The sequence below is a fragment of the Sylvia atricapilla genome, chromosome 2 (genome assembly GCF_009819655.1).
Source record: "Sylvia atricapilla isolate bSylAtr1 chromosome 2, bSylAtr1.pri, whole genome shotgun sequence".
Lineage (NCBI taxonomy): Eukaryota > Metazoa > Chordata > Aves > Passeriformes > Sylviidae > Sylvia > Sylvia atricapilla.
In genome coordinates, this window is record NC_089141.1 from 85,794,308 (window position 1) to 85,865,369 (window position 71,062).

Below are 71,062 nucleotides of genomic sequence, written 5' to 3' on the forward strand. Positions count from 1 at the left end.
AAAATCTTTATTTTTAAGATTCTGTGGCCTATGAAGTTTCTACAATATTGCCAGTCACCTTAACATCAAACTTGACTCAAAACCAGTGAAGGCAAAAGCAGATTAAAAAGTATTTTCTGCAGCTAAAATAGTTTGCAAAGGTTTACAAACACACAGTAACAGGAATAGAATTTTACTCCTTTAGCTCATAAAGGGCTTTCTCCTCATTTACATTATCAGATAAGCTGGTAAACATTTCACAGCTTTCCTCCCTGAGAGCTTTATTGCTCAAGCCAGCTCTTCATCCTAATACTGAAAACAGGAAGGAGCCAGTGTGAGAATCCCTTCTTTCCTCTAATTAGTGTTGAAACCAAGAGGGAAGAGAACAAACCCTTCTGCTACAAAAAAGTCCAAGTTTCCCACTTGGAAAAGAGTAATGGCTCCATGGTCTGGATCAGAGCTCCTATCTACCATTTAAGAAGTGAAAATGTGCCTTCCCACATTTTTCCAAACCTTCAATCAACTTGACAGTCCTTTCACACTCATTTGGAAATTGATCAAAGCTCAAGTTGAAGCTTCTTCTTACATTTCATTTTTATTATTCCTATTAAAATGTATGTTTACTTCAACCAGAATGTAAATAAAGTTAATGAATGTGGATCTTGAACAGAAGCCGATATGGGGATAAACAATCACTGAATACCTTACAGTCATGTCTTTGAAGAGTGAATGAAAATATACTTCTGGGAACCAAAATTAAGGAGATGAAGGAAGACACAGGGGAAAAAGGTTCTGAAAACTATGGACAATCCAGGGAAACCTCACCCTGGAAAATTCAATGTCTGTTTCAGTAAGCTTAGCTTTACCACCAGACTAGACAGTGAGAACTGTATAGAGTTTCTACACAAACCTGAAGGAAGAAACTATTGTTTGAACCTAAAAAAAGTGATACCCTGGGAAAGTGGAAGGGATAGCTGATCAAACCAGAAAAAAAGTAAACATTCAGATCATAGAATCAAAGAATAGTTTGGCTTGGAAGGAATCTGAAACATCATCTATTTCCAAGTCCAATTTACATGGTGGAGAGCAAATAGAGTTCTGCTCTATAAAGAGACAGTGAGCAACTTCAGGTGGTGTAACACAGGAATGGTGGTAGCAGACACTCACATTGCCTGTTCCGGTGGGTACCAGACAGGGGTGAGGGTCCCTGGACTCACTTCACAAGTAGAGCGATGGGGCTGGTTTCTCTTGTGTGACAGTTTCCCAGAACAGACATGGTTAAGCCTGGCATGCCCTGGATGCACTGGGGTGCACGGGTACAATTTGTTTCTTTGAATGCATGAAATGTCTTCACTTCCACCAGGCTGCCAAATGGGCATCAGTTCTGCTCTGCAGCAAAGCCGGGCTCTGAGCAGGCCACAGGGCTCTCACGCTTTCTTTCCAAGGTCAGCCCAGCCATGAGCCCCGAGGGCAGCCTGAGGGAAAACTGCGCTGAAGTCAGCTCGCCAGCCCGGGGGATGCCAGCCTGAAGGGGAGCTACACCCAGGCGTGACGGCCAAGGGAAGTGGGCTGATGCCCGAGGAAACTGAATTCGCCAAGCTGCAGGGAGATGCCTCGCAGGAGCTCATACAGGAGGCCCCCGTGAGGACCAGCTCGCCTTGTACCAGGCGCTGCATGCCCATGGTGGGGCTCGGCAGCGCTGGCCGGCCCCTCAGTGTCACTCACCGCCGCGGCCCCTTCCCGCCCAGCGGAGCCGGGCCGGGGGCGGTCCGGGGGCGGTCCGGGGCGGTCCGGGGGCGGTCCGGGGGCGGTCTGGGAGAGGTCCGGAGGCGATCCGGGGCGGTCCGGGGGCGGTGGCCGTGGCTCCCGGGCGTGTCTCCCGGGAGAGGCTGCCCGCCCGCCCCGTACGTGGAGCGGGCCGGGGCCGCCGGCCGGGAGCGGAGGAAGGTGAGCGGGGAGGTGAGGAAGGGCGGTGAGGTGAGGAAGGGCGGTGAGGAAGGGCGGTGGGTGCTGTGGGGACGGTACCTCGCTCAGTCCCTGGGCTGTGCCGGGCCGGGCCGGGCTCGGCTCCCAGTGCCGCCTGCGTGGCGGGGAGCGGAGCGGAGCGAGGGTGGGCTGAGGGGCGCAGGCTGGGGGCGGCTGGGCTTTCCCTGGGCTGTGTCTCCTGCCGCCCCGCGGCCCGGTTGCCTTCCTTGGCAGCGTGGGGAGCGGCGCTGGCGGGGCCCCGGGCGCTCGGGCTGCCCTGAGCAGGTGAGGCTGCAGTGCTGACGGCTTCCAGAAAACCAGCCCTTGGGTTTGTTACTTTCAGCTGTGTTTTGAGGCCATGTATGTTTCTGCGGGGCGTGTTGGCGCAGTCTCCCTATCTTTGTGGCCGCTGATTTCTCATCTTTTATGGCCCTAAATAGCTTCCTTGGAAGTAATTTTTTATTTTGCGTTTGTGTCTGCTTCCTCGTTATGTATCGCGTTGTACAAGCTCAGGTAGGAAGTGCGAGGGACAAATGAAGGCTGTAGGAATGCTAACTCTGCTACATTTTTTAAAGTACTTGTAACAGGAAGCGGGATAATGCTTGGCGTATTTCTTCTTGAACTGGTAAAACACTCCAAAACCTATTTCTGTATTTATTTATTGCGCAACGATGATCAGACTGGGGCTCTTTATTAACTGCTTGTGTGACAAGAGCAAGATTTTGAGTGAAAGAGATGCCTGTATCAAACGCAGGAAGGAGCTGCTGCTGTGACAGTCCCAGACCTGTGCTGGTCAAGCCTTGATGGTGCTTGGCAGCAGCCTGGGGAGCTGCAGCTTGGTAGGACAGATCCATTAGAAGTTACCGAGCTGAATCAAGGCTCTGGTGTGCTTCTAGCAGCAGCTCTTAGCTTTGTAGCATTTTCTTCAGGGATTCGAGCAAGCTGCTGGATGTGCTTTGGTGTTCTTCTTCAGTAATTCAGCACTGTGCATTTATTTGACTTGGACCATTTGTATGTGTTTGGATCCTTTAAAAATGGGCTAAAAATTCTTGCACGAGAGTTATTTTAGAATGCAGAATCCTTAATTCAGATATTTTAATTCACATATTTTATGAGAAACACCTATTACTTCTTTTTTTCATATTACTGATTTCCTCTCTCCTCCTGAGATTAAGACATTATTTTTTTAATACTTTACATCACTGTTTTTGATAAATGTAATTTTGTCTGCGTTAACTATTCAGGTTCTTTTAAATGCTTCCTAACAGTACATTGAGAATGATACTGGAAACTTAATAACTTAATTTGGATTTAAATAAAAATGTGCCCCATTAAAATTCTTATTACTTCATATTGACAGGTATCAGGAGTTAAAATGACCTAGAAAAGTATTCAAAGCATGGACTGTGAAATGAACTCCTTCCACTTGATACTGAAAGAAGGTACTGTTTTCAATTTATTTGAATATTGATAAGGCTGCTCTTTTCTCTGTGGTTTGGATATTGTCATTGGTTTGTCATTGTCTCCAGTTTGATGTGGAACAGAATGAATAGGCAGCACTTCACTGTTGTAGAGTCAGCCGGTGGTGGGCAGTTATGTACAGCTACAGATGCTTTGTTTCCTTCCTGCCATTCTTTGGTAAAAGCTGGGGCAGTTACCCGAACTTGAAGAAGTGCACTTTCTTCAAGTTCAGATTTAGAACGTGAATTTAGTTAATATTGTCTCAAAGTTGAACTGGAATTTAGCTTGCAAAGACCTAACTGTTGCAGGCATCTTTGTTAATACTCTTTGACTGCATTTTGATGTAGCTTCACCAGAATGCCCTGGATAATGGGTTTGTCTTAAAGATACAACTTTTCTGAAGTTCTGCAGCTTGCAAGATTGACACAATGACCACAAACTTTAGTCCTTATATCTCCTTTCCAGACAATGTCAGAATACCCTTATTAGAATGCTAGTTATTATCTTGCCCTAAATGTAAGTATTTGTTTCCTTTTAGTCCTTGAACCTGTGTCACAGAGTTGCTTGACACATGTGTAACATTGTGTTGTTTTTGACAGAAACTTCTTTTCCCCTAGAAATTTGCTGAATTCTTGGTCAGTCTTTGCTGCAAGTTTTGTTGCCCTTTTAAGGCATCTCTCTAATGTACAGGGGGATGCTTTTACATTTCGGATGTCTGTAGAAAATTTATTTTTGTATGTATATGCTGCTGTCCAAATGATATCTTTTGTAAAATCTTTTTTTCCCTTTCTCTGCTTTTTGCAGGTAAACTGAAACTCCAAAAATGATGACCTGCTCATTGGCAAGTTACAGCAAAAGCACATACAAGGCAACTAAATTAGGACTGTGGTATGAGGGTTTCATCAGATAAGTTGTCCAAAAGAACTACTTACCTGGAGGCTGTTATGTTAAATTATTGAACTCTGCACTGTGGGACCCTCCCTAATACCTCAGCACTTCTGCATACGAAATGCTTCAAAAGAAGGAACTGCTGTGCCTCATTTGTGACTAAAGTGAATTACATTGGATAGAAAAGTAAGTCACAGCTTACTTTTTCATGGAATACCTTATCTTCTTCCTGCCATTCATAGCTGGGTAGAAGGCAAATGTTAACTAAGACTTGTGCAAGAAATGTTTTGCAATGGACTGCTACATGTGAAACCAGCTTACTTTAGCGTGAGTGGCAGCAGCACACAAAATAATCAAAAGCTGAGGAAAGGCAAGACCACTGAATGCAGATCTTATCCTACAGTGTGAGCTGTCAGAAGGGGAAGGATTTGATTGCTTGCCAGCTGGTTGACTGTAGAACGCTTGGGGAGATCTCTGATGACACCGTACCAAAACAATGCTGGTGCATCTGAGAGGGAAGCAGGACTTGGTTAAGGTTTAGGGTTTCATAGAAGCCACTTGTGGGCCATGAGGGCAGTGGGTGTTTTCAGTCATGTCTTTGCTGGAGAAAACTGAAAAAAAGAGCCGAGGTGTGAATTGAAACTACAATTCTTGGATACTCTTTTTTGTGTCTGACCTCAGCAATTCATATTAACTGTGGTTTTCCACAGACATTTGGCTTTAGATGCCAATTATAAGTGGCAGATGACACTGGAGTTACAGTATGCTTGTCCTTCTGCAAAGAGCTGCAAGTTACTGCTCTTAAAAGCTGCCTCAGCTGTATAACAAGTTCAAAGAAGACAACCCAGTACATCTCTGTGATTGTGTCTCTTGTAAGCATTTGTAAAGAAGAGTAGCTTAATCAAGCTTGGTTTTTAAATTATGCAGTACAGGTTGAATTACTATGCTGGCATAATTCATCTGTTCTTGAGGGTTGTGGGGTTTTTTTTTTGTTTAACTATGCTGGTAAAAGAATGTTACACTTATGCAAGAGTTATTCCGCTAGGATAGTGCTAGTTCCAGGAAAAGTTCTAGTACAAAGCTGAAAACTGAGCAGCTGTTTGTGAAGGCCAAGAGTTGCTGTAGTTGAAATGTTCAATGTCTGAGGCTAAATTACCAAATCCATATTTTCCCTCCACAAGATGACTAATGCTTCTTCTGATTTTTTTTTTTCCTTAAGGAGTAATGCATAGTGCAGAGGACAGTGCAGCTTGAACACAACACCAATGGAAAAAACTTCCGGTTTGCAGCAAAATATGACATCTATATTTTTGCTCATTGGTCATCTCATTGTACTGATACCTGTCTTCAGTGCTGGTAGGTTAAATAGTTCGTTGAAATTACCATTTTAAAAAAGAAAATCTGCAGGAGACGAGTTGTGTGTATTTAGTAGAAAAGAGGCACTGTGAACAAGTAGTGAGTTTGGGCCTTGCTTGTATTTGCTTTAGCATATTGATGAAAGCTGAATGCCTCTGCTGGATTCAAATTGCACAGGGGATGTCATGGACAAATGGAGATAATTTTTTTAAAATCTAGGCACATGAATTTAGGGCTCTGAGGCTTTGATTAGCCTCTCTATGTTTCTTATGAAGAAATCCCAAAGTGATTGGCATCCTTGACTTAAGATTAGCTATAGAGTGCCTTCTTTATGAGACATCCTGTATGTCTAGTCCTGAAAGCAGTAGAGCTGAGTTTTCTCTACAATTGTATTAGTAGTAGTTTTAATGATAGGTCTAGTATTTAAATTTAGAACCACATAAGTTAATTATGCTTGTCTTGCTACTCTTGGAATAAGCAGTTTAATACTAATGTCTCTGAATTAGATTGAGCTATATGGAGACCTACTTGGAAGTCTTTAAATGGGAAGGTAATGATATTAGAAAGTAGTGAAGCTGTTATTTATTTTGAAATTGAATATGCTAACTTTGTATTTGTACAGCCATTCAGCAAGATTTGTAAAATCAGTTCAAAATCAAAATCAGATGTTTTGCGATTTCATAAAAATTCGGTGTTGGACAAAAAATCACAGAATAGTTTGGACTGGAAGGGTCATTAACAATCATCAGTCACCAGTCCAACCCCTGTGCCTGAGGAATCCCATGGATCTTCTTAGACCCTGGTTTGCAATAAGGCTGTTTGACTTGCATGTACTTGTTGCTGGTTACCTTAACAGAGGGAAGTTGTGCCTTAAGCTTGTTAAATATATGTTTATGGTCTCAACCAGGAGGTGGTAAAAAAACAAAAAATAATAGCCTTGTGATGTTTTAATGGTAAATTGTTACAGAAAGTTTTTCTAATTCTGTGTAGCTTGGAATGGGTATTAATACCTCTGAAACATAAAAGTATGCAAATTAAAAGCATTGATAATTTTTTTTTTTTTTTTTCTTTTTCATTTTTTTAGCAGAAAAGTGTGTTATTTGTGATTACTTTGTGCTTGTTGGAGAGCCTATAGCTATTACTTGCCCAATAATTACATTGCCAGTGCTTCACTCTGATTACAATTTGACGTGGTATAAAAATGGTAGTGCTACACCAGTGACCACAGAGAGAGATGCCAGGATCCACCAGCGAGAGGGCATGCTTTGGTTTATTCCTGCAATGCTGGAAGATTCTGGACTTTATGAATGCAATGTAAGGTAAGGAAGGAAGAAAACAAGTGGATTGTTAGTGCCTGCAAGTGTGGTATTTATTTTATGGAGCTTGACTGTACAAAACTTCCTGTTTTAGGTAGAATGCTTAGATCAGTTGAAAGCACTGTTTTGACCATTCTTTTTGTTTCTGTATGATGCTGTATTTTTCTGCTATTCCATACGTTTAGCACTGCAAAAGTGGTTTATATAGAAGACTCTCTTAATCTCAAAGCATGATGATACTAAAAATGATTTGTGGGGGTGGTTATTTGCTTTGTTTGTTTTGGATGAAGTGTAAGGTCACATGAAAATGCCTTAACTTCTTTGGCTTTTCCTGTGTTCAAATTGCTGTTTGAAACTGACAGATAAGAAGAACACTGGTTTCTTTGTAGGACAAGGCTAAATATGAGAAGGTTCTAGGAGGAGCAAACTGCATTTTATCACCACACAGACTTTCTGGAGAGCTTAGCAACTTTTTGAAAGTCTTACTAGAAATCTACAAGTTAAAAGGCTGAAAATATTTTTTATGATTTATTTTAAAATATTATCTTATGTTACCTGTCAAAAATGAAAATACATTAAAAGAGCAAAATTGTGTGCTAGACAGCTTTAGAGTCTGGAAATTGTGTGTCTCTAGTACTACTTAAATGATCTGACTGCGCAGAGAACTAAAAAGAAATAGATTATTTGAAAAGAATCTCTATCTAGCTTTTTTAGTACCCTAAAGCTCTTGCTAGATCAATAGCTAAGAGTAGTGCACTGGACTTCACTACTTATGTCGTCAAATCTTTTTAACAATGGTTGAAATTCATTGTGTGCTGAACAGGAACCTAATTTTGGGAAGACATACATAAAATGTTCCTTTCCTCATGGTGTTGCCATAACACACTGAAAACAGCCAATACAGGCTTTTCAGGTGGCCCTAAATTTGTTTTAGTACTGTGTAGTTATGTGTACTGGTGTGCACAGAGTACACCAGTTATGCTGGAGGGGTTTGGGTTGTGAATGGAGTAGCAATGATCAGAAAAAATTCCAACATTGCAGGCACATTCCTTCACTGGAGTTTACCATGAAACCAAAATTGGAAGTTAGAAGACATGTAATGCTTTCAAAGTTACCCAGCTGCATAATTTTAATTTAGCCTTTGTTGCTATGGCTTTAGTTACTCGAGGTATGAGATGTGTTCCTGTGGGCACCTCACATCCTTGGGTTACATAATATCAGCAAAACAAAAAACTTGCTAATGTTCAGTCCTATTAACTGTAAGCAACATTTGGTGCATTAGACACTTAAGCCTTAACTGCAGCTCTGAGAAGTCCTGACATCCCCTCTCATGTGTCCAGAGCAAACTCCATTTCTGCTCACAACACAAACTCAGAGCTTATTCACCTGGAACAGGAGCTAAGAGGCTGAGGATGTTGTTTACAAACTAAGGGAATATAGCAGGGGCAAGGCTGGTGGAGATGCTGAAGTCCCTCTCCCTGACTCGCTGGAAATAATGAATGTTACTGTTGATGACTGACTTGTCTGCTGTTTTAATTACAGGAGCCTTAACCACTCTAACAAAAAAACTATAAACTTAACAGTTTTTAAGAACAATAATGGTTTGTGTTTTAATGGAAAAATGAAGTTTGAACAAAAAGTGATGAACACGAATACTGGAAAAATTATATGTCCTGATCTAGAACAATTTAAAGATGAAGACAATAATCAGCCTGAAGTGCATTGGTATAAGGTACTGAGCATGTGTATTGCATATATACAATATATAAAATGTTTTCTTTAAAATGTCTTATGAAGTAACTGTAAAAGCAGCTTCTGGAAGGGAAGGTTTATGTTCTCTACAGTTTGAGTAAGGCATGAGTGTGAATAAGATTTGTGAAATTCTGGTTTATCCTTTGATTTTTTTTTTTTTTTATGTAGGTAATAAGTTCTAAAACTTGTATGTTTCTGTAAATAGAAGGCTTTGCATAGCTATTTCAGTTTCTCAGAATATTAGGTACATTCTATCTGTTGACCGTGCTGTGGTATTCTTTTCCTGCTTGCTTTGGTTCTACGAAAATATTCTGTAGGCTGTGCAAGCTTGGATATGTGTATTTTATCTGTGTTAAGGTAAAATTCTGAAGTAGTCCAACTCCTAATTCTGATGCTGGCATTAAAAAAGCTACATCGGCCTATACATCTTAAATAGCCCTGGTGCTGCAGCTATACATCTTTTGAGGTGAAGAGATTCTCCACTGCTTGTAGGTCAAGGAAGAGAAGGAAGCTTTTTCCCCTGAATTTGCATTGCCACAGGAATGGTGATATACCCAAAAAGCTGGGGCACTGCTACAGCAGCTCTTTCATCACAGAGAAGTAGGGGTGCAGGCATGTATTCTCATAAACTCTGCTGCATATGTAATGACTTCTACTACAGCTGAGATAGAAAACTGTCCAGGTGCTAAAGAAAACAGTGAACTAAAGCACAGTGTTTGAAAACGTTTGAAAACATTAAAGGATTGGCTGCAGTGATTTTTTTTTAAAAGTGCAAATGGAGCAAGATGTTAGGCTATAGTGATGGTTGGAAAAGAATCCACATCACGGCTTTCAAAGAAGTAATTTCAAGTATTTTGAAGTAATTTCAAGCTATTTTGAAGTATTTTCAAAATATTTTGCCAAGTAGAATTCAGTAACTGATTTAGTTGACAGGTTTTTAGTTCCCTTAAGTCACAGGTACTTTTGGTGTGTTTAGGAGTGTAAACCTGGATTTCTTGAAGACAAGCGACTTCTTTTGGCAGAGGGTGAAAATGCTGTCTTGATTCGTAATGTAACTGTGCAAGACAGAGGGAACTACACGTGCCGTATGGTATACACCTATATGGGAAAGCAATATAATGTTTCAAGAACCATAAGTCTGGAGGTTAAAGGTGAGTGCATGAGGTTATTCTCTTTTTGGCTCTGCTGTAAACATTTGTATGGAGGTATAAGATACTTGGTATATTACTTTTCAGCTCTGTGAAACTAAAGTTGTAAGTCTTTAATTTATTCCTGAATATAAAATTGAAAGGCAATGAGTCATGTTGCTACCCTTGAGCATTGCTTTTGAGGAAGAATTGTCATGGAGAAGTGAGTAATGCAGGGTTAGGAATACAGATTTACAAGAAAGCAGTGGTTCCTGGGATGGAGGTATTGCTTTTGCCAAAACAAATAGTGCACCATTAAAGTAAAAAATCTTAAAAATAGAAAATTTTTTTCTGAGACTGTCACAGAAGATGACCTGCTTGAAGCCCTGTTGATGAACTGCTTCTCCATTGATGGGAAAGGAGATGTGACAAGCTGTATAAATAACAAAAAAGTTATTAAATCTTCCTCTGGCAAGGCTTGGCTTACTGTTGGCACTTGGTTATGCTTTTCTGCTGTCTCACTCTGCCAGTAGTGTCATTTTTTGCACTTACCGTTATGATTATGTCTTTGTGGGTGATGTTGCTGGTGACCTGACTAGTAACATTATAATACTCCTATCAGAATAGTTGTCTGGAGACAGCAGGTTAAACCAAAATTCTGACTTTATATAGGTGATATAAGAACAGTGAGTTGTAGGCAACCAATCTATACATTGTGCAGAATGATACTATTCCAGCCCAGTTGAGTATGTGTTTGTTTAAACTTTAAGTAAAAGTGTTCACCTTATCTAGGAGGTCATTGATACAACTCTTTTTCTCTTCCTTATCCATTTTTGAAAAAGTTAACTGCATTTTTTTGTTTTGGCTTTGTTTTCTGGTTTTGTGTCACTTTCATGTCTGCTGCCAGTAAATCTGAGATTTTTAAAGCATTTTATAGGTTTGTTTGTGGTTTTTTTTTTGTTATCTTGGGCGCAAAAATAGAATAACTTGGAGAGAGTAGAGCAAATATCTTATGAGACATTTCTGTTGTAAATTTGAAACTTGTAGTAAATCTGGCACGACAATAATACCAGATAATAAAACCAAACCCACTGTAAAATCAAAACTATTGTCAGTTGAACTAAGTTGTGGATCTTTTCCCATCTGAAGGTTTTATTTTCCTTTGTTTTGGTTAGAAAAACCACTGCAGATGCAACCAGAGTTTATTTATCCAAGGAACAATACAATTGAAGTAGAACTTGGTAAGTAGTGACTATTTAAGAGATCATTAACTTTAAGTGAAATTGATAAGCTCCTGGTCTTTTATATGATATGTGAACAGTTCCACAGACTTCAGCAAGACTGAGAGAGGAGCATGTGGATTGAAAATATCTGGAAGACAGAGGATAGAAAATAGAATGTGATTCCCACAAATAAGTTGCAGGGGGAAGGAACTGGGCCTGAGATTGGAGTCTCTTGACCAGCAGTGTTGTGCAGGATGCACTTATTTATGTTTTTATTTATTTACTTATTTTCTATTATTGCCATCTGTCCTTTTTACCACTTCTTGGTGTTTGTGTCATGACATATCCTCAGTATCTCTGGAAATCTGGTTTATGTACATGTAGCACATTAGGATAGTTAGCAGTTGACCAGTGCAGTAGCTCTTTCTCTTCCTGTGTGTTTCCTGTCTCCCTTCCCTCTCCACAACCTGGATTTTATTCTTTGTTTTAGAGTAATACAGATTTTGGATACTGATCTTTTCTGAAACAGTGAGCTGCTAGTTGATGCATATTCCAGGTACTGTTTATCTTGGAAATTTCCTAAATAAGAGATTCTGAGTATAAAGAACTTCTCAGGGAGGACAGCTGGGCAGTGCAACAGGCTGTCCAGGAAAGTTATGCTGTCTGTCTTTATAAGTTTTAGAACCTGACTGAACAAATCTCTGAGCAGCCTGGTCTGACCTCAGAATCAGGCCATACTTTGAGCAGGAGATTGGATTGAAGACCTCTCTCTCAACCTCAATTACTCTGTAATTCTCTGGACCAGATATATGGTATTAGTCTTTTCCTAAGCAAAGTTACATGTGTCTTAAGTGCACCACATATCAGACAGAGTTTTGTTCTACTGACTAAGTCCAGAAGAATGAGATTGGAGCTGCTTGATCTGTATTTTTTTTAAATAATTTTGTACCAAAGGGGGTGGTTTCAAACAAAATATTTCATATAAAAGGGCATTAACTGATTTTGGAGAAGTGTGATTGGCTATTTACTAGAATTTCCTAGTACAGGAAACAGTTTTGTAATCTTTTGAGGAATTAGATCATTAGAGAAGCATTGAGCAAAGGCTATATTTGGACTCTGATACCACATGGGAGGTCGGGCCAGAGCATTGTGGATTATTTTTATGTGTTGTTCTGATGGAATGACACAGTTACTTTTGCTGCTGCTTTTTCTGAAATTAAGCTTGCAAATATTTTAACAGGTGTTGTTTTCTCCTATTAAAGCTTCGTAGGGTTTTTTGTATCATGTGAAACATTTTTGTCTGTCCCAAATTCTAACTTTGATTATACAGTATTAAACTGGACGGCACTGAAACACCTGGTGTGTGTGTGTGTTTGGGGGTGTTTTGAGGTTTTGATGGGTTTTGTTTTGATTTTTTTCTTTTTGGCCTCAACAGCTTGTGAAAATAACTTACTCTGAAGTTTCCAGGTTCTGGTGAGAATGAGTAGATTTTGACCAGATCTGCAAATAAGCTTTAATAGAAATTATGTTACTCCTAAGTCCAGAAGGCTTTGTTTTAAACAGTGAGAATATGCAGGATCTGATACAAAAAGTATTATTTTAAAGGTTTACAGTCCTGTGGTCTTCAGATGATTATTAAAATCTGTTGAAATAGTCTAGAATTGTTCAGCAGCCCATCCTTTTTTGAAAATTACATCTTCTCTGTCTTCATTATGAACAATAAATGCCTGGAAAACTTTTGGTCCTTTCACTATTAAGGAAATTTGTTCACTAGATCTCAGATTAAAACAGGGAGACTTTCCATAGTAATTATTTTACCTCACATAACCCTAACCTTTGTGTGAAGACTTGCCTTTTTCTTTGTAATTGTAATTATGGAAGAAATGAACTAATGTTACAGTTGGACTTCCTGGTACTGTATCTCCCTCTCATTAAAATATCATGTAAGTCTCATCCCCAGTTCTGACTGTAGTTGTAAACTTCTTATTTAATTGAGTAAAGTTCTTACTGATGCAGCCTCTACTCAGAAGGAGTCTGATCTGCAGGCTCTTAAATTTACTGAAGGCAGTGCTAGGGTTTTTTCAATCCTTGATAGTATTTTCTGAGCAATTTATTAGTCCAGGGGCTGCCTGTGACTCTCAGCCGAAGTCATTAAGACGATGTTGTGGGACAACTTCTTTAGACTCCTTATTGTAGAATTTGGTCCATATTTTTTATGGCTTGGACACAGTGTTAATTAACAGTTGTGCTGGTGTATTGTTGGATGCTTTGGATGACCTAGGATGAGCAAACTTTGACTGCCTTATGGATATTAGGTGAGACTAAAAGGAGACTCCAGCCACAAAGTGGATTTATTGTGACTACTGAGATCCAGAAATGGTTCCCAATTACATGGGCACATGGGGGTACACTTTTTAAAGGAATTTGGTGAGATTTGTTTTTATTTGTTTTAAAATGACATTGCCATTCAAAAATTCAATTTTCTCTGTCCAGTATCTTCAGTGGGTACTGGGGGGAAAAATAAATCCTCCTACTACATGTCTGGCTGTGGGGCAGAATCTTAAGCAGCTGCATGAACACCTGTATGGAAACATGTATGATTTTTGAATGGGAAATGGCAGGAGAAGGTAGTGTAGAAACTTAACAGTATATTCATGAATGTGTGGACATGGAGGGCATGGAACAATTAAAATTGGGTTGTGTTTTTTTTTTTTTTTTTTTTTTTTTAAAGTAATTGTGCAGCGTGCTGAAGAAAGCACATCTTTAAAAAATTAATTGTTGTGATGGAAGGATGTGAGGGAAGAGATTGGGGAGCATCTCTGATTTCTGTGTGAACTCTTGTTCAAGTAATTGCTTTACATGTGAGCTAAAGGTTTATTCCATACTTTTGTTAGCGACCATCCCTTGGTGGAAGCATCTAGATCTGATGCGGTTCTAGGAAGTGAAAGACTAAGATCTTTACATAGGCCAGCTGAGAGAGCCCACCTTCTCCTATCAAATCGTAACTTCCATGGGTAAAATACAGAAGGAAAGGAATCCAAGAAAGCTGCTTACCTTCCTGTACATGGAGCTCACTTGAGGTACATTGGCAATAAATATATTTTGCAAATTGGCTTGCTTAATACTGAGGTGTTCTGTAAGATCTGGCCTCTTGGTGGCAAAGGAACTGAGTGACAGGTGAGCTTGCTCTGGAAGTAAAGTGTGCTAATATTCAGAAACCATCCCAGTGGACAGTGTTGATCGTGCATCCTAGTGATGCGTGGTCACTAAGAATGGGATTCAGCTCCCAAATGTGGTTGTCTGGACCACGGGTATGTGCAAATATGATCTGAGGTCCTTAACTCAGGCTGGTATCAACAGGGCCTCAATTCAGTTGCCTACACAGAGTGCTGTTTTGGGTGGTCTGGCTACTCTAGCAGTAAGGTTTTCTTGAAGATCTGGGGTCCTGTCTGATAACTCCACCTTGGATGCTGGAGAGCATCTCAGATGTCACCAAAGGTGTACATGCAACTGATTTGAGCCCTGGAGATCTTTCAGCGGAGTCTGGAGTGTCATTCAGTTGATGTACTTACTTTAATGTGTGTGGACTTCAGCAGAGATGAACTCTGTTACTAGCTTAGACACTTAGTTTGTATGTAGCTGTGAACATTTAGACACCTACATTGAGGGTGGAATTTATATCCAGATCACAGACACCCAAATTTGGATTACAAATGGATGAGTTTTAAGGACTTTGCTTTTCATAAGGTAAGTAGGTTTCTTTTATATTCCTCCTTTTCCCAGCTGTTCCTTCATCACTTGATTCTGCTCCTATTACAAGACCTTCAGTTGCTGTGTTTACATTTTTTGTAGGCTCTCATGTAGTTATGGAATGTAACATATCAAGTGGCATAAATGGCTTGATTCCATTCTGGCAAGTTAATGATGATGATGTTGATATCTTTGATAAAACCTACAGGGAACAGTTTTATGAGTAAGTATCCTTATACATTGAATTGGTAGTGCATATGTAGGTGAAGAAATATGCAATGATTTACAGTGAATTCATTATAGACTACTAGTCAAATGCCACTAGTCATTGAACGGCTGATTAGAAGTCTGTATCAAACACAGTATATTCTAATTGCTTGGTTTTAAAAGAATAACATTTTATTTTAAATACCATGTATGATACAAATGGAATGAAGCATCATGTAGATTTTTATAATGCTATTGTGAAATACAATTTTGTAATGCTTACTTATGCATTTGTTCTTATGTGGTTCTTTTAATAGTACATCAAAGCCTGTCCTCTATTATTAATATGGGAAGGATAGATTGTTCCAAAATAAAAAGTCATCCAACTTATTTTTATTTGTGAAAATGGTCCTTTTTAAAGTACAGACACAGCTGCTAATGCTCAAGAACACAAGGCAGAAACTCTTGTTGCAGATCATTTAGGTTCCAGTGTTTGACTCCCCTGAAGTAAAAAGGTTCAGGTGGAATTTCAGAAGGGAAAGTCATTTGTGTTCATAGCCTCTTGTCCAGTCAGTGGGCACTATATTGAAAGGAGCCTGGCTCCCTCTTCTCCACTCCTTCCTGCCCTCAGGTCTTTACACACATTGATGAGACGCATCCCCTGCCCCCAAGCCTTCTCCAGGCTGAGCAGTCCCTGCTGTCGTGTATGATGGATGCTCCAACTCCTTACCTGTCACATCACTGCACACAACTTGCTCCAGCAAATCCATCCATCCATCTCGTGAACTAGGCAGCCCAAAACTGACCCCACTGCTCCAGGTATAACCTAACCAGTGCTGAACAGAGGTGAAGGATCATTTCCCTTAACCTGCTGGCAGTGTATTTCCTAATGCAGTCCAGGATGCCTGGGATCTGGTTATTCCTTCTCATATGCAGGATTTGCATTTTGCTTTGAACTTCGTGTTGTTTTTTCATTTATCCATCCTGTCAGGGTTCCTCTGGATGCTGGCTGTTGTATCAGGCATCCCTTTGAGTCTTGTGCCACCTGCAAAACTGTTCATGGTGCACTCTGTCCAACTTGGGAGGAAAAAACCAACAAATCCAACCCCCAAAAACCTAAAACAACTAAACCCAGTATGTTTTTAGTTCATGAAATTGTTAGTTACAGGGGTATATTTACTGTGCTTCACTAACTTCTTAGGTTTATAGAGATAAAAAAATGTTTTTGTATTTGTGGATAGATGAATCTGTCTGATATTCAGATATGTACAGATGTTTCCCTTTTACCTTTTTTTAATGGCAGAGAAGGGTTGCCTCATGGACTTGCTGTATCTGGAACAAAATTTAACATTTCAAAAGTGAAAGTAAAGGACTATGCTTATAAATTCTTCTGCCACTTCATGTATGGTTCTCAACAATTTACAGCCTACATCAAATTGGAATACCCAGGTAAGAGATCTTGATAAAATGGCAGTCATTGACTTACTTCTCAGTTAGTTTGACAATGCCCTACTTAAAGCTGTGTGATGTACTTTTATGCAAAATGGGCAGTGCATCTCAGTACCTTTCTTTGTGAAACTTTTCGTCATATTCTTAGTGAAATGAAAGAAAATAGTGCTTTTGATTTGCTTTGTCTTCTCTCATTCAGTATTTTAAGATTGAAAGTGGATATGAGCTCTACATGACTATAATTTCCTCATAAACATTAGCAAGATAGGATTTAACCTCAGAAATTCTTTATTGGATTGACCAAAAAAATGTAGTTTGTGGAGGGTGTTTGTTTAAAGGACAGTAAATGAATAGGTTCACTGACAGGTCATTGAAGAAGCAGAGACAATGGAAAGCTAGCTGGTCTGGGGAGATTAGCAGGCTGGGAAATCACCTCCCCACCTTTGACTTCCTTGCTTTCTGACTGATAGAATGTGAGATAGAATTCTCACTCTGCTGCAGTGCTGAGTTATATGTCAATATTTTATTCTGGCATTTCAGCTGAGGAGGAGCCTCATTTATCACATTGTTTTATTTTTTCTCTGAATGATAAAAGTAGGCTTATCAGATAACAGTAATGGCAGAAAGCATATATTCAACAGTTTTTCCCGTTCTTTCACTCCTTTTAAAACAAAAATATTTTCATAATTAAACAATTTTGAACAATCCTTGTTTTTCCCTGGTTCTAGTTTATAGTTGTACTTTATTTGTTTTCATCTTCTTTCTTATTCTATGCTGCTGCAGCTCGAAACATCCAGGGATACTTAATTGGAGGAGGTGTTTCCTTGGTATTTTTAGTATTTTTTACCCTCTTTATCTACAAGATCTTCAAAATTGATATTGTGCTGTGTTATCGGGACTCCTGCCATCCTTTCCTGGGGAAAAACGGTATGTTTATCTAACAGTGCAGAGTGTTGTTTTGAGCTTTCACCTTTACTTGCAAAGCAGTGAGTTACTCTCATGGATCATGACTGGTCTTCCTTGGGGTTTTTGAAAGGATATTATTGGTTTTAGGATGTTTAGAATTAGTTCAGATGACAACAGCATCTACAGGGGAAGAAATCAGCAACTTTCCAGGAATCCAGAACTATTATTGCTTTTCCTGAAGACCCACTCCAGTGGTCTGAATACTGTTCTGATAGCAGTTTTTCAGTTTAATTTTAATTACTGTTGTTACAGAAAGCAGTAATGCATTAGAATTGTTAAGTGTTTCTTGTTTTCCATAGATGAAACAGGAAAAAATATAATGCTTTTGTTTTCTATTTAAAGTCACTTCTGATTATTTTACTTTATGGAAATTTTGCTTTCCCGGCATTCCAAAAATATGCTGATAGGGGTGTTGTTTATGAGAGTATGCTGAAGTATGGGTAATGTCCAAACATCTGTGAGGAGATATTTTCTGTTTCTCTAACCATGTATCTTCTAGAGGTATTGATATTCTTAGATTTTCTTGAAAGCCTTTTAAATCAGGTCTTTCTGAAAAGTTTGATCCAAAATATTCAAAACAATTTGGGTTTTGAAATTTGACGCTTACTTGGCATATATTTTCATGTCTAAGTCATTGCTGTGGTTTGAAACTCCAGGTTGCAACACCACCTATGAGTTATATGGCAACTGGAATTTTAAGTATCAGTTGTCCCACTAGGTCCATTGTTTTTCAAATAATTCAGTGATGATATTTTTTATTTAGTGTTCAAAAGAGAAATTACAATTTAATTTTGCAGGTCTCTTTTGCCTATTCAGCTTCAGCATCCTGAATTCAAGAAGGCCTGACCCTACAAATATTTCAGGCTTTGTATAATCATACATGCTTAGCTAATATAGCAGGATTAGAACCTAAAACAATGATTCAAGTAAGGGAAACACCCCGCTTCCCCACCCCCCCACCCCCCCGAGTTAAGGGATTTTGTTTGCTTGCTTGCTTGCTCTTGTATCTTTAGAATTCATTTTTATGGAAGTCCTATTGCTCACTCCTTAGTTTCAGATGAGAAGATCTATGATGCTTATGTTCTGTATCCAAAGAACAGAGAAAGCTGCTTGTATTCATCAGATATTTTTGCTCTGAAGATACTGCCTGAGGTCTTAGAAAGACAGTGTGGATATAACCTCTTCATACTTGGGAGAGATGATTTACCAGGAGAAGGTAAGGTAGCTGAAGACAAATTTGACTTTTCTCGTTGACCTGCAAATACAAGTGAAAAACAGGCAGTCAGTCAGATGGGACTCTAAATATCTCTAATCATCAAAAATTTTTTTTTAAATTTGAAGTATTTTGGTCGTGGTTTGAGGAGGGTTCCCTGAAAATCTAAAGAATTGGCAGAATCTAAAGTGCTGCCTAATTTTTCCAGTTTGAGAAAATGGTCTGTCCTCAGGGTTTAGCCATGGGGGTTTTTGTGTGCTATTTACCTTATTTCACTGTGTGCGACTTAACTGACTGGAATGCCACTGACGGGGGGAATCTTTTTTTCTCTTCCACTTACATGTAACAAAACCAGTTGAGCATATCACAACAGACTTTAAGGTAAAAGGGTCCTGTGGTTCTGGACCGGGGTATTTTTTTGCATTTGTATCTATGATGGTAATAAAATGGCATTATCAAGATAAGTAGTAGATAGTTGGCAGCTCTTCTCTGTTTCTGCAAAACAAGGATACAGACATAGAATCTGATGGGGTCAGATTGTGTCGCATTGGCCAGATCTCTATGGTTGGCTAATCCAAGGTAACTACTTGCATGCTCGTATCCTCTCCCTATTTTGATTTAAAATGTGTTGGCATAAATATCAAATAGTTAATAAACCAGCTGCAGAATACTGGTAACAGAAAATAGAAATGCACAACCTTAATTTTGCACAATCTTTTTCTCTACAGCTGTGATAAGCGTGGCTGATGAAAAACTACGTCAAAGTAGGAGAGTGATAATTGTTTTAGTACCAGAGCCCTCCTGTTACAGCATTCTGGAAAATGAGTCTGAAAAGCAGCTAGCCATGCATAGTGCTCTTATCCAAGATGGAATTAAAGTAATTCTCATTGAACTTGAAAAAATACAAGATTATGCAACCATGCCAGAATCCATCAGATATATTAAGCAAAAGCATGGGGCTATCCGATGGAAAGGGGACTTCTCAGAAAGGTCCCACTCAGCAAGTACCAGATTCTGGAAGAAAGTGCGCTACCACATGCCATCCAGAAAAAGTGGCTCTTTATCAGGATTGCATTTGTTAACAAAAGACTTGAATTTGCCTTAAATAACAAATGAGAAATGACATTTAACGACTGATTCAGTTCACACAGTTGGTGATGGATTGACTGAAGGTCAATGTATCTGTTTTGTGCAATCTCATCCAGATTTACTGAAGTGAAAGTACTACGTCTTCTACAGATGTGAATCTTTTTTACTTCTAACTGGATCAACAGAATACCTTGAAATATCATCAGTAACACATGGAGGAGGTACACAAGTACTTTTCCAAGAATGATTCTTTGAAATTCCCCTGTATTAAAAATGAAAGGACAAAAAATGCAAAAATTTGAAACCAATGAAGAAAATCTGATATATTTTTTCTGCAATTAAAGTTTCAGTATGAAGGGAATTACACTAATTATGGTTTGCTATTACTGGCTGATGCCAGTAAATGTTTGTTTCTTTTTCTTTTAATGAAATGACACAAATATTTTCTTTGTTACAAGTTTATTATGCCTTTCTGTTTGCGGAAAGAAAAGCCCCGTGTTACTGCATCAATGTGTTATCGTCCAGGAGAAAAGGTAAGAGACAATCCCAACCCTCCAAAAGTGCTGTTGAACCTGACAAAGCTTAAATACTCTTCCCTGATCTTTTTTACATTTGAAAGATCAATGCCATTTTTAGTTGCTTTTCACAAGCGGATGTTGTAAAAATACCTTTGTAAACCGTATTTTTACTCTAAACTGTATTTTTACTTGCAGTATGCAAGTAAAAAAAAATTAATTTCCAGAGAATTTTTTCTTTCCAGTTAAATGCCTTAATATATTTATTTACCCAAGTGGAACAACTGGCTGATGACACAGTCTGTCATGAGGGACACAGAATGTTTGACTTCATCCACCTTACTTTAAGGACCATGTCAAGGGGCAGAGAGAGAGAGAGAGCTGTGTTACCCCCTGCAGCTGCTTGCTTTTCTCCTTTCCCTCTGCTCTGATATGTAAGCAATCTGAGATGACTGTGTGCTGGAGGCTGCAGTCACAGCTTTCCAAATGAAAGGAAAAGGAAGTTGTGTAAAATGTTGAATCCTTTCTCTTTCATTTTAAAATATTTTTAATAGTGTTTTGTAAACCCCAAATATTAACTCTAAAGTTATGTTTGACTTGTAGGCAGTGATGTAGTTTGTAATGATCAATTTTTTTGGGCGAGGCAGGGAATTGATTTGATTGATGAAATAAATTCATCAGACCTCTTTAATGCTATGTTTATAGCTATCAATTTTATAGAAACAGGAGATGAGAGCCAAATTGCCCATATAATTTCAGTCTGTCCTTGAAAGTTATGCTTTTAGGTTGTGAGATCTTGTTGTATAAGGAAGCCTCAGGAACTGACTGTTACTGCTGCTTGCAGCTCTGAGTTTCTGTGTCCTATCAGCTTCTTTCTTGCAGCACCTTTTGCTCTCCTCCCATTCAAACTCCAACCTATATTTTCTCTTGCAGCTCCTTTATCATGAAACAAGCAACTTGCTTTTGTGTCAAACTCCATCACTCTTCAAGCTCTGCTTGAAGGCTGTTCTAAGACAGTATTAGGTAGAGTTTTTAACTCTGGTATCTCCAAGTCTTTTTCTGAAAAAAAAAAAAAAAAAAAAAAAAAAGAGAAGTTTTGCAACCTTTGGAATTTATCTACTCATTTACAAAAGCATTGGCTTTTCTTCTTTCATGGCTGAAGCAGTTTTCTTATGTCTCCATACTCAACCAAACAAAACTGTTCTGCCTGATGAGTAACAAAAGCAGTGGAAGTAGGTTCTTCTCCCATCTAAATTACTTTGGTTTCCTCAGTGTGTGCTGGAAACTTGAAACAGTGCTTTCGAGAGGCAGTGCCTTCTGAGCTTTGTGAATTATGTGCGTGTTTGGCCAGATTGGAATGTCTTCATTTCAAGATGAAGGGAAAAAGTGCATTTGAAATGTCAGACTAATTCAAACTGTTACGGTACTGAAGTGTTTTATTGATGAATGTCATGTATGTACAGACCTATGCAAATGCTCATAGTCTTTTCTCATTCTGTGTTTTAGTCACAAGAGAAGCATCAAGGGAGGATCAGTTCTAGTCATGAAATCTCAGATTTACTTAGCTGTTCATGCAGTCTGCCTTTAAATATGCTGTGGTTCAGTGGCAGTCTGCTGTAGGGTAAAAGAGCCTTGAGATCCATCTGAAGTTACTTAAAACCATCTGAACAAAGCTAATTGTTATTGTTCATACTGATAGAAGACTCAAATAGGACAGAAGCTGTGTGGTTTGGTCACAAAACTCTCTTAAGAACATTCCTGTATCAAATGTGAAGACCAGCATTATGGTATTTGTGCTCTGAGAACTAGGGTGTAACACTGACTTTGTGCTTTCACCTTGACAGCTCACAGTATGGAGGCCAGCCAACAGAATTCCAGCGACCTCAATCCTCCTAATTACTTCTGCTGACTGGAACAGATTGAAAGGAGAACTGCTACTTGTTATCCCTAACTTAAGGAAGGTTATTTTACTGAGCCAAAATAGTGTTTTTTTAAAAAATGTTTGTTCCTTTTGATGTATTTGTGCAAATGACACTAAAGTTTTCATGCGTGTTATGGAAAGGCACTTTGAGGAAGAGTCCATTTTAAAATTTAATAAAGGCACTATGTATTTTTTTCATACAGCACTGCTCTTTCTTTTGCTCTCATTTCTCCACTAAAGCATGCTGAGAATGGCCAATGGCAAGCAGCAGTTGTGACTCAGTGGCTTTAACAAGACTGCTGTAACAGATCTTCATGGGATTGTTCAGCTGGAAAAGAGAAAGCTTTGGCGTGACCAAATTGTGGCCTTCCAGGGCCTGAAAGGAACTTACACAAAAGACGGGGCAAGACTTTACAAGAGCATGTAATGAACAGGACAAGGGGGAATGGATTCAAAGTGAAAGAGTGTAGGTTTAGATCAGGAATCAGGAAATAATTCTTTACTCTGAGGCTGGTGAAGCACTGGAATAGATTTCCTGGGGAAGCTGTGGATGCTCCATCCCTGGAGGTGTTCAAGGCCAGGTTAGATGGAGCTTTGAGCAACCTGGTCTTGTTGAAGGTATCCCTGCCCATGGCAGGGGGTTTGGAACCAGACAATCTTCACAATTCCCTTGTAACTCAAACCATCTCTATGATTCTGTGAGTCTGAGTAACCTGGCTGACCTTCTTTGCCTCCCACCAGCTTAAGTCTCACACAGGTTCATGCTGATTGCACAGTGGCTCCAGTGCATAGATATGGAGCAGTGAAGGGAGGAGTGATGTGCTCCTTCCGCACCTGCCTCTTCTGCAGAACAGTTTCACTGCAGGATTCAGGTTTTCAGCAGGCAAGAGTGCTTTGTCCCAAGTTATAGTTCATCTTTTATTTTTCTTTTTGTCTGATGTTTCTTACATGATAGAAAAAAAAAGTAGTGAAACCAGAAAAATGAAGATGTGAGAGGGAGGGGAGGATGGAGGCAATGGTAATTATTCCTTTTTAGAAGATTGCTTGTTTTGTGTTAGTACATCAGACAGCAGGGAATTTGGTTTTAAATGCAATGCACTGATTTCACTAAAGTTAATGATGAAATAATATTTAGGAAATAAGGATGAACTAATATAAATGTGACACACCAAAAATGCTTACTCAATGGTTTTGTTTTCATTGTGTGACAAACTAACAAAGCACGTTTCACTCTCTTAGCACTTAGAAATACTTGGATTTTTATTATTATAGTATTTTTTATTATGACTGACAAGCCTGAATATTGTGTGTCCTCGTGAGTAGTGTTTCAGGGATGAGAAAGAATGCATTGCCCATTCACTGATACAGGGTGTAAGACATTAATCTGACTAACTCTACCTACTTTTTAATTATGGGATTTATTTTACTATGTTTAGACAAAAAGAGAAATGAATAATCATATGATCTTTTTTATAAACAGTGTAACTAAAATACTTTTAATCATCTAAATGCATTGTGATTAAACTGAAACTATATCCATTTTCTTTTCAGCTTCTACTTAAATAGTAAATGCATCCTACTGTAAAAAAGCAGAGGTGTTGCTTAAGTTTTATTAAGATCAACTTTTTATATCAAGCTCTTGTACTTCTTGGTTGTTTAAATATGCTTGGTTATTTTCTCTGCCCTTCATCACTTCCGAAATTGCATTTTAAAAGGACACCTTATTTTTTTAATATATAAACATACAAGTGTAGGTGATAAAGTGGTAGTTCTCTTGGCTGGAATGGCTCTAACAGTGAAGGTAGCTCAGTGCATCTGAAGAGCATCACTAAGCCCCAGTAACTTTCTCACACCTTGTCTCGATGGACTGCTCCAGCTCTGCAGGGCTTGTAGCAGGCTTCTCAGCACATTGTGGGCAAAACTAGCAGTTAGCTATGATATGCAAAGTGGAAAAATAAAAGAGGTTTTCAGAGATGTTTTAATGTGAAAAGGATTGCTATTTTTACCAGCAAAATTACTTTCTGTATTCCTGAAGGAGTGTTATAGATTTTGAATTAAGTTATTTGTATTGTCTGTGTTTTAATAATTAATTGTTATTGCGTTTAGAAATTTAATCTGCCTAAATACAAAGGGTTTCTTAGATTGAGAGGGGATCTTGCTATGAGTGATTGTGGGTCCCTAGAGGGCAGTCCTGGGCCACCTACACTGGTTGCTCTGTTTTGCATTTTCTTGAAAGTTGTGGTGATTGATGCAATACTTTCATTATGTCTTCCTTTCTTTCCCGCTTCTCATTTAGCTCAAACTTCTTGTGGTTAGTTGGTTGTAGGACTCCTTGCACCATCATTTTTGTCTGTTACAACATGGCACTGAACCCTGTCCTCTGCCTGCAGAAAGGGGCTACTCTTGTGTAATTGCACAGATGAAGTGCAGTATGCAATCCCAGGGCTGCTAAGAACATTTTAACAAAGTAATTGTGAAGACTTGCAGGAGACAGCCTCATGGAGAATTTTTGTTTTTGTAATTTCCATGTAATCTTTTTACCATCTAAACTGTAAGCTCAAATGCTGCCGTCCAGTTTTTAGTGGATTTTATCTCAAACGTCCTAGGTACAATTTCATGACAGTGAGTGTCACGTGTATTTGATTATAAATGCATTTTTTTCCCTTGTCTGTGACCAAAAAATTGGCTGTAGATACCTATGAAATGTGTTTATATAGCACCTAGAGGGCCTGGGCTTGGGAAACGGGATATGAAGGGGTTGCCCTTTCCTAGCTCATTCCTATCTCAGGTATCCAGTTATGTTGTTCTCTCTGCAAGTTACCATGTTTTGTCCTAACAAAGGAGTTGCTCATTGGTATATACAGGATGTATTGTTTATAGGCAGAAGTTTTAATCTGTCTTCAGTTTAACCTAGATAAGCCAAATTAACTTAAAACTTTCCTGAAAGATGTTTTATTTCCCCTTAGTAAACCCATAGTTCAGTGAAGTCTGTTGGAATTGTGAACATATTAACAGGAAAGAGCCCAACATTACATCTGAAGGTGAGCCAGTACTCTGAAGAGTGTTATCAGGCATGTGTGGGTATGCAGAAGTTACTGATCCATATAAGAGCTGATGCAAGTGGGTGCAGGCCTGAGCTGTGCTGGATGTACTCCGTGCTGCAGGTACAAGTGAAGCCAGCTCACCTGTGTGTGGGAGCTTCAGGCAGCTCACACTTGGCAACTGACAATGGTTTCACCTGCTGTCTTGGCTTCACTTGAAGTAAAACAGCCTGTTTTCATGCACCATCCTTTTTCATGAGGGTAAAGATGATGAATAGAGTTTTCTACTTGTAAGAACACCCTAAAGGCTTCAGTGCTGGCAAATGTCCCCACAGATGGGATTTGCATGATGTGCCATGCGCTCATGAGAGGTCTGTCTGAGGCTGCACAGCTCTGGGTTCCCAGCATTGGAAGAGATGTAAGATTATCTGAGCCATCTCCTTTTACCTTCTCGGATTATCTCCAATAACCCAAATTATAATCAATATCCCATGGATTCTGAGCACCTTTCTCACTGGACTCTAAAATGAATACTTGTATCAGTGCATTGCAGGTGCCTTTGGTACTTTTCTAACTCTACTGGAAACAGTTCACCTGATTCAAGGCAGCATTTTCTATTTTTTTTTAGTTAAAAGATATAATATACTGGTGAATCATAGGAATCTTGACCACAATTCTTAGTCTGTGATTCTGGAGGGCAAATGGTTATTTTTGTGTTTAAAATTGAAGAAAAAAAAATATTGTTGTAATTTCTAAGTGGAGGAGGAATAAATGGGTAAAAATCAGTATGAGCCAAGGTGCAGGGTCACATACTTCTTTTCTAACTATTAAGCCATTAGTAATTACATAGGAAAACTTCCACTTTTTTGTGCTGCTAGAACTAATGAAAACATTGATATGAAGGCCACGGCTAATCCTTTGGCATGTTCCCTCCATGGCAGTAATTACTGCCACACTTTGGCTTCTCCCTTTTCATGCATCTGCTGCCATCTTTTGCTAGGTGGCTTCCCAGTCAGTCAGCCCTGCAACTCTGGCTTTGCAATGGAGTCCAACTTTCTCTGCTCACCATGACAACTGCTTACCACAATGGAGGCAATAAGGATATTGAAACAAACCAACAGACTAATGTGATGCAACCAAACACTGCAACATTACTGTTATATTTTAAATTTCCAATTTTCCTGCCCTAGCTTAGCCTCTCTAAATCAAAAATTTTGCATACCCTGCAGATTATGGTGTTCTTGAATATTTGTTCCTCAAGAGATTTTTCTGTTCTCAAGTCATGTATTACACACATTTTATGCAACTTTAACTGTATCTAAATAATTACCTGCAATTACATTCTTGAGATTTTTTTTTATTCTTGTAGCTTTAAAAGATTTGCACATACAATGATCCTAATGTCTTCATCCAACTTACCTTGTGAAACAAAGCTTAAAGTAGAAACAGTGTAAAAGATTACATTAAGTGCTTTAAACTCCTGTTAAGTTTTGATTTGCCCTGCTCAGTTTCAGATGAGAAACATATATGATGAATACATATGGCAGCCAAACCCAAATAATATGATGGTTGCTATAAACCACAGTTTTGCCCTAAATATACTTGGGGTTGTCTTAGAGACATGGTATGACTATAGTCTCTTCTCATGCAGAAGGTAAAGCATGAGAGTACTGGATTCTGTAATTGCCTTAAAAAGCCCTAACAACTAAGTTTGCTTGTCATTGGCACTTGTCCTAAAAAAATCAGGGCAAGTATTGCCCTGATTTTTGCTGTTCAAGTCAGTTGGTGTGGAGGATCTCATGACCACACAAGGTGTGTTTGAAAAGACACAATTTTAGACTAACTGCTGTCAGGCACTGTTGATAGGTTGCCCAGCTAGTTAGAGTTTATCTTCAAGTTTTGCCTCGTCTGAAAGGAATCTGTTTGATTTGCTCCAGGATTGTTTTGTGACACAAGTGCTCTCTTGATCCAAACAAAAAAGCTAATGTAGCCACACGCCCCAAGGAGATGATATATGTGAAAAGGGAAAGTTGTCGATACTGTAAATTGAGAAAGACAAGTGATCTTGAAAGCTGGAACAAAACTACTACTGGATGACATCTCAGGCAACTTCCATCCCATCCCTCTCTGAGAGAATGCTCTCACTCTGATTTTCTTCTAACTCAAAAGGATTGAATTATTTATCACAGGCACTGTGCTCCCTTCATTGTCTACATAATGTTTATCAAATAAAGAAAGCAGATACCACCACCTGATAAAGAAAAGACTTCTCAATGATTTAGCATACACGCTTTGGGAAAATACACCAAATGCTATCCTCAAGTCCAGTCTATTAATTTGCAAAGAAGTAACCTTATGTGAACTTCTCCTCAGCTGCAGAAAGGTATACCATGGTCATCACTCTACTACAATCCATTTTCAAAGACGGCTTTGAACGGATGAATGGATAGATCCCCTCCTTATGCTAATGATGACTGCTTATTCTACCTTAGAGCTTTATGAGGCAAAATACATCTGAATATTTTCATAGATTATAAAAAAAAAAAAAAAAAAAGTAAATTCCTCTGTACATATCTGATCTGGAGGATGTTTGGGTAACATTTTGCTTAGCACCAACTTCACTGGTGGATTTGCTGATTCTTGGTCAGCTTTGAAGTGTCCCTGGTGACGATACCAAATGTTCATGGAGACTATTGTCAATGTCCACCTTCCTCAGACAGCCCACACCTCTGCTCTTCCCTGCAGTTTTTGTCTTATGGCTGTCATGGTCTGTGTATTTTTGCTATTTCATGAAATCAAACCATTTCAGCTTTACTACACTTTTTTTTTTTTTCTCTGAATTCTGCCCCACATTCAGTGAATAGTTCAATGATTGAATAGTTTTGATTTTACCTGTTCATTTACCAGAAACACTTTTCCCCTATTAGTAGTATTACAATGACCATAGGACAAAAATCCCCATCACAACTGCATACAGCAGAACCCCTAGCATGCGTATCTCAAAAAGAATTCTTATGAAGTTATTATTTTTTTAAATCAGTGCTTCTAGAGCAGTAAGAATGAATCATATTCCAGTCACAGATGATTTTTGGTGGTGCAAAATAGTACAGAAACTAAAAATCGTGCATAACCTTTATTGTGTGACCTAATACAAGGAGTTAATGAGAAACATTTCCAAAATCAAATATGGATAGAAGTCGTGATCAAAGACAGACAAGCTGACTACAAAAATCCTGCTGTGTCTGCCAAGTCAGGAATGAATTAGTTTTCTGTTTACCTCCCAATAGCTTTGGGTCTGGAAGTGTTACAATATGCCTCCAGCTAGCAGTACGTACCCTGTATTGATGCAAGACAGTTTAGGCAGGCACAGCAGGGCATAATCTTTAATTTATCTGCAGCTAGAGGGCAGGATATTTGAACATGTTTACATGTGGTAAATATAATAATACAAGAACATGAAATAAAAAGTGCCAGAAGCAGGATGAAAAGGGGTGGAAGGCACAGGACACGTCTGGATTATTCTCCAGAGTTTTTGCAGAATACTTGTAATTTGCTTAGCAAATGTTATGATGCATTTTTAACAATAATGAGAATATCTACCTTGATAGTCAATGATTGCTGACGGCTTTCTGAGGAACACAAGAAAAAACTGTCCACTGCCTTAATATCTAGTAGTTAGTCAACAAATAAGTGGCAGTGCAGCATTAAAATTGCCTACATTGGGTTCGGTGTTTAACAAAATACTCTGAGGAACTTGAGCATTGAAAAATGTTGGCTCTAGCTGTGGTGTGAAACAGAGCACTAAGAATCACCAGAACCTAGAGAACATACAGTTCCCAGAACAGCCACAAGTCAGTTAAGTAATCTCTGTAAAATATGTGGACTACTTAGTAGCTGTTAAGTTTGTAGATAAAAACTTAGAGACTAAATGAGACTAACCTGTATGTTCAAGCTTCCAGATATCTCAGTGATGGTCTGAGCAAGTCAGACCAAGCAGCCAAAACAGCCTAGTGAATAAGCAAATTAATCAGCTGATGTCCCCGAGATGCTCCTGCACGGAGTCTTGAAGGGCTCTTTCTCATCCAGTGACACGGACTCTTCAAGGGAGGTTTGCAGCTGTTCGTACTCTGAAAACAAACAAACAAAAGTTAGTCACCTCAGATCTCGCAATCTTTAATTGCAGGATTTCCTGGGGCGGAGGGTGAGCCCAGCCCGCAGCAGCGAGGGGCTGGGATGGCTGCTCAAACTCTCTGCTTTTCGCTGTCTGGGTTTAACCGGCAGCGCTTACCTGCGCCGGGGCGGGGAGGGGACGCGGAGCGGCTCTGCCCTGGCCCGGGGCCCCGCCGCCGGCCCGGGGACAGCCAGGTTTGCGGGCGGGGGAAGGTGAGGCGTCGCGGGGAGGAGCCGCCCGTGCCGGGGCAGCGGCTGCCGAGGCTCTCTGGGAGGCGGCAGCGGGGCTCCTCCGCCCCGAGGAGCAGGTAGGGGATTCCCCAGGTGCGGCGGGAGCGCTGCTCTCCGCGGCTCCCGTAACAGGGCCGACGGCCTGAGCCAGGCCGGGATAACCCGAGCGGGAGATCCCTACAGCTGCTGCTCGATGGTCACACTTTGCTCCGACGCCTCGCTTTTGGGGCTGGGAGGTGTCTCGGACCGAGGCAGTGTCTGCTGAGGAGACTGGGGGCTGGGGACAGTTCAGGAGAAGTCCAGGTGAGACCTCTTGTAAAGGGGCAGCCCTGACCGTGGCTCAGCTCCTGAGCGAGCGCCTGTTCTCCGCAGCTGCCGCTCGGCACTGAGCCAGGAAGGTCTCCCCGCGCCGCCCGGGAGCCACAGCCCCTTCCGAGGGCATGCTCCTAGGAATACGTCGCAATTTAAATTAAGTATTGGAAAATCATTTCCTGCCGTACCCGCTGAGGGATGCCAGCGTTTCAGCGAAACACGATATGCCACAGTCCCAGTGCTATCTCTACATCCTGACGGAGTTAACTCAGCTCTCCCACACTGACTAGGTATGTCCAGTGAAGGAATACATGTGTTTGCTGTCATCATTTTTTTCATGATCAAAAGTGAGACACTTGATTAATCTCTCTAAAAGAGGCACGGTGTACCTTGCAGTTAACAGGAGCATTTAATATATATATATATATATATATATATATATATATATATATATATATATATATATATATATATATATATATATATACACACACATTTTTTTATGATTTTAAATGTTTCTAGGCTTACATATCAGCAATAGTGTGATACTCTGACTTTCTGTCAGTTCTCTCTGTTCTGAGGACTGTTGTGTGTTTGAATCAGTTTGTGCTCTTGAATAAGAGATTCAAATAAATGTGCCACAAGTTTGCCAAAATCAGTGAAACCTCTGATCCTTTGAAGTTTTGAGGAGGCGACTTTTTTTGAGTAGATCAACTTCGAAAGAACTTAAAAGCAGATGAAAAGGTTGTTATGCCAATTTAATGAGAAATTTTAATGAAAATTATTTCTACATGCCATCATCAATGCTGTAGTTGTAATTCAGGTGCATGTATAATTGAAGACCTCTTTCAGACCGTTGATGGTTTTTTTTTATTTTTTTTTTGTGGGTGGGGAGTTGGTTGTAATATTTTTTTTTAAAATGCAATTGATAAAAGTATTTTCTTTCAGGGTGAAATTTTGTGGACACAGCTTTGCATACCTGAATTTTTTTTTTCTCCTTTGGAAAATCTGGGCAAAGATAACTAGAGCTGAAGTCTGCTGTGAATGATAAAGCTCCACAGGTCGATTGAGTGCTCAAGATGTGGACAGAATGGCTGCGAAAAGGGAAAAATTTGGCTGTGTATCATGGCAGAATGTGGTAGGAAATACATTTGCAATTGATTCTGAAGTCGTATGTATGTCATTTTCATCCTTAATTATGTGTATGCATGCGCAGAGAAGAGCCTAATTTTGCTATCATATCTACCTTCCATAGAAATAGAAATTCTTCATCGTGAAAATTGAGATGAGGGAGTCTCCTCAAAGTAGTGTGTATGGTTTCACATGAGTCTGTATATATGTTTGCAAGTCTTCTATGTTGACAAAAGGGCAAATTATAAATTTAAATAGGTACAAAGAACATTGAAATTATAGTAAAAGCAGAATCCTGGAAGACTTTCTTTCAGGATGTGCTAAAATACTGCTTCTGCATCTGCTGAATCTACTGGTGAGGCAAAAAACTCCTTGAGAGAGCTCTTGTGAGACAGGACACTAGAGCAAGGTAATGTTGTAAGAGAACAGAGTTTGTGAGAAAACAGTGATTCAGAGAAGTCATAAAGAAAATACCTGCTCATAAGTAGAGTCTATTCAATCCTACTTTATCTTTAAATTATATTTGTTACAATATTTTCCTCTTTTTTAAAAATTAAAAATTACAGATTTTTTAGAGTTACTGTGCATCAGGAATAATGGAAAAAGTTGTAGCTTTTGTACCAACACATATAACCTCCCTCCTGAGATTTTAATGTTTTGGGTATTTCTATGGTCAGGATTCTTTCAGGGACTCATCCCATCTTAGAGCCAGGCAAGAAAATACCTGCCTGGTAATCTGAGTGGAAATTTGCAAGGAGGGAGGAGGAAAGAGAAGGAGAAGAAGGGAAACAGGCACTACAAGAAGCAGTGTGAATGACTCAATAAATGGCACACTTCTGAGTCAGTCTGGTGAAGTAAGACACAGCAGCCGGAAGAGTCATCTTTGACTCTTGTAGAAAATGGTGATCAGCTCAATGTTTGTCACAACAGGATGAGGTTCTCCTGCCCATACTTGCTGTAAAACGCTGTGGTAGGCTGAACAGAAAAAACCTGAAACAGTAGAGCAGGTTAACTTGGGGAACAGCTTGCCAGAAGCATGCAACTAAGAAATCCTTCTTCAAACATGTTAAGCATAGGACTACTAGAGAGTCCTGACAATCATTCTCAAATATATACATAAGCATGCAAAAGATAAATGCCTGAAGGTGAAGGTTTAGGTGAAGAAACACCACTGCCAGAGTTCCAAACAACTCTTCTAATCAGCATGTATTTTGCTGATCTAAACAGAGAGAATCTGTTTCAGTGGCAGAATTTGCAAACAATACTAACCTATTCAGGCTAGAACATGGAGGCGTAAAATGCAAAGGATGGCACAAAGATGTCACAGTAGTAGATGATTGGGTAATAATAGCAGAAAAAAATTGTTGTAGAGAAATATAAAGAAAATTTAAAATGAAAATATATGACCAAAATCCTAACATCATGTGCTCAACAGCTAACTGAGTTTGCTTGCTTCTTAGCACCCAATGATGAGATCTTAAATTTTACTACATAGGCCCATAGAAATATCAGATCAATACTCAGTAGTACTCAAAGAACAAAGATATAGTTAAAAATCATTAGGGAAAAAAATCCAGAAAAAAAATTGTCTTTGTTTATAAGTCCATAGTGCATTTATATTTTGAAGACTGTATGCAAGTCCTGTCCTGTCCTCCCCATCTCAGACAGGTTATAGCATAACTGGATGCAGTACAGAAGTGGGTGACAAAAAAAGTCAGAATGATGAAATCAGATTCCATCTAAGGGGGAGTTAGAGAACTTGTGATTGTAGCTTAGGAAAACAAGAAGTGGGAAGGATGTAAAAAAATCAAGTGCTTGTCAATCTGAAGTAGGAGATGTTCACTCGTTTTTTCTTCTAGTATAACAGTTAGGTGCTGTCAGGTAAAACAAGCAGGTAACAGGCTCAAAACGAGTCAAAGACAATTCCTGTACTTCATGTGTCCTCTTGAAACTGTGTAATTCCTGTATTAATTGTGTAATGCAAATGTTTAATCTAAATTACGGAAGTTCATATTTGAAAGCACTAAATGAAAGTTTTCTTTCCATTTTGGCAGGGAAACATGACAGCAAAAACACTGTTCTCATGTAACATTGCAACAGCATTTCTGTCTTTAATTATTGCAAGTAAGTCTTGTTGGCTATGGAAAGTTTTGAAAAAAATACTTTTTTTCAAGTAATACTGGCTTTCTGTGAAAGATGACATTAATAGTGAAATTTATATGCATGCCAATGAGTTCTTCTAAATAGTCCCAAGAGCAGGAAACTACAAAACATAATATATGGTATTTTATGTTCTAACTTATAACAGAATTATTTAGATTTGAAAGGAGCTCTTGACATCTAACCTTACAGGGTCAAGATTTTGAAAATCTCTGCAAATGGAAACTCCACAACATCTTTGGACGTCTTGTTCCACTGTTTGATCACCCTTACAATTAAAAAAAAAAAAAGTATTTTTTTGTGTTCAGATAGAATGTTTTATGTTTCAATTTGTGCTCATTGCCTCTTGTCCTGTCAGTGGGCAATGCTGTCAAAAGTCTGTTTCTTTGTTCTTCTTTTCCTCCCATCAGGTATTTACACACATTGATAAGATCCACTCACACGCTCCTCAGATCTTCTCTTCTCTAAGCCGAGCAGTTCCTGCTCTTTCATCCTCTACTCAAGTGAAAGGTGCTCCACTACCTTAATCATGTTTGTGGTTATGTGCTGGACTCTTTCCAGTAAATTCAAATCTGGCATGTCCTAATGCATCCCAGGACATCCCAGGACACTGTTTGCCTTCTTTTGCCATGAGGGAGCATTGGTGGCTCGTGATCAGTTTGTGGTCTACCAGGACCCCAATTCTCTGCAGATTCTGCTTTCTCTGCAGTTCTCTGCAGATCTGCTTTGCCAATGAATGGTCTTTAGGATGTGCTGGTGTCCCTTAGACTGTTTCAGAATATTAGCATTAAGTGGCAGAAAAAGCTTGTCAATTCCTGTGGCCACAGCACTTCTTCATAATCATCACAGTTATTATGGGGCACAGATACCTGAGTAATTCAATGTGTGATGTGAGCATTAATAATAGCCACTTGAGAAAATGCTGCTTTTGTATCTCTGGATGCTCTCTGGAATCATTAACTCTGTCATTAGTGGTGAGCAGAAAGCCAGAATTTTTGGAAAGCAGCAGAGCAGAAACCAGAAAGCCTTATTATGCTACTCTTTAATCCCACAGTGAATGTGTGCCAGTTGAACTCTGCAGTTCTGGTCATTCCATTTCAGAAAGATGGTATCAGAAGAGGTAGAGAGATCAGTGACAATGTTGTCTGATATGGGATGGCTTCCATATGAGAAGTCTCTAAATGAAGGAGGACTCTGAGGTAAAGAGACAGAAGCAAGATGGGATGAAGGTCTATAAAAATATAAATACCATAGAATAGGCAGATGAGAGGAAGTTTATAATTTCTCATAAAAAGAAATGCATGATACTCAGAGAATTTATAAAAGCTAGTGAATGTTTTTTCATGCAGAATGTCAGAAGAAAGAGAGGGACTGAAATCAGAGCAGTATTGTATTTGTTGTGTCCTCCTCTCTTCTGCACATTTGGCTCTGATTGTTATCAGAGACAGGATTTTGGGCTAAACAGACACTTGCATGACTCTCTGTGGCATTTCTTATATAATAAAAAAGCAAGGAAGTTTCAATAAATATATTACTGACTTGGGAATGTGAGTATGGTATCCAGAGTTTGTGCCTTTTTTGTCATATTACAATTAAAAAAAAAAAAAAAAGCCCAAATCAAACTCTTGGTGTTGCTCTTTTCCTGCGTGAGTTTGTGTCAGAAGTAAAGAAAATGAGTAAATTCTCATTGGTGATTGTAATGATTACTCTCTTCATAAAATGAAGGCAGAGTGGAAATTCCCATAGCAAACTTAGTATTTCTACAACACAGATGTACAAACTTTAACTTCAGTGTCCTCTTAGGATATTAGGTATCAAAAGCGTAGTCTGTCTTGAAGGATTACTTTGACTACAGTTAAGAGAAGTTAAAAATAAAGACAAAAAAATGTGAAATTTGTGAGCATGTGTGTGTTTGTGTACACGCCCATGAAACAGACTGGAGGAACACAAGTACTTTAGTAATTTGCTTCTGAAATAAAGCATGCAAATAACAAGTCCCTGAAAACAAAGACATTCTACTGAGTGTAAATGTTTAATTCAAAAAACAGCATTTCATTTTAGTGGCATAACTATATCTGTAAACTATTGACTAGTACTCTCAACTGTAAAGATAAGGGATTAAAATTGTTTTTTTACTACTTTGACTTGAGAATGGATGTGAAAACTCCAATAAACTTTGTAAATATAATCAGGAAATGAGTACAGTATATTCTTGTAGAGTGTTTGAATTTTTCTTTAATGTTTATCTCTTTTCTTTAGAGAAATGCGAAGCCTATGATGTGATGTTGGGGCAAAGTCTTGTGCCTGATGGGCAGCCTCTTGCTATTAAATGTTCACTGGAAAAGAGCTGGAAAAGTGGAGAGTACAACTTAACGTGGTATAAAGTTGGTAACCAGACAGCTGTGCCTAGAGACAAATTGTCTAGAGTTCATCAGCAGAAGAATTTAATTTGGTTTCTTCCTGCAATGTTAGAAGATTCTGGAGATTATGAATGTGTCATAAGGTGAAAGTTAAAAAAAGATTATATTTTTACAGAAATGCAAAGTGAGTAGCTTTTCGAAAGCAAGTAAATTTTTGAGGGTAAGCGAAATACTAATGAAGAAGAGGGAATGCAGCTACAAAAACTAACTTTTGTTTGGGGAAATTAAGTCTAGTTTCAGGGTTTTTTTCCTTGTAGGCAAAAGTAAATCTATTGAAGAAACTGTAAACATTTTTCCTTCTCCTTTTTCTCCAAAAAGAATGCCATACATTTTTGTATGTACAATATGCTAAATAGGTTAATTTATTTGTGTTCTAAAAATTGCAGGAATTTGACAAGTGGCAAGAAAATGTCTACAAAAGTAACCGTATTTGAGAGGATCGATGGTTTGTGCTTAAATGAAAAATTTGCTGTAGTGGAGAGGATATCCACATCATCTTCTGCAAAGGTCGTGTGTCCCCACTTGGATTATTTCAGGAAAGAGAAGAATATTCAGCCTGTTCATTGGTATAAGGTGAGAACATAGTGTTTTGTTCTGTCTTATAGCTGTCCATTATTTATAATAAAAATAAGTGGTCTTTGAGAATTGGAGCAGTAGAACTAAAGATTTACTGTCAATTGGAGAAAAATGCTTTTAAAACAAATTGGAAGAGGATTAAGACTTTCTGTCTTTCAAAGGTGTTCTCGATTATCAGGACAGATTTCAGCTGAGGTGCAGGAGTGATGCTGACCCACGTACCCACTAGATGTCATCTGTTCACCTGCCAGGGAAACATAGCCTTCTGTGGGAACAGATTTACTAAGGCTTATGCATTAGGTGCTCAATACTGTTCTATTCCATTATCGTATTACATGCTGTTCATGCTCTCTTGAAGGCTTTTTCTGTCACAAGAATGTAGTGCCTTCTGCCAGATTCCTGCCTCAAGCTCGTGCAGTCCATGTGGTACCAGTAGTATTGAGGCTTCTTAAAAAATAAAGTCTAATTATTGGGTGATGCTTCACTGATGAATGCTTTTGCAAATACTGACAACCCACATTTTCTGTGATATTGAAAATTGTTTTCCAAAGGGGATGAACTGAGGTATCTTTAAATTAAAATCTCAGCTGAAGTGAAGCGTGCATTTCTCTGTATTCCACTGGCCTCACTCTTCCTCAGCCTCTGCAAGGGTGTCCATCCTTCTGCTGTGGTCCATTGAAACTTCAGATTGTATGAAAGAGAGGCAAACCACAGAAATATATAGAGATAGGAATTAATAGAGTTCTTTACACTTTTAGGACTGCCAACTGCTGGAAGGAAAAAGGTTTGCCCTTTCAAACAGTGACCTTATAGTTTTCAATGTGACCGTACAGGATGGAGGGAACTATACATGTGAAACAACATATACCTACAATGGGAAACAATATAACATTTCACGAGATGTCAGGCTGATTGTAGGAGGTAAGTAAATAATTTCTCTGTGTTTGTGTTCATAATAACTCCAACTTTTTGTTGCAAATTTCTCAAGACTAAAGGAGGAGGACCAAATTTGTGGATGGACATGCTTAGGAGTACTGTTTTTTTAAAATGTGCAGTAATGACTACCTGAGATATAGTACTTCCAGTGTTGAGTGATATTTTGGTATGAAATGGCTGACAACCTTGTCTCTAGTACGAGGGGTGTTTTTAGGTTGTACTTGCATTATACAGCATAAAACAGACTGCAACTGCCCCTAGTTTTCTGAAAAGCACTTTCTTTTTTTGGTTAGTGACCCCACCAAACAAACCTCCAGAAATAACTTACCCAAGAAACAACTCCATTGAAGTGGAACTCGGTAAGTAGTTTTCTCTAGAGAAGATAAGAATTTGTATCCCAGTTAACATGTATTCTCAAGAAGTGTCCTGTACTTTCCTCATTCAGAAACTCATTCAGTGACCAGGTCACTTTCTCTCTGTTGATCTCCCAAAGGAGGAATGAGGGGTGAGAGGGAAAGAAAAGAGGCATGTTGCTTGCAAAGTCCTAAAGAACTTTCTCAAATGCAAGGAAAATTGTAGGAACTCAAGTGATTATCTGTCACACCTTTCACTTTCCATCACTCTGGAAGTGATTCTAAGAACAGGTTCATCTCAAATCTGCAGGCAAAGTGATGCCCCAAGGGGAGCATATTCCTCCTGGATTCAGCTTCTTCCATCCTACCATTCTCCTTCTGGACCTGCAGATCGCTGAAAATATAGACCCTCTGTTAGAGTAACTTTTCTGAAAGAGTTTAATACCATCCGTAGCTGGTGTACGTGTGTGAATCTGTGAACAGGATTGTGTAGACTTTAATTAGGTTATGGAAATTAACTCTACTTTGTAACACAATTTTATAGGCTCAGAGGTTACTGTGGATTGCAATACAACAGGTGCTGGTGATTTTGAGGTGTACTGGACAGGCAAAGATGTGCATAATGATGTATATTATATGAACAGAATTTTTACAAGTTCCTATGAGTAAGTATATTTTCAGAATAGAAAATTCTGTGTTGGCAACCAAAGTAGAACTTTCTCCCTTTGACATGAAAATATTTAGCAACATTTTCCCCTTGCTTTAAATAGCATTCTTCTTAAAAACTCTAATGCTTGCCTTCTCCAACTGACTTCTTGCTTTGAAATAGAGGCTTTAAATATAGTAGGCACATGGGCTTCACATGTGATTGTGTGTTTCTTGCTCATGATAACTATCAGTCTGAATTTCCAATGTTGGGAAAATGTGTTTTGTTACAGTCCCGTAATTGTAATACAGTTTCTTTTGAGCAAGCTCTGGCCTGGCAGAGACCTCTTTTGGTCAGACAGGCATGTTCAGGTGCGTGGTCTTCAGACTGTCTCTTTCTTCTCTGTTCCACATCTGTCTCTGAAAGATTGCAAGAGGGCAAATCTGTGCTATACAGGAAAAATTGAGATCTCTAGGTTTAAGAGCATTAAGTTAGAGAAATTTAACCAAGACCAACTGAAGAGCTAATGGAAGACTTTATTGAAGGCATTTGCACTGAATATGTGTTAGAAGAGAAAAGGGAGACAGATGTCCTTGGACTGAGTAAAGCATGTGAAGGGCAAGTGGAAGATAAAGGGATGGTGTAAAACAGGTTAAATGGAATTAGAAGAAGAGAAATTATACCTGACTGGAAATTGGAGCAAGAGGCAGTCTGAAATTTTCTTAGACATTACAGGTTTTGAAATAAAAATTTCAGGTATTTTTGTCAGCCCTTATGGTTGCACTGTGAATAAAAAAAAGTGATAATTTTTGTAAATTCTGGAGCACTATCTAGGACCAAAAAAACAGTGAAGAAAAGAGAATGAGTCTGCAAAGTAAGAACATAGTTGCAAGAAATAAGTTTTCATCATAAAAGAAAGGGAGAAATAAAATTCTGACTTATTTGGGTGCTCACCAAGAGAAAACACTATGCAAAAGTAATATGTTATACTGTCATAAAGAATTGTAGTGCCATAAAAAATTTGGCCATAATGCAGCAACACGTGATGAATTGATATTGCAAAAGCAGTGTTAGTTTTTTTACTTCCCAGCACTTACATGGTCATCTGTGATCACTTGCATTAGTGATGTCAGTTCATTCATTCTCTGAATGTCATATCCTATTGTGAAATATCTATTGTCCATCTACTCTCACAGGGATTGGGAAGCACATAACAAGAGTTCATTTAGGTTCATAAGTCACTTTTGAACTTCCAGCTATAGAAACCTTATAATCCTTTGGTAAACCCAGCTGCATATAAGATAACCTCTTGGTATCTTGATGCTTTCCAATGCATATGCTAAATGTCGTTACAAGGAGAGGTCTGACTGTGTTTCTTTCATATTATGTAATTGTTCATCTGTTGTGAAGTGTGGTTGACATTTGCAGAGGGAAATAAGCACTGTTGTGCTGCAGATGTTAAAGATGAAGCCATCCCTGAAAGGGCTGTGGTTTTATGGTTCTATTTGTCACTTTTTGGACAGGGAAGAAACTTCTTACGATGGGCGCCCAATGCATTCTGTGAAGTTAATAATTTCAGAAGTGAGCAGTGAAGATTATGAACAGCCTTTTGTCTGTCAAGCTTCCAATGCCTTTGGGGAAGTTGCATCCTATATTATATTAAAACGCAGAGGTAAGAAATACTATTATTTTTGAGCCTGTGATTATCTATACTTCCCCAGAAGGTGTTTTGATACCAAATTTTTGTGTGTCATGTGAAAGAAAACAGATGTATTACAGTCTGCAGTATGCATGTGCCTGTGCATAGGGAAGAAATCCCTCTAGCATTGTATTTATAATTATTTAAGAAACAAGGTAAATAGGAATGAAAAAGTAATATTCAAATTTGTATTGAATTTATGTGAAAGATCAGATTTGGACAAATTCAACATTTAAAAAAAATTCTTCTATTTTTGTGCAGTTCTTGACATACGAAGATGGCTGACTGGAGGGCTTGTCTCTTTGTTAATTTTAACGTTTGTTACTTTAATAATCTACAAGATTTTCAAGATTGATTTGGTGCTTTGGTACCGTAGTTCTGTCTGTGCCCTTACAAGTAAGGAAGGTATGTGAGTGTGACCAGGTATGTAAGTGTAATTAGCCTATTGATTTTTTTACTTGCCATTACTTCTGAGAAATAATGGGATTATTTAGTACAATGTACATAGAACTTCCATAAGGAATTTTCAGATATGCACAAAGACATTTTGTGCAGGATTTTTTCAGTCAGATAAGTAAAATATATAATTATGCTTGAAGTAATAAAAACTGTGTAATATTGAAGGCAATCATAGTGAGACAGGCGAAAAGAACTATAGGTTATTCTAAAATGACCATGTTGTTTTTTGCTTTCCTTTAGTTTCTTTACATGTAGGTTTATGGTCACTCTGATGATGAACAATAGGTGTCAGCAGAGCTACATCCTGTAAACTGGATATTTAAACACTTGCATTAAATGTTTATTTTGAAAATCAGACTCATTTGTCAGAGATTAATTTTGCTGTTTTCTTTTTTTTTATTTTGCAATTTCTCTCTGTTACCATCACTTTCCTTCTAAATCCTGTCAGTTATGATCTTGACATATCAAAGGGAAAATTTGCTGCTAGTTCTGTGTTCTGGGATTCTTCTAATATGTTTTAGTCTAATGCATTGTAGGAAATATACTGGACAGTTGTGAAAAATTTAAAATCAGCACAACATCATAGATATATTTCATGTCAGTTCTCAGAATTAGACTCTGAAGTTCCCCATGGCTTGAAACTAAACAGATTATGTACATTAAGGTAGTTAATGTTTACTCTTGGCTGTCCTAAAATTTTCCATGGAAACGTAAAAGTAATTTCAATTCCTGGTGAAAAATTCAGTTATACTGTAATACTGTAATAGAGTTCTAATTAAAAGGGGAAAAAAATTGAAGTTTTTAACTTGTTGAGTTAGCTGTGATTTTGGCTTGTTTCTTTCAGTCCCACTTGCTATGCAGCCTAGCCTTAACTCTCAAAACCTCATAAGCCTTCTGGCCTTTTGTTCTACCTGTGAAAATCCCTCCCAGGATTATTGCAAGAAAGAATTGCCATTCTTCCACCCTCTCGTGGGGTTAGTCAGAAGTGGAGATAACTGCTATTGAGCCTCTTTCAGGAGAGATGGTGAAGAAAGTCCTGAGAGGGTACTTCCTCAATGTCCTGGCACCTCTGCGGCTGGGAGCTCCTTCCTGCAGGTCCCAGGTCCTGCATCCAGCTCGTTTGGTGACTCCTCCATCCCCAGGATAGGAAAGGAAGTCAGATTCTGTGGCTGATCATCCTTATTTTGATTCATAGGGAATTTTACTTCTATGAGGTGATTCTGTCAGATGGGTGAAATCAGCTGCACATTACTATTTCCAAACAGTCCAAAAAGGAAACTTTGCAATAAAGATTTTTTTCTGAGTTTTAATTTCTTAACAGAAATGTTTCTGTTTGTTTTAGATGGGAAAATCTATGATGCATATGTCCTGCACACAAAAAGCAGTGAGGGCAGAAGTATGTGTTGTCTGGAAACCTTTGTTTGTAGGATGCTCCCAGATGTTTTAGAAGAACAGTGTGGATATAACCTTTTCATATTAGGAAGGGATGATTTACCAGGAGAAGGTATGCTTTAATTAGCAGAGTTAACAGGTTGCCTTTTGACACATTGTTCTCAGGCTATAAGTTCATCTGTGCAATTAAAACACACATTTTTGGAAAAGAAGGATGTATTTATTTAGTTTTAATGGATAATTTGCTCAATGCAATTTTTTTCTTTTTCTTTTTTTTTTCTTACTGAAAATTCTGTTCTGATGTTATGAGGGTCTACGCTTCCTTAGTGATGAGAAAATGAGGACTTAATAGCATTAATAATACTGCTGAGGTTTTTTTTTTTTTTTAATGGTATCTTTTCCTGAGGGGTGAAGAAAAGTTTTTTTATAAGCTTTGTCATGCAATGGATAGTGAATCATGAATCATGACTGGCAGTGTGAAGATCTTAAAGCAACCAGTGCTCTGAGCTAGCCACAGCTTCATATGTTTGCAATTTTAAAATAAAGAACTATTTTACACCAGTTGTAAAGTTTCTATGCAGACTTTGATTGTTTATTCATCACTTACAGCTGTGGTCAGTGTTGCTGATGAAGCCCTTAAACAAAGCAGAAGACTGATGATTATTCTGGGATCAGAGACATCTAGGTGCTGCCTGTTAGAAGACACCTCTGAGCAACAACTAGCTATGTATAATGCTCTCATCCGTGATGGAATTCAAGTGATTCTTATAGAAATGGGTGAAATACAGGACTACACAAGCATGCCAGAATCAATCAGATACATTAAGCAAAAACATGGAGCTATTCAATGGAAGGGGGACTTCTCAGAGAAATCTTATTCAGCAAACACAAGATTCTGGAAAAATGTGCGCTATCAAATGCCATCCAGGAAAAAGGTACCTTATTCTGAAGTGCATTTGTTGCCCCTAACTTCAAACAGTTCTGCAACACAGGGAAGTTAAGAAGCACTTATTTAAATAATCCTAAGAAGGTAATTCTGCATTGGAATGTTTCTTGCATAGACTTTATACTACAAAGTAGATGTTTTCTTTGAGGAGTAGAAACTGCTCATCCCTTCCATAAATTACACCCTAAAAAAACCTGTGTAACTTTATTTCTGTTATGGATTTTGAATAGTGACACAATCTGTTGTGTATCTATGAAATATTATAAGTAAACATGGTGACGGTGATAGGCTATAAAGTCTCTGTGGTCCACATAAGTGTTTTATGAAGAAACAGCTGTGAAGTCTATTTTTTCAAAACCAAAACTGCACTTGATAAATTAAAAGTCTATTTCTATCATCAGTATTTTCCTAGTCATTCTGTTCCAGTTCTTGTTGCCTCTCCATGATTGTCTGATTTCCTTATTGCTGAACGAATTTGCTCTGTGCAAGCTTTGTCTCCTGAGCAACAGACTTTACTCTTGCTTCTTGAAAGGGTTGGGGAAATACATGACATAGCAGGTATATATAAAACTCATCACAACACTAAACGTGTTTCTGCTGAACAGTTGGTACCAAATGTGTTCGGCAGATGGAAGGGTATGAAATCCATGGATTTTTAGACTGTTGAACAATTCTGTGATATCTGTTATATGTTTTCTTTTTAGTCTCTTGTAATGCTTAGGAAACTGAAAATCATTCATATTTCTACAGAATGGGAAGCTTTCTAGACTGCGCTGCTACTCTGGAAACCAGATATTCTCATGATGTGTCTCTGTGGTGGTGCATGTTTTGGATTTTACTTTGCTTGTTCTTGTTATATGAGTTATTTTCAGAAAGTTTAATGTAAAATGGTTTGTTCTTTGTACCCCGCATCCTGTTCCTCTCCCTTAGTTCATCCCCAAGTTGTTTGTGAGATAGTCATTGTGTCAATCATTAGTTACATAACCCTCTGGTCCTGTCAGTCACTCTGGGGCCTCTCCCTGTGTCCAGAAAATTACAAGAGAGGCATCGAGTCATTGGGCAGAATCAAGGGGGTCCCCTCCCATTTGGTTATGATTTGATGTTGCACCTGTATGTCATGTTAAGAGTCACTCCTTACTTTTCTGTTGTTGGTTTGTCACTGTACCCATCCCTGACACCTACCCCCCTTTATAAGTTGCTCCCCTCACGTTCTCAGGGTCTTTCCTGACACAGAGCCCTGGGCTGAAGTTCCCCCTGGTTCAATAAACTGTGTAGCCCTGCCTCCAAATAGTCCTGCTTTTTATCTCCTGCCTTCGCCGTGTCCCTGTTCTTGGTCAGCCAAGAACCACCAGTGTCATCGTGGTGCCAGGGCTGGTGAGCCGAGCAACACAGGCAGCTGCTAAATGTCTCAGCTGTGGTAACAGCATGCACAGAAATTCACTGAGAATCTAAGAACTGTGCTTGGGCTGGTTATCCTGGAGAGTGGAAAGTGGGCAGTTCTGAAACATGAGCAAATTCTAATGGCAAGAAATGGTATCTCATCTGCTTGTGAAAGAAAAAGTTAAAGGCATGAGGCTATGTCAAACTGCTTGAGAGTAGTTTGGTATTTCTGGATCCAAATCCAATTTCTCTGTACATCACTGTGAGAAAATGACATACTGCTTCCTTTTCAAGATGGCCTGAAGCAGCAGGAGTTTTCACTCTCCAGCCTTGAAGAACATCATCTGAATGCAAATAAAAATTTTACTTGCTTTTTAAAAATTATTTTCTGAAGTTACGTAGGTTCTAACATCATGTTTATTGTCAGAATAGCATCTGTCATGGAATTCCTTTCAGTTCGTTCTCACAGGTATGTATATCTAGAATTTATTCTTCATTGGGCTGTATTGATGGGAGAGAAAGCAAAATCTAGTAGTGGAAATACATAATCAAAGGGAAGGATTTCCATTAACATTTCATGGTACTTTTTTCTTTGTAAAGTTGTAGTAAATACTCCTTAGGAGCAGTGTCTCATTCTCCTGGCTGTGGAGTTCACAACTGTGTAATTTTCCACAGCCTTCACTGACTAGAGGCTTGTTCTGAGGTGTCACCAAGAAAACTGGGAACAGGATAGATCCATCAGATGAGGTACTATTGTCCTAGTAAATGTTGAACCTATGTTCTTTGGAAATGCATAATATTTAGGCTGGAACCTTTAAAAAATAAATTTAGGGACTTAGAGAATTCAGATAATTGTAATTGTTGATTTTTTACATTGTGTTTAGACTTAGCTTGCTCAAAATGTATTTAAAATTAGTTTCCTTCTTTCCTTTTTTAAATTTGTGTTTTAAAACAGAATCTTCTTATTTTCCATGTAGAAGGAGAAAAATAATAAGGAAAATATGTTGAAACTATGGTAGATTTTTTTCAGTGTCCTTATTTCATATGCTTTGAAATAAAAACAAGCAAACAAACTAATGACTAGGACTTGCAGTACGACATAAAATTGTGATTTGCAATTTGTGCTGGTTTTTTTTTTTTTTTTTCTTCTGCGAATGTGCTGTTATGATTTCTGGCTGTTTTTTTTTTTTTTTTCAGAGGTTTGCCACAGTATTCAAGATCAGAATTTCCCATTTGTCCGCTAAATGAGACTCCTAATGACTCTTAAGTGAAGACAGATGATTGTGAGTCAGCATTGATTTATCTGATAGTTTCTTTCAAACAACCACATTTAGTATGATTTTTTTTTGTCCTTGTGTAAAAGTGAGTTTGGGAGATAGCTTTTGGTTATCATGGTTGATTGTTAGCTAGCTATTTCAATGTAGCACAATGTGAAATGGCATATCCTTTTATCAGGGTGCTTAATTTTGAAGCTTAATTTTGTCTGTTTTCTCTTCTTGGATACTGTTTTTTGCAAGTCACATAGGAAAACATTTTTTTTTTTTTTTGGTGATACAATAAAAGTCGTCCCATAGAGACAGATGGGCTGATTGGTCTTTGTTAAAGAAAAAAATCAAATCTCAACAACTTCACAAATGATTAGTTGGCAAGAGGATTTTCCCTGAAAACTTAACAGATTCAGAAGGAAAGGGCAAACACAGTGTAATCAATGAAAGAATATTTGTTCACCGCTTCATAGTAGATACATTCCAATTTATTTTTTATGCTGACAAAGCACAAAAAGCATTTTAGAGCAAGGTCTAAATGGTATGCAGCGTAAGATACATTGAAAGCATTCTCTGCACAGTTTTTAACTTTTCAACCATAACTACATATTTATTTTCTTGGCTTGCTTCTGTCTATTTGGTACTCTAGATTGCACTGTCCTTTCCTTGCCTTATGATTGACTTGTCTGAATTTACTAATTCCATTGTATCTTTCCATCCACACTGTGATACTGGTGCTTTTGGTGAGAGTTCTTTCATGATTTTTTCATGATCATATCCTTTGTTATGTCTATGGTAAATAGCGCTGAGATGTGGCCCATTTCGTGTTCTAATGTGCACATCTATTGTGGTTTAACCCCAGCCAGCAGCCAAGCCCCACACAGCCACTCACTTCCCCACCAGTGGGATCATGGAGAGACTCAGAGGGGTAAAAGAGAGAAAACTTACGGGTTGAAATGAAGACAGTTTAGTAGAGAAGCAAAAGCCACACACGAGCCAAAAGAAAACCAAGGAATTAATTAATTGCTTCCCATGGGCAGGCAGGTGTTCGACCATTTTCAGAAGAGTAGGGCCTGATCATGTCCAATGGTTACTTGGAAAGACAAACATTGTCACTCTGAACATTCCCTTATTCTTCCCCCCACTTTGTATACTGAGCACAATGTCACCTGATCTAGAATGGTTGGTTTAGGTCACCTGTGCCAGCTGTGTCTCCTCCCAACCTCCCGTGCAAAACCAGCACAGCATCTATGAGTGTTAATTCAGGGATAGAGGTTTATGTGATTGGGAGGAATGTACTCTGATCTCAGAATGAGTTTTTAGGACCTGGTAGAGTTAATGCAGTAGGACAGTAATTTCCTAGACAGGACAGCCCTGACTGACTTACTGACTTTAGAATGCTGGTAGTGCTTTTCCCCCCCACCACTTGAAATTTGCCTCTGTGTTGCATCCTAGAAGGTAGAACAGTGCAAGAGCAATTTTGCATTTTTCCTTTAACTTGGTGCCTTGAGCTTCTGCTTCTGTTTGAGAGGTAAGCCCATCTTGCCTTTTGTTCAGACACTATGGTAGCTCAGTGACTCTCCTTCCTTTCATAGCTGCAGTTAGCTTGAAGATGAAGCAGGCAGGATACAGTTAATATTTATGACATCTGTGCTAAGGAGAAGTACCAAGGAAATATTAAGTTGTACAGTTTCAGAATATATGTAAATAAAATCAGTGGTGAGTAGCTTTCCTTCAGGGTATTTCCAGGTGTCAGGTTTAGTCAGAGATGCTACAACACATGAACACATTTTCTCCACTCATCTTTACACTCATTATTCTCAAGAGTAAAGGCAAAGCATGACACTTGATATGCATATTTATTCTCTTTAAATTTAGGATAATACTAACCAGACAAAATGACAAATTGAATATTAGTCACTAAAAGGGACTAGAAAACAGTAGTAGTAAAAATATTTGCTTCCTTAGCCCACTCTAAGATTGCTTCCCATGTTAAAATTGATTGAAAAAAAGGAGTCTGATGTCTGCTGGGCATCAAGGGGCACAGTTAAAATGTACAACTTCTGTGACTCCTCTGAGAGAGCACCTGGGACATTGGGGCATTGCAGCTGGAGTTAGAGCCCTGCTTGGCAGTGTTTATCAGGGGTTACTTTCTACCCTGAAGAAAGGTAGAAAGGTCACCAAGTCATTAAGATGAATTTTTTGCTCCACAAAGTTGATTTTGAATTGCTGCTCCAGATCAGGTGACTTAGATGTGTAAATATTTCTGGTTCATTTCTGCTGCCAGCCACTCATTTGATCTTGCCCTATTTAATTTTTTTTTTTTTTTAACATAGCTGCAGCTGTAGAAGGAGGGGAATTTTGAACACTGTCTCATTAGGGGTTTTTTTTCTTTCTTTTTGATTAAATACTTTCCTTGATCGACTTTATTTCTATTGGCAAACATTAAAATCCATGTTCTCTCTTTCCCTTATCTCACTGGTTATATACATTAGTGGAGTGCTTCCTTTTCCTGCATTGTCTGTGGTAACACACCCCAGTGCTGCTTCATCTCCCCACAAGAGTTGATCTTTTGCACTTTCTTTCTCTGTTTATCTAATGTACCCTGGAAAATGTGAAGGGAACAAGTCCTTAAGAGGGCATTTTTTTCTCTCTTTGAACACATTGGTTCTAATATCTACATTGTTTTTTTGTTTTTCTGGTGGTTTTTTCTTTACAAATATGCACAACATAACTATTTCTTCTGTGCCATGGAACTGGAGGACTTGGACAAGCACTGGATTTGGAAAGAAATTCAAGCTGTCTACTCTTTTCCAACCTCTCACTCCTAGGGGAGCACACTCAGACTATATCAACTAGATCTGTACTCTCTAGGTAAGGTGTGAAATGACTATATAATTTCAAGTGGAGCATAGAAGAAGTGCAGGACAAATGCCACTTTGAGATCAGCTCAGTTGGTCAGAGCATGGTGCTAATAAAGCCAAGGTTGCATGTTTTATCCCCATATGGGTCATTCACCTTAGAGTTGGACCTAATAGTGCTTGTGGGTCTCTTCCAACTCAGAATGTTTCATGATTCTGTTTAAAGACTCTACTGAGAGGTCAAGGAGTTATAAATTCTCCTGAAGTGGCCAATAAGCAGAGTATTTGGGAGTTACAAAAAATAACATTCATCTGTCCCTTTAAAACAGAAAAAAACCTTGGCAGTTAACTCCCCTACATATTGCTTCCAGGAACAAACAGGGAAAAAGCTAAAGAGCTGTCTGGACAGGGACACTCACAGTGGGAGAAAACTTATGTGCCATATGTCCCCCTTCCATCTGTGTATGCTCTCTTCTGGGTCGTGACATCTGGTTCTGCTTGATATCTGGCTCTGATTCCTGTATTTTTAAAGTAAACGGGACTTAATTCTCCTTGGAGACTGAAGAGAATAGACCACATGCTGACTTTTAAAAGAAAAGCCAAGTTTTTCATAAAAATATGTCTCCTCATCCTAGATCTGAATGGCTTGGTACACATATGCATTTAAATGAGCCAAAGATGTGCCAGCACCGTCTGCTGTCACTTTTAAAAAGCTGCTAACTTTGTCATGTTTGACATTTTGGAGGGTTGGGCCATAAAGTTAGTTGGGTACCTAAATTAGAAGATGAACTGGCTTATTATTAAGCAAAGGATCATGTCCAAGAGAGCAGACAGCTGAGGATGGGAAAAGATTGGGCGTTCCAGGGTGAGGGTTGGTGAGCCATAGAAGCTGGCTGTGGAAAGCTCTGGAGCTTTGAGCCACACTGGCCTTGTGCTGTGCAATGCCTCCACACAGTGATGCCTGAGCCTGAAGCTCTCCTCTTCCAATAAAAGTCACACCGTTTACACGAGACCATAATGAAGTTCTGTTGCTAATAATGCCAAGCAGAGCATTAAAAAAACAACAACAACCAAACAAAAAAAACCCCTCACCACTCAAAACCAAACAAAAAACAGACCATGAGGGAGTAAAAAAAAGAAGATACTTTGACAAATGCCGTTCTGATTTATTCTGTAATTATTATTATTAGTGCTTTTGCTGTCTTTTGTAAGAACTAGCAGGGAATTTAGTGGAAAATGAGAATTTGGGCCTTTGAGACTGTGCAACTGATAATCCAGAGCCTCATATCTGATTGGGAAATGGGGAGTAGTAGAGCTCTGCAGAGCTGTGTTTCTTAATCAACCTCCAGCATATGTCAATTAGATTTAATTGAGCAACTCTTACCATTGGTTATTCCAAGAAGAAGACCCCACTTCATCTGGCGTCTGCATTCCAGCAGATCTGCTGTGCATAATGGCTGGAGGATCATTACCAGCCATGTGCTACCCAGGCAACTGAGAATTTAATTGACATAGTGATAGATGAGGAGTTTGTGCCTAATTTAATGATCTAGTCCCCTGAGCTGGGAATAAATGGATCCAATAGTTACATGGTGAGAAAATCTTGGAGTCTTGGATGCTGAATTGTTTATAGGAAACCAGACAGCAAAGCCCCTGGAGTCCTTGAAGAAGAATTGCCTCAAGGCTGCCATCAGAGAGGAGCAGCCAGTGGATCATGAAGACCTTGTGAAATGGAACATCACAGCATTCTCGGGAGCAGAAAGCACCGGCTGCCTGAAATGACCAATCCTTGCCAGTTCCCAATCCTTGCCTTGGATAGTGTGCTCAGATCCCAACGGACCTTGCAAACTCTTTTTTTCCTAATGGTATGTAGTGCTTTTCTTTTTTTACTCCCTAGTTAATAATGTACGGCCACAGGGTTTGTAAATTGACAAGAATTTGCAAAACAGAAGTGATTGGGAGGTTTCAAAGACTATCTAAGACCTTTCTCTATTAAAATGTTGTTGTTGTTATTGTTTATATTGACATCAATAATAAGTGCAGCCAAATCAAAAATCCTGCCTTGGTTCTGAGTTATTGATTCGGAGTTCCAAAACTAATGGAGAAGATGAGACTGCAGAAAGTGATTAAAGCAATTAGCACAAGAAAGCTGGGGCAGTTTGGATCTTATAATCCTTCTTGTTTTCCTTCTTCAGTCCACCACTCTTTATGCTTTTGGGCCTGAAACTTGTACTTGTTGTCCTTTGTCTTCATCAGAAAAGGGATTTCTTTTGTCTTCCTACTCTGTGAAGAGAGCTTACTAACACTTAATATGAGGCTCAGAACTACACCCATAGATAGCACAGAATCTGAAAAAATTAAGGCATCAATTCAATAGTTCTCAGTAGTAGCTGATTTTGTAGTGAGCACTCAGATGGTAGTTCTTAAAGCTTTGTGGTAGTATATGCATTAAGATTCATGAAGGTTCCCTGATGACTGAAGAGTCCCAGAGCAGCCCCAGACCTGCTCCTTGTTTAGACCCTCAAAAATGCAGGGCTGCAAGGACCAACATTTTCTTTCCCAGCTATGGGAAGCTGTGAGCAGTCATTGGTATCTTGGGGTAGGCTAAGAGTTATGGAAGAGAAGGGCTTAATGGATTTGGTGATGCTTCAGGAATCTGAATCAGGCCATGCATTTGTTTCTCTTCTTCATTTTATCTCTCTCCCTTGAAACCCACCAAAAAAGGTGCCCTCTAGCTGGCCTCATACTCCACATCCCACACCTGTGTCTCTCAAAAACCAACCACCTTACTCATGTGCCTACACTTGTAAATTACAACAGTTCCTAACTGGAATTGGGCTAGAGCACTTGAGACATTTCTCTCAAGGATTTGAATAATACAGGCTGGTGGCTATTTCCATTTCAGAGTAGGTGGACAGTATGAGATTATATTCCCTAGGAAATGACATGAGAGTTCTTGGCCACATCATAATGGGAGTTAAATCAAAGTATGCATTTTGCAAAAGAAAACATGTCATTTTGAAAAAATAGCCATATGACTTCTTTGGTAGCTAAATACCATCTCAACTGAGTAAGACTCTAATTGGGAAAAAAAAATTCTTGTAATGCTTTGCAAAAATTTGATGTGGACCTGGCAGCATTATGAAGTCTTTGTGGCCTAGTCTGGCAAAGAAGGGAAGAGGTGAGGAGGAATCAAGACAGCAGCACTGTACATAATTACTGATTATGATCATATGTTGCATTTTGAGCTACTCGTGGGACACATGAAGCAGGAAAGTGCCATTTTATCTTTGTACGTACCCCTCTCTAACCACAAATGTACTGAATATGGACACATTCATTGTTCTTGGCTTTTTTCTTTGAAGATCAATCAGCCTGATGATCTTTAGATTTCCTGAGCGAGGCCACCTCCTGGATCACCATGTTCCTTTTACAAGCCCCAGTGTAGTGGAAATTCCCTTGCCTTAGATGTGGAGTGGATTTTTTTCTTCCACTAAAAGCTCCTGGTTTGGTGTCAGCAAAGTATTTTCCAGCAATGAGTATAGAGGTGAGCTTTTTGAGGTGAGCTGTGGCAGGAGGTATTTTTGATGTACACTGAAGATCTGCACCTGTATTTCATAAAGGAGTGCAGGATATACCCACCTGCAGGTGATCATAAAGCCCTAAGGGAGGAAACCAAGGCTTTTGTTATGTAACGAAGTTTGGTTACAGATGCTTCGAGCCTCCACCTTTCTGCAGCTAGGGTTGTGTAAGGGCTGGAGGGAGATGTGCCAGCTGCAATAGCTCCAGCTGACCTGTCCCTCGGGCCAAGAGCGGTCTCACAGCCAAAGGATGCACTTTACTTCCAAGGGCTGATGGGAAGAGCAGAGGAACAACAAACACTGGAGGAAAGCATGAGAAATGCTGTGCAGTCAGGCCAGCAGCTAACCCAGCCAGGCATTCTGTTCCAGCTGCGGTGACAGGAATTGCTGAAAATCAGAATGATATCCCTACAGCTGCCCCAAGCTGCAGGGCTGGCTCTCACATTTGAAGCTCCACTGAAACTCAGGGATCCAGGATAGCATTCTGGTGTCTGAACCCTGAAGTTTCTTTACTTTTTTGCTTACTCTACCCCTCTGTAGCAGCAAACAGAGCCCCATGTGAAATCTGCTGGGTTTTGCTCGTGTTCAGCCTGTGTTGCTCCAGTCTTTCATGGCCTTTTGCCACTGCCTGTAGCAATAGGTCTTGAATGAAATTACGTATTTACATGAGATGCTTTTATCTGCTTACCCAGCAAATATTTAGATTTGGGCATGCTTTTGACTTTCTCCCTGGAGGGTGAAAAGGAGGTTTTAGTGCTTGCTGCAAAGACTATTGCTATTGGTGGGAAAGAAGGTCTCTGTGGTGAAGTATCAGAACACCGATACTGTTCTGTAAGCCTTGGAAGCCACACAGAGCAGAGTTTATTTCCATTCAGATATAATGATTAATTGGTTTGTTGTTATTGCATAACACAACTAACTACATCCCCAACAGAAAAACAGCAGAGGTCTCTTTCCCTATGAAGGTTACTTGGAACGCTGGGGGTTATTAAAACAGTCAACTTTCCTATGAAGAAAACATCATTCTTCATTGGTTCTCACTTAGCAAACAGTCATGCAACCGGATTTACCAGGCATCATGCTGAGGCAGCCATCCAATGCAGCCTGATATCAGCAGATTTGTGACACTTTATTGCTGTTCTTCTGGTATTGTTTGAGAGATGCTTATTCCCTGTCCTCTCTAGTTTGGACTGTCCTCCCTCTGTGTGCCACTTCCACTCAAGAGTGCCCCTTCTCTTGTGCCTGCAGAGCTGCCTGTCCAAGAAACTTGCCCAAGAACTAAAACAGCTGAAAAATGACTGCACTTTTATTGCTCTTCTTGGCCAGTTAGTGTGCAGACAGATTTGTTTTCTGAACTCCCTGTCACTGAAAGTACACAATATTTTTTTTTCCAGCAGAGGAGAGTCAGGGAAGGCAAGGGTGGGTGTTTAGGATGGTATGAGATGCACTGCTCCTAAAGCACAGACTTGGCAGGGCCGAGCAGCTGTTTGACAGTCTGTTTTCTTGTGGCTACATATTCCCAGCACTCAAGTGTGATCCTTTGGAGATCCTTCTGTAGATTGCAGCACCATGCAACACGTTGAGATAATCTCTCTTCTGCAGCCACATGTTTGGATTTTAAGAATTTTTCTCTATGCGTTGCATCTGATGGACTTTGAGTTGCCCTGGTCGAGGGACAAATAAAACATTGTATCCCATATTAAGCAGCGTAGTCCGACGGACCAGCTTCTGATGAGGGATATTTTATGCAATCAACACAACTTTTCTCATGTTTTTTTGCCCATTGCTATCTCAGTTCTGGCCATCCAGGACATTAGAGAGAAAACTATGCCTTTTCTTTATCTTCAGAAAAGAGATAGCAGCACTGTGTAACTCCTTGACGGAGGACACTGCACACATAGGAAGTCCATATGGGTTCCTGCAGAAACTAGGTTTTGAATGGGAATAAACATTATTTATAATAATGTATAATAATGTTTAATGTTCTAATGTTAATAAAACATTAACAGGCTTAGGATATTCCTGGTGGTGAGAACCTTTGAAGGCTAGGGCAGTACTGAGTTAGTGTTACAGTGTATGTTGGATATGATTTTACTCTTTGTTTTTCTTAATAGTCCTTACCTCAGAAGAAGTGCTGAGTTAGACAGTCTGAAGCAGCACAGCTGTTGTCATATTTCCATGACTTGAACTATGAAAAGCAATACAAGGATAGGGGTATTCCATCAAAATTTGCTGCCACTCTTGGCAAGCACTCTTTTCATCTTTTTTTATGTGTCAATTATTGATAGTTTAATTTATAAATGGCAAGTATTGGAAGGAATAATCTTGTCTGAATTTTAGACTCATCAAAATTTAGCATTGCCTACTTTTGTCTATCACTGCCTGTTTTTTTGTGCCAACAACATTTGTTGTCATCATCCATTATGTTGCCTCAAGAAACTCCACAGTTGCTTTTTATTCTTCTATAAATTTGACATTTTGCCATGATTTCAGTAATTTCAACTAGATGTTTGTTGTTTTAAGATCTTGTATTTCCATTGTTTATTGCAGCAAATTTATTTGTCTTTTCCAGATTTAATGGACCATCTGAAGAGACTCAGTGAAAATCACCTTGAAATATTTCGTAAGTGCAGGTTCTATTTTTGACATTGCTATTCTATTGTCTTAGTCTTTGAGACATAAGTATTTATTGTATATTGATGTAGATGACACTTTTACTGCTTTCTGTTGGACTTTAAATTTTGACTTAAACTTCTGGGTTCTTCATCCTTCTCATTAATTTACCCAGAATTTCACCCACTAGAAGTTAACTCCTTCTTTCCAGACATTGTTCGACTCAAATGATCAAACCTGAAGAAATAGAATATTTTTGATAAGAAGACTAACTCCAAGACTTCACTGTCTCCCACCTTCTTTTTAAAGATTAATGTAGCAAGTGCTTTACAGATATGTTTTCTTCATTGGTTTGTCAGCCAGAGGGTTGCTGTTTTACTTTCAACTACTTTTAAACTGTGCCTTTCCAGCCTTTAGCATATGAATACATAAAAAAAAGGTGCTAGAAATGTAGAAAGATTAAATCAATTTTCTGGTTATATTTTTATGAGAGACTATAATCATGAGAGACTATAAAGACTCAGCCATTTCTGCTGAGCTCTTAAAATTCAAACTATGGCTATCCAAAGGTCAGATCTGATACCTGAGGTTTTGCTGAGGCGAAGAACCAACTTGACAGAAATGTTATGCTGACTTACCAGAATTCATAAGCTTTGTGATAACAGCAGGAGGAGAGTCTGTGGAAAGATTCTCCACACAAGCATTCTAATTCAGAAAATTTCTGGTTGTCTGAAAAAACTAGTATAAATTAATTTACAGGAGAACAGTATTGCTTCTGTGATATCCTGTGGAGGTAAAAAAGTCAGTGCCTATGGACAATTTCTTTGCAAGACTTTAGGCACACTCACAGCTCCCAAAGGGAGAGGGATGGTCCAATCAGGTTAGTGGAAAGGTTAGTGGTTAGGTGGGGATCTCTAAGAAATTCAGCAGTTCTGCTTTCTTATTTGGCTACTCTTTATTAATCCTTGCTGTTGAATTTAGAGGTAACTAATGGGAAATGCTTGTTTCCACCCCCAGTCATTATCTAAGCTGGCCATCTCTCTTCTGAGGATAGATGTTAAGAGAGCAGAAACAGCTCTGATGATACATTCTGAATGCATACTGCACCCCCGCTCAGTTCTTTGTTCTCATCCTGGCCTTGTGGTTAGAGCAGTCATTAGGAAACTGGCGACCTCTCTTGCCCTGAAGAAGAATGTGCTCCCCTAGCTTCTCCTAGGACGCTTTGTGCTTCTTCTGAGGTACCTGGGTGAACTTATACCTGGTAGTACAGTTTTGCTTGTTAATAGCAAATGTGTGAGAGCCTAACCCAGTTAAAGGGTCAGAGACTCAGAATATAAATTTCTTATTAACGTCCATCCCTTAAATGGCTAGAGCCAAATTCACTCTTGGCTGTTCTCTGCTTTCCTCATAATTAATAAGTTCCAAACAAGTAGCATCCCGGTTTCAGGATCCAGGATGGAGTGTTCTTCCTCAGATGTAGAAGCCCTTACAGACCTTAGAGGTCGAGTCTTCTCAGTTCCTGGTTCCTGGTTAATTTTCTGACTGAAAGCCTTGTCTGGGTATTGTGGATTGTTCACAGTCTGAGTTGGAAGTCACTTTACTTTTGTGAATCTTGTTGCTGTCTGGGTGTGCAGTGTCTGACCCAATTACCTCCATGTCCCCTGCCCATGCTGTCACATCCATGGCAGTGTGAGAGTGTCTGCCCTGAGGGCGCTGAGGCAGGAGGGAGCACCCTCGGCTTGGCCCAGCCCGTGATCAGTGTGTTACCTGGTGTGCAACTCTGGAACATCACCTGAGGATGTCAGGCAATTTGCTTAAGATGCAAGAGCCTCAAGATCCTCACTGAACTAATCAGGGCTCTGGACAGAGGGTGTGGACCTCACTTGGGCAATTATCTGAACAAAACATTGAGGGTTGCCTGCACTTGCTCACTTGCTTGGGAGCCCAGTACAGTGTGCACACTTACTATGGAATCAAGAGTAGGTGAGGGCTTACTTGCCATGATTTGTCAGTCTTTGCAGGATGAATATTCACTGAACCCGTATGCATTTTCTGTATTTCTTTAATAATTTCTATGACTTACTTCTGCATTAGGGATGCTTATGTACCATGAGAGGTACCAAGATATGTGGACATGTTGGTGATAAAACAAAGTACTTGGATTGTCTTTCCCTTAAACATACTTGTTTCAACTGCCCTTTTCTAAATAGAAAGGAGGTGAAATGTGGTTTTTCTCCTTCACCCTGAGGTATAGTTTTCACAGCAGTGGAGAGACCCAAAAGTGCAAAATCTGCTGCTTTTGCATGCACATTTCCCCCTAATTCTCTGCTTTAATGCAAACAGAGTCTGCAGTTGAGACAGTGGCCCTGTCAAGCTGTGTAATGTGTCTGTAGTCTAGACCTTGCCTCTGGGGACCATACTCCATATCTCACAGGCAATTTGAGCACAAGACAAGCCTCATTTCCTTCTGCACTCATATGATGCTGAGTGACCAGTTAGCAAAACCCAGAAGGTGAAGCAATGACCAGTGAGGCAATGCCTGTGATAGGAGACTGTGGCTATAGAGAAGAGCTGCTGAGCAGGATGCCCACAGGCTCTAATGCCCAGCCTTGGAGAGTTAAAACATGAACTGAGGTTTCAACAGAGCTGTGTGGTGCTGTGGAACTTAAGTGGCTAGTAAGAAACATCAAGGAAGAGACTGTCAGAAAGCCTGTTTCCCAAAAGAGCTTTGACACAGCGCTAAAACTGAGATTTGGAATGGGAAACTGCCTGTTGGCATAAAATATTAGATTTCTTTGCTTAGAAATGCAAAATCTTGCCACTTTACATTTATTCTCAGTGCTCAAAATCCATAATTTTAATTGTCCCCTGTCTGGAGAAGCATTTTGCATATATCTGCATTACTCTGTATTTCTGAGCAACAAAAAATGAAAATTCGTTGTTGTGAGCCTTGTTTTTTTTTTCCCCAGAAGATTTTTCTTCTCCAAAGTAAGAGTAAAGGAGAAGAAAGTAGCAAAAACACGAACTTGAAACCTTACAGGAACAAGTCTCCAGACCCTGCAGGAATTCCAGGTTTCATGGGAAAAAAATTCTCTTTTGGCTCTTAGCAGAATTATTTATCACACTTCTTGTAAGATGAAATTAAATAACTGACAAAATCAAAAAAAAAGGAATTTAAATTCAAGTGAGAGTTTCTACATTTTTGCATTTCTTCAGTTTTCCTGTTTATGTAAGAAAATAAGAACTATCATACCAACTTGCACAACTTCCCCCACCCACCATCCCCAGGTCTTTATCTTATTCCTAACCAAAAGCATAAGCCTTCACAATGGGTGAAGAAGAGGATGATAAACCCTGCCAGTGTCAGCCACGGGGGATGGACATCCTCAGTTAAAAGCAGCTTTTCCACCAGCACCTTAAATGGTGATCAATGTGCCTCACCTTGAGTCATGCTTCTTGAAACCACTTGCATGTTTACTTTGCTAACAGCTTCACATGGCAATTAGTTTTGGGTTTTACTTATTTGAAAGAGTAGTGTTTTCTGTTTTAACTGTATGTCTGATCATTTCTCTGTTTCCTTTCTCATGTGAAGTACTGAAAAATAGTTTCCAGTGTAATTTTTCCTGGTGCTGAAAGTCCTCTCCTTTCTCAGCCACGGAGTGACAGACAGTTTGGCTTATTCTTGTAGCAAAAGCCCTCTTTGCCTGTGATATCCTTATTGCTCTTTTTAATAACTTCTTTTCCTGCTACATTATCTTTTTTGTCAGTGGAGACCAAAATCACACCCAGTGCTCAAGATAAGGATGTGTTGTATCAGTATAATAACATTTCCTGTTTTGCTCTCTGTTCTTTGCTAGTAATCCTTCACAATTTCTTTGCCCTCTTGTTAGCTTCTGAACATCAGGCTTTTTTCAGAGAAAATCCAAAATGACCTCAGGATGTCTTTTCCATGCAGCAAAACTGATCACTTTGTATGTGTTTGTAGGATTATTTCTCTGAGAATAGGGCTTCATGTAATTCAACAGCTGAAAGAAACCAAATATAGGTAGAGGACACCTGATCTCATGGCATTTCCCATGAAAATTTATCTACTGTCCCAAAGCAATAATTCTGCTACAGAACTGACTGGCATTTCAGTTACTTTCACAGGATCTAAGAAACTTCCAATGTTTGGGCCTCATCCTGGTGCCTCAGTCCTGGATTGGTGTGTTTGGAAGAGAGAGGTAGAGAGTACAGCTGTTGTGTTCTGGCTTCTGAGGCTGAGGTGTGGTGCAGAAGGACAGAGAGGTGCACCTGCTTGTGTTACACAGTGCAGAGCACCCTCTTCACTGCTGATCTGGGAGGTCCCAGACAAGCTTGTTTCTGCAGGCTGCCAGCTGCAGAGGAAAACTTCAGGAAGTTTGGCCTGTGGTCATGGGCCCTGAGAGCAATTGGGCAGGAGTGTTTGAAACCTTCAGCTCCTTCAAAGGTCCTCAGAAGCTGGTAGCAGCCTGCAAACTCTGCTGCTGGCTATGGAGATGAGGTGGAACAGAGATGCTTACAACTGACATTTTTGGATAGGAAATAGAGGAGAACCGACCTCCACGTCTGGCTGAATGCACTGAGGGCTCGTATTTCTAGTGTAGGCATTGATTAGCTGTGGGTTAACGTCCTCATGGAGGAGGCAGGAGCCTGGGCCCCATTGCCTCAGAGAACTGCCTCACAGAAGTCATGGACCCAAAATCTGAAGAATAAATTACTTTAAACAATGTTTGTCTTACGTTAAGTGACTCCACCATTCAGCGTTGTTTGCCTGTAGAACTCTGGACTTCCTATATTATAATGCCTACCTCCTATGGGGAAAGCACATGGGGTAGAGTTTCTACGGTGTTTTTCCTGTAATGTCTGCTTCTTACTGGTACCTTGCAAGACAGATTTTTGAGCAAAGAGTCACAGACCTGTGAAACAGTCCTGGTGAAGTCTTGCTTGTGTTTGCAACAAGCCATAGTTACATATAGGTTCTTTTCAATGTAGAATCCCACAGAAATTAGGATTTTGCCCTGGTTGGTAATGGCAAAGTGATTAATTGATAAAACAAGACCGTGTTATGTGGTGCTAGTAGCCATGGTGACTATGGACAAGAATAAACAACTGATTTTATATTGATGGGAAAAGATTTGCTCCTGGAACAGCTCATCTCCCAAGAAGATTTGCAGGAAATCATGTGGAAAACTGTAAGAAGGCTTTTGATCAAGAAAGGATTCTTGGTTAGTGAGGGAAGGCAAAACAGATTATGCTGAGTTTCTACTTTGGACAAACAAGCCTGAAGTCTGGGATAATAGGTAATAAGCTAAAAGGCACTCTACATGCCGTTTGGGATCTCTACGTAGGTAGGCAACAGTCTGTATTCTCAGAATTTCTTAAAGGTGGCCAAACTGGGGACATAGAGTACAATTAACAGCTCGTTTTCTCACATAGTCTATCCTAGTTTCCATGTAAATAGCTTACAAGAGCCAGGCTCAGAGGAAGTTTTCAAGTTCATAGCCCTCCCTTTTTTGAAAGGTGAACTAAGGTCTAGGAATTAAGTGCCCTAAGAATTTCTGAAATCTAGAAGAGGGGTCCTTGGGGTTTGGATGCCTGGCACTTCAAATAAAGAAAAACTGACAAATATGATGATTTTTTATTAAAAACAAACAACCAACCAACTAATTTGGGTGACATTTCATTTTTATGAGAAGCTTTTTTATTTTTTCTGAAATGCTTTAAACTTTCAGGGGATGCAAACTCCAAGTTGCAGCCAGATCTGATAGCAACTGCCATTAGATAATATTAAAGAGAAAAAATTCTTCCAAAAACGCAGTCCGTAACCTAGAGGGAAAAAAACAACCAAACAAACCATTTCCCTAAGTAGTGGTATCATAATTTTTTTTTATAACTAAAGTTCTGCTTTTGCATGCTATCAGTATGTCATGACCCTCTTTTATCACTAAGATATTAACTTCCAGTAATTTGTATATATTAAGGAACAAACAAGACTATTCAGTAAGAAGTCTTTATAAACAGTATAATTTGTCAAGAAATTATCTTCAGTGACTTTCCAGAGAATTGAAATATGTTTTAGTTGGGTAAACTAATAAGAATTTTGTCTTATGCATGCAACTCATGATTTCCAAAATGCCACGTATTTGTACATATGTCTTCCTAAGAAATTGTGTAGAAAAAACCTCTTTGTTCTCAGGGGAGATGTCAGATAGGAACAACAATAATGTGCTAAATAATTGTTTTACTGTAAAGAAAAATGGAGGGGGTTCTGCATGGAAGGAAGTTAGCTTCCCATGCACGCTGAGGGGAGTGTTTGCTGTGAGGACCTGGGACATCTGGAATGAGTCTATGATGCTGCACCAAGATCTGGCTTCTTTATCTTAAAATCTGGAGGATTTCACTTACGGGCATCTTGTTTCTGTCTTGACGTTATTTGGACACAAGAGTGATGGTTACTTCCGTGTTTCTTTTGTGTATAAACTTAGGACAGGCTTCTTGACCAAAGATAATTGCCTGTTCAGATTCATCCTTGCCTCTGTACTGTAAGACATTCTGGCATCTAAGGACAGGACCACCTGTGGGAATGGAAGATTCTGGAGACTCAGCAAAGTGTTTTAATTTCCATAAGAGCAACAGATGTGCTGCATAGATCCTCTCTCTGGTGGTCTTTGTGGTCTCCCCATGGGAATCCTGCTGGTGGCCTGGTGATATTCAGACATTCAGAACAGCTGCTGTTATTTTTATTCTGGCTGGCTGTATCCAGACCCTGTGGGATGGCAGTGCAGCTGCTTTCCTTTTGGGGCAAGGCATGGAGCAGAGAAATTTAGAATTTCTTTAGAAAGAGAAAGTGGTTTTAAGATACAAAGGCTTTGTTAGTGATGTTATAGTTTTTCTTTAAGTACTGTCCTTGGCCTGACTATAACTATCCAACCATAACTATCATTGTTAGATCTTTTATAAGCTGCTGGTGATCAAATAGCATACCAAGTAATGTATCAACATGCAAGCCAAAGGAAATACTTGCCATCCACATAAAAAAAGCACAGATATGATTCTGCTTACTTCAGTCAATTACTTCCTTCAAGATAGTCACCTCTATTTAACATCTTTGAACAGGCAACTACAGTGTATTTGAAAACCTTATAAGATACTTAATATTTCTGACTTGGTGGGATGAAGGAGTGAGAGGAGTAGGGTAAAAATACTGATGTCTTTGTAAAATTTTAATTCTTATTAGTTGTTTGCATTTTACATGCATGCCCTCACTCACTGCTGTGTGGGAACCTGCCGTGCCTGTTGATCTTGCCTGGCCACCATGGCCCCACCAAGCTGCTCTATTACCCTCTCAATAGGACAGGGGGAGGGAATTCTATGAAAAGTCCATGGGTAGGGAAAACGACAGGTGGATGACTTACCAATTATCAAAGGCAAATCAGACTCAACCTGGGGAAATTATTTTGCAAATTAGTTTGCAAATAAATAGAGTAGGATAGTGAGAAAAAACCCCAAATGAATTGCATCCTCTCCCAACCCCTCCTTTCTTCCCAGGGTCAATTTCACTCCGAAATATTTTAGCTGCTCCTCCCAAGTGACACACAGGAGGATGGAGAACAAGGGTTGTGATCAGTTCTTTCTGTTTCTTCTTTCTTCTCCCACTGTTCCCCTACTGTAAAGGGGGTGTCCCTTTCTTGGGAGACACTTCACAAACTTCTCCATTGAGGGCTTCCCATGGGCTAGAGTTCTTCACAAACAGCTCTGGTGTGGGTCTTTACACGGGCTGCAGCCCTCAGGAACACACTGTCTGTCCAGTATGTGTCACCTTCCAGAAAACCTGCTCTTACATGGGCTCCCCTGTAGCCTCAGTTCCTACCAGGAACCTGCTCCAGCACGGACTCTCCATGGACTACGGCTTCCTTCAGGTCACATCCACCTACTCCTGCATGGCATCCTCCATGGGCTGCAGTAGGAAAAACTGTGTCATCATGATTTACCCCATGGTCTGAAAGGGAATCTTTGCTCCAGCACCTGAAGCACCTCCTCCTCCTCCCCTTGTTTACTGCAGGATTGTCTCAGCCCTCACACACAGTTGCTGTGGAGCAGTCTTTGCCTTTTCTTAAAGATGTTCCTATGGAGTACTTACCATTGTTTCAGAGGAATTCAGCTGTGGCCAGCGTGGGTCCCTTTTGGAGCTGGCTGGAACTGGCTCTGTTCAACATGGGGGCAGCTCCTGGTGTCTTCTTATAGAAGTCACCTCTATACCATCCCAAGTTTTGCCAAACCCTGGTTAGGAATGTGTCCACCAACAGTGTCTGCTTGGGGTAACTGCCTCAAGCTTCTCAATGAAAGGAACCATCAGAACTATTTGGGGACCAGCCCCTTCATCATCCACAATGTGGGTGGTACTCCGCCCACCTCCACACTAGGGCTGCATGAGCAATGATAAAGGCCAGGGGAAACTTTTTCCTTGGAAAATGTCCATCTCTATTAGAATTATATAGATCTTGGAAAATCTTTCTAATTTCCCTTTTACACAAAGCATGAGATGCCTTTGCTAGCAACAAGAAGGGCACCATGACACAGAGGAAGAGGAAGAACACTGTAACCTCAGCAGGGTGGATCCCCACCAGCCAAAAAACATTAGACCTGACACAAATGCAGGCACACCCAACAACAGCTTCATTTGCTATCCCACCATTTGCCATTCTACCAGATTTCCCTGGGTTTGCCTCAATAAATGGAGACAGTGAAACTTTTCCTGGTAGGGTTGCTTGTGTCTGAACGTTTATCTACTGTGGCCACTGACAGTCTGCAAGCAGGGTGCAAAAACTGTATCCAGCAAATGTTTCCTGGCTAATAGAATTAGCTATTAGTCAAGCAGGGCTAATGTGCTGCTAGGCTAAGCACTGCTTCTTGAAGCAAAGTGAACTCTGATGGTGCTGAATTTCTGTTACCATCTCTCTGCTTTTTATCTCAGGACTTTATCTTTTTCAATCTCATTATTTTTCTCTTGCATGCTTGAACTCTTAAGATGTTAGTAACTTCATTTAATCTGGGTTTCCCCTTTTTATATCTTGTGTGGCTTTAGCTTGCATGTTTTTCATAACCCAGGAGTAATTTTGCCAACACATTTGAATTAAGTTCCTACACTCATGCTGTGCCAAAACAGTCATGGAATCACTGATGGTTGGATCTCTTGATCATTGACTCCTAGTGCTGGTAAGGATCTGTGGGGCCAGCTACATTCAACTTGATACTGAATTGCTCTTTAACACTGAGTGGCAGCTCCCCTAGGTTCTCAGCAAATTTCCAGCACTTCTCTACCTTCCCTTTAAAAAGATTTTTCTGCCGTCTTGCTTGCTGTAGTGCTATGCATACAGGCTGCCTAGGGAGCAAATAGCCCCTCAAAGAAATCCGTTGAGGTATTTCTGAGAGCTCTTTTTTCCATAAACCTATCAGCAGGGTTTTGTTTTAGAAGATGGGCCCAAAATTGTGAGGCATTCAGCATGGATTTTAGTTTCTTATGGAAGATGAAGTATGGCTTTTGCTCAGCTGGCAGCTATCCTCCTTAGTCAGGAGCCCAGTTTCCCATCTGCACCATGATCTTGAAATAGCCTGGGCATGAGGAACAGACTACATGATTAAGGGCTCTTCTGAGGTATAGAGCAACACTGTAAGCACCTCTGATCTAAGTTTCAGTGGACTTTATGACAGAATAACCTTTTATGTGTCCAGAAAATTGAAGTTAGCTTTACATGAATATATTTAACCTTCCCCTAGATGGAAACTGAAATGTTGTGAATAGAGGATATTGAACCCACCACTGAATGCAGATGGTATGGTTACTCCAGAATTTTCACCAAAGTTTTTCGCATGAGGAAACGAGGAAGACCTTGATTCTGATGAAACCTCACAAACTTGAGTAGGGAGTAATTTGTGAGCTTTTGAAGGTAGGAGTCTGAGCTGTTTGATCAAAACATTGTGAGATTTCATTGTTGAAGGTTGGTTGGCTTCTTTTTTTAACTCTTTTGCTTTTTTTCTTAATTGTCAAATAGGAAGTGCAACCCCCAGTCCACTTCAAAGGAATTGCCACACCAAGAACTGGGGAGACCATGGGTGTGACATAGGTAAGATTTTTGCATGCTGGCATATAATTGCTACATCATTGTGTATTGATGTGGAGTTGTTGGAATGGAATTCAACAAATGGAAATCACAACTCTGCCGAGGAAGGGAAACAAAAGTTTGAATGACCATAGGACAAAATCTTCTTTCCCTCAGAGACTAAATTTAGCTGTTGGTGCAGATAACTGGTTTTTCAGGATCTTCTCTGATCAGCTTAGCTTCTGTGAAGCAGTTTCCTTCATTAAAAACTGTTCCTGATTCTCCAGAGACTTTTCAAGCTGTTCTCAGGGAGCTGCTGCTTGAGGAGACCATGCAAAGCTGTTACTTGTTTTCAAGCAAAATCTGTTTCAAAGTGCCTTCTGCCATCTGAGTGTCACTTCTCTGTGCTACTCACCCAGTAGATTTATTGCACTATAATTGTGCTAAAAAGGAATAATTAGCAATAAAGTGAAACCTATGCTAGGGATGAAAGATATCTGATTAATTGGAACTATGAGATGCTATCTCTTATAGATACTTAAAGTAAATTGCTACAGTAATTAGCATATTCTGCTCTATTCAGTGGGAGGTGTCTCAGAATGAAGCTGTGTATTTTGCTCTGCAGATGTGAACTGCCCAAGCCAGATAAAAAAACCTCACAGTAATATCTGGTACAAGCTAAGCAGAGAAATCTCTGCAAAAGACAGAGAGAACAAGCCACTTCTCTACTTTCTGAATTTCCAGATGGTAGGTCAAATTTTTATATTGGCATTTAAACAGAAATAGAATTTGATAAGAAAATTTATTTCAGTTTACTTACGTGCTTCTTTATCTTGAGGAATAATATTACACTAAAATAGCGGGTATGCTTCCATAATAGCCAAATAGTGTTGGGACTAACATAAAACTTTACTTTGTAGTCAAGTGTACTTAGAAATGGATTTTGCTGTCAGTTTCCTGGCATATATTTTCACTAATTAGTTAAAGACAGAGAAAATCTTTACTCTGCAACTGATTTTTCAGAGTTTAGCATATTTATGGTTTTTTTTTTTTCCTTAAAATATTGTTTAAGAAGACTGTGCATGTCAGTCTTAGAAATTCAATGTTCTATTACTGAAATTCCTGAATTTTACACCTACACCTGTGACTAGTGTAATTATTAACTCTTGTGAATTCTAGTTCCGGAATAAGTTCAGTTCTACTGTTGCAATTTTAATAGGATGTTTTCAGTTGGAATGGATTTTCTGGTTTGGTAGAAGAATGAAAATCACTTCCAAAAGGTGTATGGGTTGTATATATCAGTAAAAAAAAAAAAAAAATCACACAAAACTGCTCTTTCATGGTAAAGTCTGTGAAGTTTTTGGGTAGAAATTGCAGTACTATTTCTAGTATTTTTAATATGCAAGATAACATTTGTCACTTATATAAACAGTAATATAAACATTTCATGGGAAAATAGAATTTTGGAAAGAAAGTCAGAAATATGTTACTAAAACAGCTGCTTTCAGAGAAGAAATGAGTTAAGTCCCACAGACCACTGCTACTGCAATATACACAGTGGGTTCCCCTTCTCTCGCCTTCCTTTGTGTTGGAGTCCAGGACATCCCCTTGGATGACCTGGGACCCGAGGAAGGGAATTTGAGCCCTGGACAGGGGTGTGTGGAGCTGGTCCAGGGGGCTTGGAGACCTTGGCACAGAGCCCAGGAAAACACCGGGTTTGATTTTAGTCCATGGGAGAGGCCTCCGACACAGAGAGAGGAATTGCAAACCACAGGGATGTGAAAACAGTAGTTTAGCACAGTAGAAGATACAAAATGTAGTAGTTTTAGGGTTCATGGAATAGAGGTAAATGGGGACAAGATGGTGGAATTTGGGTGGTACCTCATGTACTTCTCCTTCTTCCTGTCCTCCATCTTTCAGGGTGATGATGGCACAAAGTAGTTGGAGTGGATTGGGTCAAAGTAGAAATGACCCTTTTTCATATGAGGAAAATAGTACAAAAATAGTAAATAACTGACATGTAGTTATCTCTATAAATGTAAGGGAACATCCCATCGGGGGGCAGTCACCTCATGTCCCAGTTGCTGTTCAGACCTCGTCTGGGAGTGGAGAAAATTTTGATATATCAAATAACAAACATCACGAGAAACCTGAAAACAAACCTTGAAGACTCTGCTTTTTTATACCAATGCAACTCGGGGCTTTTAGAGGGCCAAGGACTTTAAACAATCTAAATCTCGGGTGAGGAAACCTTCCCTGAGACCTTTGGTAGTGGATCATTAGGAACTAGGTTTTGACCTACTCAGATTGTTATCCCTAATTTTGGATCTAGTGCTTTTTCAGCACGACTGTAAAGTGTTTGTTTACAGAGCTTAGGCTTACACTCTTACATTTATACCATGCAGTCATTCTAAGCTGTAGGAAGAAGCTGTAAGGCATTGCAGGACCAGTCCTTCTCTTGCTGTTTTCTGTTTCAGTTCGTGTTGAGGTAATTTGGTATTTACTGGTGACTTTGGAAAATGCAAACAAAATCACATTGCTTTTTTAATTGAATGAGCTCTTTGAATTTTCAGGGAGCATTCTTCTCTTCTTAGACCCCTCTGTATAGTATATATTCACACACACAACCCCCAAACACTACTTGAACTGCTGCTGTTACACAGCAACTTAAAAATGGAGGGAAAATCAATAAAGCAATCATCAGATTTGGTGGGGAGCATCTCAGCTCAAATATTTTGCATTCTTTTGGTACAGGCTGGTAGCCCAGTATGTGTAAGGTCTCTCAAAGATATATTTTTTTTCCATAAACAGAAGGCTAATTGCAACAACTGGCAAATATGGAGATATGAAATTATGTACTTCTTACTCCTGAATCATTCTGGTACTTGTTAGAAAAGCTGTATCTCAAATATGATGAAAGCACGTCTCCTTGCAACTTTCTGGTAATCACCAGCCTTCCATTTCTAGGGCTGCAATAGCACTGGCAATAAGGGACTTGCCAGTGTCTCCAACAGTGGTATTACTTGTGGCTAAATTCCTAATAAACACTTACAAATAAAATATCAAATGAGAAAAATACCCCTCATTTTGGAAAGAATCCAAACTTAGTCTTAAAAATTATTTTTCTTTAAAAATCAATCAGTTTAGTTTTTGTCATCTTGCTGAGGTATCACTCACTTAAACAAGATTGCTCTAAAAAGCAGAAGGGCAGTTAATATGATTGCTGGCATACCTTGTTGGAGGTAAATAAGTTGCTGCAACAAAACCAAACACTTGGTGGGAAAAGGCTCCCAGTAGAGAAGGAATATTCTGGATAGTTTTGCTCCCTACTAGTGTTAGAAATAACTTCTAGGAGCAAGCCTCATGCTCTAAATGATGAACAAAGATGAACACTTGGCTGTGCTGGTGCTGTGAATTTCATTGTGCCTTTTTGTGACAAATCTTTTTCTCCTAAGGGTGTGTCCAGTCCCAGGTCACTCATGAACCCTGTTCTGCTACACCTTGTTCATTCCTTCCAGGGCAAAACTCTTGATGTTGGTGTTGAAAAGTATCCTCTAAAAATCTGTTTACCTGGCCTAAGGTTTCCTTAAAATCAAAAAAGTCAATACATTTGCCCTTGTATTTGGTGCTTTTCTCCAGCAATAATGAAAGCAAGTAGATCCTCACACATAATATTTCTTCTGGCTGGTCACTCACTTCCTGTAAAAGGTATGGTATCAGCTTTGCTGTGATGTTAATGCTGAGATGCTGCTTTTTTGGTCTAAATCTCATCTTTACTGTGATTTGTGAATATCCCTGCATAGTACCTACAATGCAATTCTCACACTTTTCAAACATTAAGTTTTGTTATTATTCGGAGTTTAAGAATAACCCTCTGGATATTATGAAACCTTCTAAAAGAAGAAACTTCCCATATCAATACCAAGCTGATGATATTTCTGAAAGCTCAAAACTGAATTTCCTCTGAATTTCAGACTTGGCAAAAACATAGGACTTGATAAGCCTTGTCAATGTTTATTTAGTCTGGAAGTTTTTGGCACTGAAATAAAAATTCCTTGCAGTAAGTGTGACGACAGTACTTACATCTCCTGCCTGTTTTTCACTACTCCCCTTGTGCTCACTATCTGCAAGATAAATTATATTTCCTAACTTGATTTCTCTTGTAAACAGCGTCTCTACTGTCTTTAGGACCCTGTGACTGCTGCTTACTCATACACAACAGTAGAACCCACTGCTTTGTGATCTGCCGTGAAGAACTGCATTCAAGGCTTTTTAATGGTAAGTAGAATGCTTACAGCTGCATAGTACAGCTGGTTTGCATGCCTGCTGTCTCCTGAGATATTCCTGGATTAGGTCAATTTAATGCCCATGATCAAATGCTCAGGTTTTTTTAATAAAGGGGTTTGCTGGAGAGTTCTTGAGCCGCACCACAAGATGCGAATTACAGCTGGTGTGTGTGTTACACACAAAAGGTTTTCTTTTGTGTATAACTCACACACAGTGAGTTATATCAGTGAGATACAGAATCTGCCCTGCTGCTGCTAGCTAAGTACAATATTATGCTCCTTTACCTACCTTTCTAGTCCATTTCTTCAGTTCCCCTTCAGCTTAGCATTGCTTAAGACACTCACTTGGTTTTGATCCTGCTGCTAAACACTTACCTAGAGAAGCTGTCACTGAAGATAACTCCTCTTTCAGAAAAAGGCAAAATAGTATTGTGCACCTAAGCAATTGATTGGATGTAACCTTAATTCAAAAGCAGGATATACATTTTCAAACTCAGGATCTGTCCTTTTCTAACTTGAGGTACAGTTTCTCTGCACTTGACTATGAAGAGAACGCCAATATATATTTATAATCCTTAAAAAAATAAAAAGCAAGCAAGTTAAAAGAGGCCTCTGCCTGAGGAGCACCATGATAGAGTAATTCCCTGTCTCCCACTAAATAAGTCGTAACTGTAGTTTCGATGATGATAGAACAAATAACATCACCTCAAAGCTGTAAAACCGCTGCTATCTACACACACACTGTACAGAGCAGCTCGCGTGATGCAGTTTATCACTGCATGATACGATTTTCTGTTCAATTTTCTGATGTACATCAATACAGCATTACTGATGCAGGCAGAGTATATTCTAAGATATCAGTGTTTTTCTTCTCTAGAAATATGATGGTGTATATGGATTTGATCCTCCTATCTGCCTTCCTCTCCGTTTCCATGACATCTGAAACATGTAAGACACATTTTAAAAATACTTTGTGAAAAGGCTTGCTCTGTAGAAATGAGTAGACTGTTTCCAAATTAGTGGTTTTATTTTTTAGTTTTTATTTTTAAGGTGGTTTTGTTTTTAAAGTTAGTGAGTTCACCCCAAGCCAGAAATGACAACTTAAAAATCTAGCTTTTAATGTATATTAAAATGCCCAAACTCTGTCCATTTCTATGACTCCAGGTCTAGGTTCAACTTCTGCCACTTGGTACCTCTGCAAGCAGGAAGAAAAGGGTCTTGAAAGAATTTGAGAGTAGCTGCTGCTTCAGGTTCCAGCTGGGCAAAAACTCTAAGATCATGTTTTAATTGCACTGAGCAGTGCATATGCATATGCACTCTGCTGAATAAGGGGTGTAAATGGGTATTGTCCTTCATAGAAATGCTCTTTAATGTCCTCTCCACACTATTTTTTTTCAAAGAAATCTGTATTTCCCGTGTGTTCCACCTTTGGCTGGGCAATACTGCCTTTTCTGACCCCCCTGATATGTCCCAGTGTCTCAAGGCTTGTGGGTGGGAAAACTGTTAAAATGATGGGGTTGGGGTTACTCATACTCATACCTAGCTAATTTAGGAGCCCCAAATGAACAAGTAAGATGATAGTATCAGTGGAGATGGACCACTTCTTTAGAAAGAACCAGAGCAGAAGTATTCACTATACAGAGACTTTCATCTCCTGATTTGTGCACCTACATGACTATAGCCACCGGATCAAAATGTCATTTTTGATAGACTCTATTTTGGTCAGCTGTTTGATTATCTACTCTCATTTTCATGCTTCCTCATCTACTGCAGTTCCTCTGCCAATCTCAATTTCTTTCTTGTCACCATCCTTGCTCATACTCCCATCTTTTCTTCTCAGAACACAATTTAACTTTCAGATTAATGTTTCTTTTCAACGGCCAATACACTATTCAGGTACCTTATCACTTAAGGTATTGCTTGATTCTAGTTTCTCTGGACAAATTTCAGTATTCAAAAGTAGAAGTATACTAAGTTAAAAAAAAATTAAAATTTAGTGTCTTACTCCTAAATTTTCTGATGTGTGACTACATGCATTTTGTTTTTCTAAGCTTCTTATTTGTCTCAATTATTTCTGGTAAATTTCACCTTCCCACCTTCTCATCAGGTCCTTCCTCTCATGTTATCACATGGCTTTCATTTTTGCCCACCCCATTTTCATGAACTTCAGAGAGAAGCTGTTTTTTGTTTTTATTTTATTTTATTTTAGTTTTCTTAAGAAGGTTTCCTTCTGTGATTTTTTTCTTCCAGGAAAAAAAAATCAATTTCACCTCTCTGTATTAAAAAAGCAAGAAAAAAGCACTCAT

The 71,062-nt window shown here is 39.2% G+C and overlaps 3 protein-coding genes across 5 annotated transcripts in view; all 3 read left to right on the top strand.

The window, feature by feature from the left end:
- The first annotated feature begins 1,846 nt into the window (after positions 1-1,846).
- Positions 1,847-22,375, top strand: LOC136357962 (interleukin-1 receptor type 1-like). Of its 2 annotated transcripts, none has more exons than XM_066313689.1 (14): positions 1,847-1,926; positions 3,305-3,386; positions 4,210-4,479; positions 5,513-5,649; positions 6,734-6,968; positions 8,508-8,697; positions 9,694-9,868; positions 11,020-11,085; positions 14,920-15,040; positions 16,328-16,473; positions 17,257-17,400; positions 18,491-18,655; positions 19,381-20,274; positions 22,101-22,375. In XM_066313689.1, exons 4-13 carry the CDS (start codon positions 5,559-5,561, stop codon positions 19,755-19,757), a joined length of 1,710 nt encoding a protein of 569 aa, XP_066169786.1. In that variant the 5' UTR covers positions 1,847-1,926; positions 3,305-3,386; positions 4,210-4,479; positions 5,513-5,558; the 3' UTR covers positions 19,758-20,274; positions 22,101-22,375. The 2 variants fall into 2 exon arrangements, with proteins under 2 accessions (XP_066169786.1, XP_066169787.1); XM_066313690.1 differs by having other exon boundaries at positions 6,737-6,968.
- An 8,328-nt stretch (positions 22,376-30,703) lies between these two features.
- Positions 30,704-43,531, top strand: LOC136357961 (interleukin-1 receptor type 1-like). Of its 2 annotated transcripts, XM_066313687.1 has the most exons (11): positions 30,704-31,069; positions 33,117-33,186; positions 35,482-35,725; positions 36,029-36,215; positions 36,977-37,139; positions 37,448-37,513; positions 38,052-38,172; positions 39,677-39,825; positions 40,114-40,257; positions 41,654-41,815; positions 42,313-43,531. In XM_066313687.1, the coding sequence occupies exons 1-11, from the start codon at positions 31,022-31,024 to the stop codon at positions 42,702-42,704; spliced, it is 1,746 nt and encodes a 581-aa protein (XP_066169784.1). In that variant the 5' UTR covers positions 30,704-31,021; the 3' UTR covers positions 42,705-43,531. The 2 variants fall into 2 exon arrangements, with proteins under 2 accessions (XP_066169784.1, XP_066169785.1); XM_066313688.1 differs by lacking the exon at positions 33,117-33,186 and having other exon boundaries at positions 30,705-31,069.
- A 24,805-nt stretch (positions 43,532-68,336) lies between these two features.
- The window catches only part of IL1RL1 (interleukin 1 receptor like 1), a 17,645-nt gene continuing 14,919 nt past the window's right edge, over positions 68,337-71,062 (top strand). The window contains exons 1-3 of the mRNA XM_066313692.1: positions 68,337-68,530; positions 68,641-68,748; positions 69,634-69,704. Coding sequence (XP_066169789.1) covers positions 69,638-69,704 — 67 coding nt within the window. The 5' untranslated portion in view covers positions 68,337-68,530; positions 68,641-68,748; positions 69,634-69,637. The remainder of the gene's footprint in view (positions 68,531-68,640; positions 68,749-69,633; positions 69,705-71,062) is intronic.

What these genes read in the sequence shown, in the direction of transcription:
- LOC136357962 (XM_066313689.1), top strand. Translation starts at nt 5,559, where the DNA reads ATGGAAAAAACTTCCGGTTTGCAGCAAAATATGACATCTATATTTTTG. An exon ending in CATCAAATTGGAATACCCAG is followed by an intron (nt 16,474 to 17,256) that starts GTAAGAGATCTT and finishes ATGCTGCTGCAG; the next exon opens with CTCGAAACATCCAGGGATAC. An exon ending in TCCTTTCCTGGGGAAAAACG is followed by an intron (nt 17,401 to 18,490) that starts GTATGTTTATCT and finishes CTCACTCCTTAG; the next exon opens with TTTCAGATGAGAAGATCTAT.
- LOC136357961 (XM_066313687.1), top strand. Translation starts at nt 31,022, where the DNA reads ATGGCTGCGAAAAGGGAAAAATTTGGCTGTGTATCATGGCAGAATGTG. An exon ending in AGCCTGTTCATTGGTATAAG is followed by an intron (nt 36,216 to 36,976) that starts GTGAGAACATAG and finishes TTACACTTTTAG; the next exon opens with GACTGCCAACTGCTGGAAGG. An exon ending in GGATGATTTACCAGGAGAAG is followed by an intron (nt 41,816 to 42,312) that starts GTATGCTTTAAT and finishes CATCACTTACAG; the next exon opens with CTGTGGTCAGTGTTGCTGAT.